Here is a 61505-nt window from a genome sequence, read left to right as displayed (position 1 = left end):
TTTTGGCAAAATACAAGACTTTGTTCTTAGATGACACAATTAATATAATATATATTTATTGATAAAAAAATAAAATTTAGTATACAACTCTTTAACGGTATAAAAAAAGCACAGCTGTCATAAATTGTGAAATTTGTGCTGAAAACATAGACATTGATGGTATTTGAGTAATTCCATATGTGAAGCTCAACATTAGCTCGTCAGTTGGTGGTGGACAGTTATAGTTCCTTTTTGCAGGCTAGGATGAATGCCTTTTCAGGAAAACCAATTTCACAAATCAAAACTTTCCTCTAGCATGTCTAGATTTCTCCTGCAATATTCATCCAGTTTAGTTCTTTTGTTTTAATTGGACACCGTCCTGATTTTTAATTTTGCAAACCATTCAGTCTCTTGCTTGCAAATGGTGCATGAAAATAGGATGGGTATGGCAATAGACAAGTCTCTTTAAAGTGGGTTTGTGCCCTGAAAAAAAGTTTTATAACTTAAGTTTAATTGAAACTTGTGCAACACATATACCTAAATAACTATATAACATAGAAGAGAGCATCATTCGTGTCAATGTTTTGTTCCTGTTTACATTGTCATTGATATTTTTTCAGAAAGCCTGAGGCATAGCTCATGAATTCCTGTCATTAGACATTACATCCTAAATTAACATAATTACTGCTAGAATGATTATCAGTATGATATACGTACACTATCATTGTACAGCCCAAGTCTTCAGTATATATAATTGTTGCATTCATTCACTCCTGTGTTCAGTCGTTCAAAAATTTCTAAACATCAACAAATGAACTTTAATAACAACAAGAAAACACTAGAAAAGATACGTACATACAACCCGTGTTTAAGTGTATTTGAAAGAGAAATAAATCTGGTTAAACGATGTAAAAAGGAGAAATATATCTGGTTAAACGATGTATAAAGGAGGAAAAATTGTAGATATTGCATTACGATGCGTTCTACCTAATAGCACGTGGATATGTTTACATATTTAGACTTGACCCAGTATGACCCGTACCTTGTAGGTCACCGCCGTCGTTTAAACACTTGACTACAGTCGTGTATAAGCTAGACAATAAAAAGCTTAAGCCTGTACTATTTGTGTGAAGTAAATGTGTTTGTCCTGTACATTTAAATTGTTTTACCTGATAGCAAGAACGTATATCTATCCGTTTCCTTCTCAATTCACTTTGTCAATTTCTTCGAGCTTCTTCAAAACATACGTATTACTGCGCCGGAAGTGAAAAAAATATGAGAAATCCTCGTAAAATAATGCTATTTTCAATTTTGTGGAATCCATTTTGTTATATTAATTATACAAAGATGAAAAAAAGTTACGATTAATTATGAATTAGCATATCATTATACGGAACGTTTATGGACTATTTTTTAAGTCGGTCATTTTGGCGGTAAATCATGTACACATACACACGTAGATTGGCTGGTACCCGATTGTAATGTTACACATCAAATATATCAAATAGCTAATACCCGGAACGTAGTACCGGGAACCAGGATAATACGTAGATAACATACATAACTAATACCGAAATTGAAAACGCTTTACGGTTTCTCGTTCATAAACCGAATTCCGCTTTGAATTATAGAAGATGCAATATTAATCATGTTCAGTCGACTTTTCATTGTTATATCAACGTCTGAACTAATTAAAGGATCTTTAGATGTCAGATAACACTTGAAATTGACCCGACCTCTTTCCACACGGAATATACAAATAATGATAGTTTGTAGTCAGGTTGACTGCTTATAATGCAAAATACACACTTATAACAAGTTCTATAAAACGAACAATACACACTGATCGTTTCTTTAGTCCCCAATGTAAATGAAAGAAACAAAAACCATATCATACCATAAAAAGAAGAGGAGAAATTCGAACATTTCCGGATCTATTTCTGGCCAAAAGACCCCCAGCAAGGATTGCGTATGAAAAGATGAACCTCATGACTTAAAAGTCAGGCCTTAAAGCACTGCCTTTAAAAACTACTGTTTTCTGCTCTACCTACCTTAAATAGTCATTGTAATCGTAGTGAGGCTCTATATGTAAAAATCTTTGGACATTGTGCATCACAGCTACTGGATTACTTTTTAACCGACCTCCATCAATTATAAAAATCTAAAAAATAAGTTGACATGGATAAGAATTCTTATACAGTCCAAATCTATCCATGGATATCATACTAGTTTCTAAATGGTTTTTTTTAAACAAATCAATCAATTTTAATCCATTTTTACTGCTTACAATTTACTTAATCTGCATATCTGTATATCTGCATCCCCATATATCAGTTATTGAATTCAAAGGAAAATATTCAGTAAGTAAAGAGAGATTATCCGTTCATACATAGAGTCAAATGTTTACCAGAATACAGTATATTTCTTCACTTACTAAAATTGTTCTGATCAATTAAATTGAGAATGGAAATGGGGAATATGTCAAAGAGACAACATATAGACCATAGAGCAGGCAACAGAAACCATGGAGCAGACAACATGCAAAGATCTACACTACAAGCAATACAAAAATTGTAAGGTGGAGTTTTTCTGTAAGTTTTCATCCTTTAACTGCTAACATTCATGTAAAACTAATTGTCATGAAAATAAAACCATAATGGTATGTCAAGTAAGTGGTTTAAAATCTAGCAATCAATCAATTTCAATAGTCGTTTCTATTCTATGTTATTTCTTTGTATCTTAAATGAAATAAGATCACTAACCTGTCTGGAGGGGAAAAATTCGAACCATTTTTGTAAATGCTGAACATATATTCCTGGTATGAGTGATCTATTGCGTAATTCTCTCACTTTTCTAGGAGCACTGTCTGGAGCAGTGATGATCTCATGAAATGTGTAGTTGCCTGCTATGTGATCACCATGAGCTTGCATATGCTGTAAGAGAAAAGAAAATTCACAATATTGAAACATTTACTTAATGCAGTAAATTCTTGATGTCTAACCTAGATGGGAATATCTCAAACAGTTGCATTCCTGTTATAAGATCATAGATTTTAAATTATTTAAGAAAAAATGAATTCTGAGATTGGACTTAACCAAAGTTTGTGCTTAATTGTTCTCACTTTAAAATAACATAAGGGTAAGTATCGCAACAGTGTAACAAAGATGTAAAAACAACATGCTTAGTGTTGCAAAATGAATTGCAACAGATAATTGAGACTGACCACTCAGTCTTGGATGTGACAGGTACCAATCTTCATGCTATTGAAAACATATATTTAGAGAAATATTTAGACAGCAGACCATTTGGCCATAGTTTATGATGATTCTTTGTGAAAGTAGTAGCATTTACTATTGATACTGATTTTGTGATGTTCTGGTGTACTGAAAATTAAAAACCAAAAACAGTGCAAAAGAATCATTACTTACAAGATGTAATGTAAGCTATTGCTTAATGTTTATCCCATTTTGAACCTTTAAAGGTTTTAAAAGTAAAGTATTTTTTATCACTTTATCACATCTGAACATAACTTACCTGATACCAAGAATATGCCCTTTTGGCAGGATCAATGAGAATGCAAATAATTTTTATTTTTGGCAGTAATGAATGAACTCTATATGGAACTAATTCCCCATCAAAATAATTAGCACTTTTCTCAAACAAGAAATCAGAGGTAGCGTTGCCAGGTACAGGGAAAAACTCCATATACCTGAAAAAGAAATATTGGTTTGAAATTTTTCAAGCAAGATTTATTCACTACTAAGAAGCATGCGAAAAAAATAAGGTTTCTGCTAATTTACTAGAGTTTAACTGACCATGGATTTAGATTGAGAATAAAAGTAATGACATAAAATCCATATGTACAACAGAAAGACCATTTAAAATCTTTTTATAATATTCTCCAAATAATCCAAATAAGATCATGAAAAGTAACATTCAAAATTACAGTGTGCAGAAAGTAATGAAACTGAATTTACATTTATTTATAATTTGTAATTTGAGGCAACTGTCATACAAGTGAGAGGTTTAGCTAGCTATAAAACTAGATTCAATCCAACATTTTCTACATAAGAAAATGCCTGTACCAAGTCAGGAATATGACAGTTGTTACCTATTTGTTTTATGTTTGAGCTTCTGATTTTGCCATTTGATAAGGGACTTTAAATTTTGAATTTTCCTTGGAGTTCAGTATTTTTGTGATTTTACTTTTTACATGTCAAAAAGTACTTACCAATCAATGCCTTTGTGGTAATTATTACCATTAAAAAACTGTACTTCTTCAAATGTATCAGGACTGTTGTAGTTTGCTAATATTGCTGGGTGTATCTGCAGGAATTTGTATAAAGCTGTTGTACCTGGAAAATAGTCAAATATGACAGGCTGAATTAAAAGTACAGAAGGTAAAAAAACATAACTAATAATTCATATGAACTCAAAGTCTGTAATATTGTCTACATAGAAATGGAAGGGTGGACTTAAAAACTGCATTAATTACTTAACATCTTACATGTCTTAGCTGATAACAGTTTTGCTCAATATTGCATATTTCATTCACTTTTATCTTGTTTGTTTAATTTTTTGTTGGAATATCAAATGCTATCGACTTTTAGAGGCACAAATGTGGATTTCATTATGTATTTCAATCACCTCAAATTTCATTTGTTGGGGGGTGTAAATATCTTTTTAACATAAAATATGACACAAAGCCACAGAATTAAATATCCTATAGAGCTGCAGCACAACAACCATTGATACCGAAAAGCTAAAACCGCACCCATTACAAGTTTATAACTACTAGTACCTGTTTTCTGTGGACCAACCACAAGGAATTTTGGCAGTCTATCACAGCTTTTGTTAGCAGACCAAATTTGTAAATGTCTTTTATACACACATGGATCCTGAAAACAGTAAGGTATAACAGTGACAAAACAGTAATTTAAAAAAAAATGAATGTTTTGTGAAAGCGTTCGGTTTTATATATCAGTAAATATCTTTCATCCTTATGAATACAATCGTAATTTGCACATAACTTGATCTTTAAAGATTAAATCAATTGTCTATAAACGAACTGGACATATTTTCAACAATAGATCCCACTGCCATTCACTGCTTTTATTTTTAAGTTCTTTGAATATTCATGAAAAAAGTGTCACCTTCATGTGTTATAAAGGTTATAAATTTATGACATACAATGATGGATAGTGTGTTTCAAAGTACAGCAGACATCAGAATATACATTTTTTTAGTTGTGTAACATTAATATACTGTTGTTGACTTGGACATACATTTTAATTCTATAGAAAGTGTTTTATTTTTTATTTCTTAAATTTTTGTCGAGAGGTACATTATTGGAGATATGTGAACTAAGCCTCTATTTTTAATCACAACATCCTCTATTTCTAGCACTGACCTCTATAATTCCAATGAAGGATTATAATCAGTATTCACAGTTCTTACCTGCCAAACTGGTTCTTTATCTTCAGGATACATCTCAAAATATTTAATGCCCATTTCTAATGGTGTAACCTGTTTCAGCTGCAGATTTGTCCAACATTTAACAAATTTGATTACACTTTCAAATGTATACAAAGCTAGTCTGTCATTTGCATAATTACCCATATGAGTCATGTAAATGTTTATCTACAATACAAGAGTAATCTGAAATTTAATACAAAGTCTGACGACATATTGGTTCTCTGTTTATTAAATTTGACACTATTCATGTACCAATACCATATAGCGGGTTATTTTCAGTGGGATATTTTCGCAGGGTGTAAATTTTTCCAAATAAAATAAAATCGCCAAAATAAATTCCACCTATTTAGAAGTGCAAATGCAAAGGTTATGAAAAAAGTTTGACTCCACCAAAATAATAACCACCAAAGTATTTTGTATACCTTATTCAATGAAAATCATGAAATTTTACAGCCGCAAAAATAAACCTCTATATGGTATGTTTATTTCACCTAGTCACAATTATGCTTTTTACCGTCAAAGAAAATATGACCCTATTTTTTACCGTCAAAGAAAATATGACACTATTTCAGACTTTAAATTAAATGAACTTAAATATATATACAAAATTTTAAGAGATTAGAATGCGTTTTTTGTGTATACTAAAGAGACATGTATTGTTGAAATGCGCATCTGGTGCAGGAAAATTGGTACCATTAATGTTATTGCACATATTTTACTTGACCATTACCTTCTGTAAATTGTAGCTGTGGTAATATTCCCACGACATTAATTTCAATGTTACTTACAGGATTGTATAGGAATGTTTTGAAGAGTTCTCCCCCTTGTATACTGTCATCTAACTTTTTCCTTCCACCAGGATAGGTATCAATGTACAATGTTTTAGTAAATAGACCACATGTTTGACGAGGTAGCACCTGAAAGGTTTTAACAGAGTATTAGGTAAATCCATAATCAAGTCAAAATCAAATTATTCATCCCCTCAAAATAATAAAAAAAAAAAAAATACTATTAATAGTGAATTCATAATTGAAGCATGTGTCAATGCAATTATAACTTTTTTTTCAAAATCCTTTTATATCAGTCTGAGGTAAAAAGTTGAGTGCATTATTGTGTACATCTTGTTCTTGAAAATGAGCCGAATATGAATATTGAAACCAGACTGCTTTATTTAGTATAAGTAGAAGACTTAGCTAGATTATATAAACATGATATTATACAGTCAAAGATGTTACAAAGTTTAAACAAAATATAAATTTCTAGAGTTTTGCATGTTACTAACCATAACCCTTTTATGAATGAATCCCCTCCTCTTCCATGAAGGATAAAGTCGAGGATATTCCTCTGTACTTGTTACTCTTATATCCCACACATTTTTCCATGCCTGGTAGAGTGGTTCATGTACAGGATAGACACCAGAATGATGGGGAGCCACAGCATACTGATGCATCACTGGTATGTTGTGTTCCTGTAAATGGCAAAACATTTTTACTGCCAACCTTGGTAATTTTAGCTTGCCTTTGCCAAACTAATTTTATAGAGTTTGAACCCTACACTGGTTTTGATGTACATTCAAAATTTCAGACAAGATTTAGTCTTCTATTGAGGTATGGTGATGAACATAAATAAATCTGAGATAGCACTTTTGTATATACAAGTTGTTGCCTTACTGCAATTTTTAATATCCATAACACAAAATAACCATTTATTGAAAAACAGAAAGATAAAACCAAAAAATTGTAATAATAGAAAAAGGAAATAATAAAGAAGAAAAAATTGTCTAAAAACATTTGTTACTCACTTTGGCAAATTGGTAATTTTTAATCATAGATGTTTCTAATTTAGCTTGGTCAAACTTATGTCCTTGTTCATGTCTCCACATATGACCAAACCACCAAAATTTATTCCTGTACTCTGAAACACAAAAATACAATTTATGTTTACTTGTATGTTTGCATGTACTTTGTTTGAAATTTTGTTCAAGAAAATTAACAAAACATGGTCAAATTTTCAGGACTAACTGGAGTTTTAAAGAGAAATCCACCTACTATATAGATGCATTACTCCACTACACCATAACGAATGACTGCATTCATAATTTTTGGATATAAATCTGATAAATTCAAGAATCATTTTTCAATTTTACCTTATTAAAAGTTTATATGAAGACTACAAAATGTACACTTCATTGATATTTTATAGTGTGTCTTTCTATGTTGCAATGTTGCACTATTGTTTCAGGTTTTGGTGAAGGTTGGGACCTTTTAAAACGTTTAAACCAGCTGCCTTTGTTTGCACCTGTCCAAAGTCACGAACCTAAAGTTCAGTGGTTGTCGTTTGTTGATGTGGTTCATACATGCTTCCTGTTTTTATATAGTTAAGACTGTTGGTTTTCCTGCTTGAATCAATGGTTTATTGTTTGAATGGATTAACATTAGTAATTTTTGGGTCCGTTTATAGCTTGCTATTCCACATTTAAGGCAGTACTATAATGGTTTACTTTTACAAATTGTGACTTGGATGGAGAGTTGTCTCATTGTCACTCATACCACATTTTCTTATATCTAACAACTGTCTTTCTGTAAAGGCACCTACCAAGAATCTTTTGATCGCCTGCATTTTCTAAAGAAGTTCCATGTTGATAAAACCAACCAGAAAACCCTAGATTAAAATGGAAGTTGCTGACTTCCTTTTGAAGTCTTTCCTGAGTCTTTGCCATAGCCTGAAAAAAAATCAAAATTTTTATTAGCTTGAAATATATTCAAAATTTCTTTATTTTGTTCATGTTGCTAATAAAAATGCCTGTAGGTTTAAGTTTAATCTTTGAAAAATCAATACAATGAAAAACTACTCTAAGGAGATCTGGCAAATCAGGGTTCTCATTGAGTTATTTATACATATATTTAGCTAATAAAACATACCAATTGACCAATATATATATAACCATTAAACATTTAAAATTTTACTTGTGACTTTAAGCAAAACAAATGATGAAAAAAGATTGCCCTTTTTAGTGAAGAAAATATTATTGATACAGAAACCCAACAGCTCAAACACAATTGAAAAAATATATATACATGTATATACTTCATTACAAATGGTCAAGAATGCTATATTTTTTTCAATTTTCTTATAGTTTTCATCCTAGATGATAAAACTCTTTTACCTCTACATCGTCTGCTGTCATTCTTGTTCCCGTTATTCCAACAAATATGTCATCAACATCCACTAGAATGTATCGTTCTAAATCAAAACTCAGCTTGCCATGTGATAAATATGATATACCATCAATGAATATCATCTGATGTACCCAGAAACTTAAATCATTACCAAAAAAAATTCTCTGTATGCCATCTAATGTTCCACGATCTAGCAATGCACATACAACTGTAGAATTGTCAGGTATGTAACGAGAATTTAAATAAGGAGGGGGTGCTAGTTTTGCGTAAGACAAAGGTTCATAGGTTGAATGATTATATTCAAACACAACCCAATCATCTTCTTCAATATTATCTAAAACTGTTTCTCCTGGTTTTGTTATTCGCCATATATCGGTGAATGCATTTAAGCGATAGTCTTTAACGGCAACATTATACCTTAATATCAATGGCAGACCTGGAACTTTTTCTTTTTCAATGCCGTACTCGTCAGCAGAGTGTACAAAAATGATCATTCCAACTTTATAATCTTGACAGTATTTATCTAACAACTGTCGGTTCCAATTATCCATGTTGACATAAGCTTCAAGACTTTCAAAAATAATTACAGCAAATCGTCCTTTATCGGAATGGGTAAGAATAGGTAAATTGTGACCTGTGTTTTCTAATTTGTAATCAATACGGGCATACTGAAGAGAACTGGTGATTTGTTTGGCAGCTTTAGAATATTGAGATTCCACAAAAACTAAAACTCTAGCACCTATATGAAGCCTTTCTTTTGAAGTGTGATCCTTTGGCGTGAACATAGATTTCTGAAGGTTGTTCATACGGCATGTTATGGCAGGTTCTGGTGGGTTTGCTATTCGGTGCACTGGACTTGAATTTAGAAAATGATATGTGAAAACAATAAAAGACAGAAAACTTAGACAAACAACAGCTGAAACTAAAGTCTTAGTTCGTCCTACACGATGAAGTGGAGAGCCTCTTAGATAATTGGTCTTCAGTCGCTCCCAAAATCTTTTAAACATCATTGTGGTTATTTTTTATGTTACTTCTAACTGAATTATATCAAACCATATGCTACAAAAGACTGTTTTAGAAATCAGTAGGTTCATGAATTCTTCCATATTTGTAGAATCAGCTTGGTCATTATGGATGAGCGAATTCTTCAAATTTTATAACTTGTTCAAGCACTGCCTCTATCAGTTAACTTGCTCCAACACTGCCTCTATTAATTAACTTGTTCAAGCACTGCCTCTATCAATTAACTTGCTCAAACACTGCCTCTATTAATTAACTTGTTCAAGCACTGCCTCTATCAATTAACTTGCTCCAACACTACCTTTATTAATTAACTTCTTCAAGCACTGCCTCTATTAATTAACTTGTTCAAGCACTACCTCTATCAATCAATCTTTTCCAGCATTTGTCGCTAACAAATCTTTTCTCTATGAATGAATCTCTCGAACTAATATCCACTGAAAAAAATATAAAACCATATCAATTAACATGAAGAAATAAATCATTAATTTGAACAACCATTTAAACAGAAATAATACAAGCTACATGTAAGGTAGAATTTTGAACATATTATTATAAGATAACGATTCCTTGCTCTTTCTTTTTCAAAATGTAGTAACTAACAGACATATATTTATAATTTGTATATTATTCTCAGTGTTCTCACCTGGAACCTTTAAGCAATCATAGATATGTGATGCTTTATTTTTTAATGTGACAATGTGTGATGGTATCTGAATTGGTTTTTTTTTATAGATTATGTTATGTATGTGATGTTTTAGTTTAAAGAAACAAGATGGTTTTCCAAATATTCCTTTTGATCACAATGTTAAATAAAATGTCTCAGTCTAGGGAGAACACTGATCCCATTCTAATATTCTAATAATAGTGCAGTGCAAGTGCATGTTGGACACTCTTCTGTTATTATCATTTGTCTAATAGACTTGTTTTGAGTAGGCATTTACATTTTCCTGCAAAACGTTTTGAGATTTAAATGTCTGTGGCAACAACACCAGAATGTCCTCATGGTCATCCACTGTAAAAATCAAACTTATAGACAAGTGCCTGTGTATCCAACTCCATGCAGGAATGGACTTTTTTTAATGCAAGTATAAGATATGCACTTAAACAGGCTAAAATAATAGACTATGCACTTGCTCTATTTGAGCAGTCAAAATACAAAAAATGTATGTTGACTGTATATTAATTGCTATGTCATAGACATGATAGATATATACCGTTACTGACCCGATATCACAATTCCTCATGAATATTCAAATAGAAGTTGCGGAAACTATACTCAATCATTCATACAACCTCTTCAACCTGTTTTTGTTTCCAACGTATACGTACAACGAAGCATAAACAACTCAAACTTATTTCTTTTACCATTTTTGGAAAAACATATATATTACTCGTTAATATTAATTTTTGTTTGAAACCTACAAATCATTATGTTTTATGCTTAGTGTTGATATTCTAGTCCATACTCAAAAAAATTTGTTCACCATCAATTGCGGGTTTCAACAGGTGATGGTACATTTGATTTCATTGTGTTGTATAAATCTCTGTCTGATAGGTGGTCTTTTTAAAGAGGGATTTTCGCCAACATTGTAATCAAATAAACAACATTAACACTGTAAACACATTGAACAATAATTGAAAATGTTTTTTTCTAGATTGCAGTATAAAACAATAATAGTGCATTGACTTGACATATCAACGACATATCTGTTTCTAAGCCTCATCCATACATGTATATCATTGATATGTCAAGTCAATGCACTGCTATTGTCTATATATACAAATGTTTGGTGGGTCTCGTTTGGGGTCTAAGGGTGACGGGGGATTGCCTAAATTTTGTAAGTGTGACACGTGAAAGTCAAATAATTGTGTCGTGAAAACGGGAAATGAGGTCTAGCGGGCCACGGGAAATGACAAAAAAATGGGAATTGCTTACATACATACAATCACAATGTAGTGTAAGCAGGATATGGGAATCCGGGATCGGAACCCGCCAATGAGACCCCCTATAAATACCTGACCTGACTGTAAACATGGTAGACAAACAGCTCTTGATGTTTGTGGTGTATCAATTTTCGAAAGGAGTCTTTGAATATTTTGCTTTACCCCTATAATTTTCCAAACAGGGAATTTCGTTTGACAGTTCAAAATATTAACAGAAATAATATCAGATAAACAAAAAACTTTATCGTAGTATAATAACGCTAAATCAACAGACCAGGACAGACCATAAGTTACCCAGTATCATAAGCGAGCTACACCATTCGTTACCCGTCTTATCGTCATGTACAGTATTACTCCATGTATTTACATTCAGTATTCAATATAGAATAGTCACACTTATAATTCATACTTAGCAAAGTGTCTTACACATGTATTATTATCTATTAATATTCCAACTGTTTACATTCTGACCCTGCTTTGTGGACATGCGTGTCAAAAATAACCAGCATTATCTCCCCTTCTACAATTTGAGATCACAATGCAATCAGATTTATCAGTGAACAATTCGAGCACACCGTAAATAGTTACACAATGTTGATTGGTCCCTGTTTAAAATACGGACGTGACCTTCTAAATTATATTACCTCAAAAGATTTTAAACAGATTTTTTGAATATTTTAAGTAATATGAGAAAATCTAATCTAATTGGTGCGATGATCATAAGTTACGATAGTCACGGTTGGGCCAGTTGGACGGCGAGCACAAATCGAGTCCATAAACGTTACGTCCAGGGGCAGATCCAGCCATTTTTAAATCGTCAAAAAAAAGGGGTTTCCAACCCCCGAACCGCCCCCCCCCCCCCCCCCCCCCCTTTCTGGATCCGCGACTTACGTCTTTCAATTCGTGACTTTTTTATTACGACGTCGGCATTTTTTTCACAGAAAACAAAAGCGTAACAAAAACACTGGACAACTAGTTTATCACATAACTTTAAACATAAAAGTTCAAAATATTTCTTTTTTTTCAAACACTGTGAATGTGGATTGTAATGGTCAATTATGGCTGTCTAGCTTTCATCATTTTATCATAAAAAAAAAACTTCCTATTTAAAATATATGATTAACACGGTTGTATAAAACTACTTTTAAAAGCATATTTTACAGTTGAGGTCAACTTTGTGCACGCCGTCTATAAAATCGTAGCCTAGATCAAGGGGTGTGTTCCGGGGGTTGAAATCATCCTTTTTGTTTGACAATTAATGCTTTTGTATGGTGAAATATGATTGGATTCCCCAATGTATATGAGTTGTGTGTGTGTTGGACCCCTTAAGGATATGAAAATGGCTATATCCGCGCATGAAAAACATGATAACATCATTCATCGGTTGAAATGACTGCACACCGTCTGTTTTATTGAAACTACAGACGCTTGTGTACAGGCGGACATGTTAACGGTCATTTTTTACCCCTTAAATTCGGAAATAAAAAAGGGTATTTTAAATCTACCAAATAACATAATTCAGGTGTGACTAATGTATAATTGGTTTGAATGGTTTTATTCTAGTATATTTTAAAGCCCTTAATAGCTTGCTGTTTGGTGTGCAACCATTCTCAAATACAAAATAAATCCACCAACATGCATATTTCTACAGAGAGGCCTTGGCATGTATTTCTTATTTAAAGTTAATTCTATAAATATGTGCACTATACATTTATTTTATTGAGCACACACATCTTACTTTTACGTTAATAATTGCGATGATGTAACATTTCAGTTTGAATAAAATGCATTTTCCTATGTTCCGTTGTAATTTTGCACATAAAATCTGCGAAATTTATTACATCAACTTCGTACTACATTTATGTTCTAACGTCAAACCCGGTTTTTGGCGTTGGCTGAAATTTGAAGCAAGTTCTCAATATAAACCATAAGTTTTAATGTTTAATTTAAGGCTAATTTTTATCTTTTCATATATCCCTCTATATAGCAAGAATTGTTTTAGAAAAGTTTGCTATGCATTATATCCCAAATAAAATTTGAAAAACTTGCATTTGTTTTCACCTCATCACAGATTAGAAAATAAGAACGATCCTAACGAAATTAATTGCCTCATAAATGACAAATTTCGAATTCATATCTCTTCATCATATGGTATTTTCAATACTTTTGAAAAATAGCGCAAATTCGCGTTTGATAAGAAAATGTCAAAGTATATGACGTCAATATCGTCAATTATACATGTTATGTCTTCATAATGCTAGGCCCAACTGACCGTTTTAATAATACGAATCAGCATCCCATCAGAAAGATGTAGACGGACAATGCTATATTAATTTATATCATTACCTGTGTATCTAAATGATTTTATGAAATTGATCGATTGATTATTGGTTGCTAATAGTTCCAGTGTCAAGTATTTCATGCATGTTTGGAACGAGGACAAATTCACCATAAATACAATAGTAAGGTCCATGTAAAAGTGACCGTCCGGAACAAAAGTCGACGAAATTTGGACTGCCACTGGAAAAATGAGGGTATAGTTTGATACTGATAGAAGTTTGGCTTTGCAGCAGGCCACCTACGCTACGCTTAAAGATTTCGTTTCTGAACTTGTACATCTTACTCAACATCTCGCAAATCTAAACGGATGCCCCACTTTGGCAAGAATTTTAATGCCGGTCGGAAAATGACCAAGAGCAACTATATATTTCTGTTCCCCAGTCACACTTGGGTTTTAAATTTGGAAAAGTGAATTTTAGCTAGCATGCTTAATACTTACCAAACTGTTTTCTCAAGCTGAATTTATACCAACATGTTTCATTTTATCATTTTATTAGTTCATATTTTATTGTGTACTTCAGAGACATAATATCCCTTTAAGACAATGTTGTAAAATATTATCCCTCCGATTTATGTTGACCTGTACCATTTCACAAATTGCCCGCAGCTCAGTAAAAATAAAAATGTTCATGTGTTAAGAAACTCGTCTATAATGAACTTTTATAAAGAATAATGCTATTACATATCTAAATGGTGTAGTAACATGATAATAAATATCAATTTCCCATGAAGGATGAATATTTATGAATTTTGAAACGTGATTGTGAATATGAAATATAGATTGTTTGTACAGAGAGCTGTAAAATATGGATTATTATTGTGTTATAGTCCTGAGATAGATAAATCATATACACTTGTTACTGAAATAAAATACAGCAGCGCCTATCACAACTCCCATTATACTAAATCAAGTGGGGAAGTGCGTTAATTTGAAGTTTATTTCCAGATGCCGTGCTGACGCACAACAACATCCGCAGTTAAACCACACATAATGTAGAGATGTTTTTACAAAATCATTGTTTTAAGTGTTTTATGTACATACCAGCCTAGAATGAATCTTATTTAAGCCAACATTGATTTTGTTTAAGGAGGGAGATAGAATACAGACTGCATGGAATTTAGAAATGGTTTTCGAATCGGGGGATAAAGTGTAGACACACGGGTTAAAAAAGGATTGTATGATTCTATCATATTTTATATCATATTTATACGTCCTATTGTTAACCTCAGTCGTTAACTTAAATGCTTCAATCATTGTACTTGATTAATATCACCAGAGACATATAATATTATATGTCTCTGATATCCCGTTATGGCCTGTAATTTCGAAAATAAAATATTCTATTCTATTTTATTCTATCCTATTCTATTGTACAAATTTGTGTTCAGTAACAAAAAAATGTTCTAATGACGGTCTTTCAAGTGAAGGCAGGCTTTTTAAATTACTTTCATCATGCAGTGAAGGTTGATATTGTTATTTGATTTATAAACATCCGACCGAACGATATATCCATCAGTGTAGTGGAAAAAAATAAGATGCAAAATGGTACAGGGATATGCAAGACATCGTTTAAATATGTCGCCAAAAAAAAAAAAAAATACCCAACCAAGTCCCATAGACAGGAAATATGTATTATGAATGTCTTTGTAAAAATATTACATTTCTTTTCAGATTGATTTTTTGAAAGAATAAAGAAAAATGAAAAGTAAAACTTACATTTGTTTTAAGTCACTATATTATGTCCCAGGTCGGACTATATGTCACGAAACACATTATTGAAAGTAATTTGTTTAAATATGTGAAACTTTCAATTTCCTGTCACGAAAATGTATCTATCATATTTAAGTTATAGAATAATGTCAGTATCACATAAACATTTAGTCATATTATAGTATCCAAGTTTTGTATCATATTAATAAGCTCTGAAACATTTACTACTATGTTAAAGTGGTCGAGAACTCCTTTATTTCAGTTAAAACAGGTAGGAAGGAAACCAGAGAATAATATTGAAGATTAACAATGACTTCTGTTCTTCCTGCTTATAACGCAGTTTTTCCAAGGTGGTATTTGCTTGAGACTTTAAACATTTTTTACATACACTAATGTATAAGAATAAAAACCCTCTTCCAAAAATAGATAGTTTTGCACCATGGAAAATTATGAACATGCACAGCCAGTGGCAGATAAAATAGAAATCTAACATTTCTTGGAATACAAGTATCCGAAAAGTGATCAACATCGATTATATGTTAAATCAAAATTCTTAACTAAAGAAATAAGTTTTTAATGATCAAAATGTTACTAAAATTATAAATCATTAAAAAGTTGCAAGAAGATCGCGAATAACATATAATCTATTAATTTGTAAAGCATTATCTCCCTTAGAACGTTTAAATATTAGAAAGAATAAGTACCAAGTCAGGAATATGACAGTTGTTATCCATTCGTTTGATGTGTTTGGAATTTTGATTTTGCCTTTTGATTTTGGATTTTCCTTTTTGAATTTTCCTCGGAGTTCAGTATTTTTGTGTTTTTACTTTTTACATTTCTATTCAAATTTTCATGGAAGTCCTTGTAAAGTTAACTCCAGTACTTCGATTTTCGATTTCATGATATTCTTCCAAAATCTTCAGAGAAAGTGGTTTCCAGCAAGTGGGTTTCCAGCAGCTCTTGAATCTGAATTGGTGATGTCTTGAAACATAGAAAAACAAAAATGTATAAACCTGACAACATCTGTTATGTTTTTATCCTGCAGAATTCATAGTCAAACACAAAACCTGAACACAACCATTATTTTGTTATCCTATATCATTCATAGACCAACCAATGAATCTTTATCACAACCATTATGTTGTTAACCTGCGGCATTCATAGACCAACGATAAAATCTAAACCGTGACAACCATTTTATTGTTATCCTGCGGCATTTATAGACCAATCATAATACATGAACACAACCATTATGCTGTTATCATGCAGAATGCATATAGACCAAGCATGAAAAACAAAAGAAGCCATTATGTTGTTATCCCGAAGAGTTTGTAGACCAATCATGAAACCTGAACACAACCATCATGTTGTTATCCTGCAAAATTCATAGACCAAGCATCAAACTTGACGCATCCATTATGTTGTTTTACTGCAGTTTTCATGGACAAAATATAATACCCGAACACAAATATTATGATGTTAGCCTGCATAATTCATATAACAAGCATAAAACATGAACACAACCATTATGCTGGTATCTTGCAACACAATCATTATGTTGTTATCTTGCAACACAACCATTATTTTGTTATCTTGCAACACAATCATTATTTTGTTATCTTGCAACACAACCATTATTTTGTTATCTTGCAACACAACCATTATTTTGTTATCTTGCAACACTATCATTATTTTGTTATCTTGCAACACAACCATTATGTTGTTATCTTGCAACACAATCATTATTTTGTTATCTTGCAACACAATCATTATGTTGTTATCTTGCAACACAACCATTATTTTGTTATCTTGCAACACAACCATTATTTTGTTATCTTGCAACACAACCATTATTTTGTTATCTTGCAACACAATCATTATTTTGTTATCTTGCAACACAACCATTATTTTGTTATCTTGCAACACAACCATTATTTTGTTATCTTGCAACACAATCATTATTTTGTTATCTTGCAACACAACCATTATTTTGTTATCTTGCAACACAATCATAATTTGTTATCTTGCAACACAACCATTATTTTGTTATCTTGCAACACAATCATTATGTTGTTATCTTGCAACACAATCATTATGTTGTTATCTTGCAACACAACCATTATTTTGTTATCTTGCAACACAACCATTATTTTGTTATCTTGCAACACAACCATTATTTTGTTATCTTGCAACACAACCATTATTTTGTTATCTTGCAACACAATCATTATTTTGTTATCTTGCAACACAATCATTATGTTGTTATCTTGCAACACAACCATTCTTTTGTTATCTTGCAACACAATCATTATTTTGTTATCTTGCAACACAACCATTATTTTGTTATCTTGCAACACAATCATTATTTTGTTATCTTGCAACACAACCATTATTTTGTTATCTTGCAACACTATCATTATTTTGTTATCTTGCAACACAACCATTATGTTGTTATCTTGCAACACAATCATTATTTTGTTATCTTGCAACACAATCATTATGTTGTTATCTTGCAACACAACCATTATTTTGTTATCTTGCAACACAACCATTATTTTGTTATCTTGCAACACAACCATTATTTTGTTATCTTGCAACACAATCATTATTTTGTTATCTTGCAACACAACCATTATTTTGTTATCTTGCAACACAACCATTATTTTGTTATCTTGCAACACAATCATTATTTTGTTATCTTGCAACACAACCATTATTTTGTTATCTTGCAACACAATCATAATTTGTTATCTTGCAACACAACCATTATTTTGTTATCTTGCAACACAATCATTATTTTGTTATCTTGCAACACAATCATTATGTTGTTATCTTGCAACACAACCATTATTTTGTTATCTTGCAACACAACCATTATTTTGTTATCTTGCAACACAACCATTATTTTGTTATCTTGCAACACAACCATTATTTTGTTATCTTGCAACACAATCATTATTTTGTTATCTTGCAACACAATCATTATGTTGTTATCTTGCAACACAACCATTCTTTTGTTATCTTGCAACACAATCATTATTTTGTTATCTTGCAACACAACCATTATTTTGTTATCTTGCAACACAACCATTATTTTGTTATCTTGCAACACAACCATTATTTTGTTATCTTGCAACACAACCATTATGTTGTTATCTTGCAACACAATCATTATTTTGTTATCTTGCAACACAATCATTATGTTGTTATCTTGCAACATAATCATTATTTTGTTATCTTGCAACACAACCATTATGTTGTTATCTTGCAACACAACCATTATTTTGTTATCTTGCAACACAACCATTATTTTGTTATCTTGCAACACAACCATTATTTTGTTATCTTGCAACACAATCATTATATTGTTATCTTGCAACACAACCATTATGTTGTTATCTTGCAACACAATCATTATTTTGTTATCTTGCAACACAATCATTATGTTGTTATCTTGCAACACAACCATTATTTTGTTATCTTGCAACCCAACCATTATGTTGTAATACTGCAGAATTCATAGACCAAGCATGAAACATGAACACAACCATTATTTTGTTATCTTGCAACACAACCATTATTTTGTTATCTTGCAACCCAACCATTATGTTGTAATACTGCAGAATTCATAGACCAAGCATGAAACATGAACACAACCATTATTTTGTTATCTTGCAACACAACCATTATTTTGTTATCTTGCAACACAACCATTATGTTGTTATCTTGCAACACAACCATTATTTTGTTATCTTGCAACACAAACATTATTTTGTTATCTTGCAACACAACCATTATTTTGTTATCTTGCAACACAATCATTATATTGTTATCTTGCAACACAACCATTATGTTGTTATCTTGCAACACAATCATTATTTTGTTATCTTGCAACACAATCATTATGTTGTTATCTTGCAACACAACCATTATTTTGTTATCTTGCAACCCAACCATTAGGTTGTAATACTGCAGAATTCATAGACCAACCATGAAACATGAACACAACCATTATCTTGTTATCCTACAGCGTTCATTGACCAACCATAATACCTGAACACAATCATTATGTTATTATCCTGCATCGTTCATATACCACCCAGAAACCTGAACACAACCATTATGTTGTAATCCTGCCACATTCATAGACCAATTATAAAACATAAACACAACCATATGTTTTTTTTTCTGCCACATCCATACACCAATCATAAAACCTGAACACAACCAATATATTATTACTGTGCAGCATTCATAAACCAAGCATGATACCCGATCACAACTATTATGTTGTTATCCTGCGCAATCTTAGGCAAAGCATAAAACCTGAACGCAACCATTATGTTGTTATCCTGCAGAATTTATAGACCAATCATGAAACCTAAACACTTTATATTGTTATCCTATTCATAGACCAATCATGTAACCTGAACACATTATGTTGTTATCCTATAGAGTTCGTAGACCAATCATGTAACCTGAACACATTATGTTGTTATCCTATAGAGTTCATAGACCAATTATGTAATCTGAACACGTTATGTTGTTATCCTATAGAGTTCATAGACCAATCATGTAATCTGAACACGTTATGTTGTTATTCTATAGAGTTCATAGACCAATCATGTAATCTGAACACATTATGTTGTTATCCTATAGAGTTCAAAGACCAATCATGCAATCTGCACACATTATGTTGTTATCCTATAGAGTTCATAGACCAATCATGTAACCTGAACACATTATGTTGTTATCCTATAGAGTTCACAGACCAATCATGTAACCTGAACACATTATGTTGTTACCTATAGAGTTCGTAGACCAATCATGTAACCTGAACACATTATGTTGTTACCTATAGAGTTCGTTTACCAATCATGTAACCTGAACACATTATGTTGTTATCCTATAGAGTTCATAGACCAATCATGTACTCTGAACACATTATGTTATTCTCCTATAGAGTTCATAGACCAATCATGTAATCTGAACACATTATGTTGTTATCCTATAGAGTTTGTAGACCAATAATGTAACCTGAACACATTATGTTGTTATCCTATAGAGTACGTAGACCAATCATGTAACCTGAACACATCATGTTGTTATCCTATAGAGTTCATAGACCAATCATGTAATCTGAACACATTATGTTGTTATCCTATAGAGTTCGTAGACCAATCATGTAACCTGAACACATTATGTTGTTATCCTATAGAGTTCATAGACCAATCATGTAATCTGAACACATTATGTTGTTATCCTATAGAGTTCATAGACCAATCATGTAATCTGAACACATTATTTTGTTATCCTATAGAGTTCGTAGACCAATCATGTACTCTGAACACATTATGTTGTTCTCCTATATAGTTCATAGACCAATCATGTAATCTGAACATATTATGTTGTTCTCCTATAGAGTTCATAGACCAATCATGTACTCTGAACACATTATGTTGTTCTCCTATAGATTTCATAGACCAATCATGTAACCTGAACACATTATGTTGTTATCCTATAGAGTTCATAGACCAATCATGTACTCTGAAAACATTATGTTATTCTCCTATATAGTTCATAGACCAATCATGTACTCTGAACACATTATGTTGTTCGCCTATATAGTTCATAGACCAATCATGTACTAACCCGAACACATTATGTTGTTCTCCTATATAGATTTCATAGACCAATTTTGACACAGACTTCTGTTTTGATTCTCTTTTGTTGAACTTTCCATGTCAGACTCATGTACTGGAATTCAACAGGATCTCAACTTTTCTTTCAATGACAAATGATTATTGTATAAGTTATTCAGATTCATTAGTCCCTTTTTCTTTGCAATGTCTTTAGGAAGGAACATAAGTGGATCTCTTAAGGTAGTACCTAACACTACAGGGAGATAACTCTGTAAAGTCAGATAAACGTTTTAATTATGTTGTGTTTTAAAGGGGATATAAAGCTTCTCAGTGATCAAAATTGATCTTTGTCAAACTGCTATATAACCAGTATAATTTTTCTGACAGAATGGTTGGTTCATTTTTTTTAAATTTTTATATATTTTTGTTAAAGTGTCAAAGTAAATACGTTGACAAAATTTTATGAAAATTAAACGAGCCAAATTAATTTTAGTGAAAGTGTTGGGTACCACCTTAAAGGCTAGTTCAGAGCAACAACTTAATTTTTATTTGTAATTCAGAGCAGGTTTTTTTTATTCATTTTATTGACTTCTAGAGGTAGTTTCTAAGGAATTCCAATTGTAAAGTAAGTCTATGCTTTTTAAATGAAAGTACAAGAAGCAGTGCTAGGTTAAGGTGTCTGACACAAGGTTTGAGTTACCCTAGATGACTTTTTATTATTTTTGTGGTGTTGGATTGTTGTCTCATTTGACATTATCTCACATCTCCTTTTTTGACTGTTAACAACCATAGGGCACTGTAGCTTTTAAAAAGGTGGAAAAGGCCAAACACCATATATAGCTCAGACATGAGAAAGCTTTAAGCACTTTAAAAGAGAAAACCAACAGCTTGATTTATACTAATTTAACAAACAAAAAACAAATAAGGCAGACTGCAACAGTTACAGGCTCCTGACTTGGAATACATGTGTATTTTCTTCTCTCTTCTAGAATGTAGATGGTTTTTTTCCTGTTTGCTTTGCATATCTTAAACTTTTTACCATGTTGAATTTCGTCTTAAAGATTCAATAGACAAGTAAATTTCATTATTTGTTTATTTTTGATACAAATGATATGTATTCTATTGATGATAAAGAGTTTAACTCTGTATTCAATGGAACAATGTTAACATAGAATATGTTTTTTATAAACATGATTATCTAGGTCTACTAACTATATATACAAAAAATGTACAAATCATTAACATATACATTTCTTGTTTTAAATTTCTTTTAAAATGAGATCACAATTGGGTAACAAATGAAAAACTGGCAGTTTCATAAAACATGTTAACAAATTCACAACCTTAACAATTTAAAACAATTTATAAAAAAATGCATGATTTTTAACAACATTAAATGCATGAAAAAATAAAAATTCTATCAACATCTTATTAAAAAATTCCTAAAAGTAGTTTTGCACATATAAAACGTACATTTTTTTCAAAGTTGTGTCCAAAATAATTCTTGGAATGTTTCCATGAAAATTACCTTTAATTTTATTCAGATAATCCAAAGTTTTATTTTTCACTTGAAAAAGCTTTGTATATTTTCTATCCCACTAACTTTTTCCAAAATGGACGGAATCCATCCTAAAACTACAAAATAAGTGTTAAGAAAATATTTCTAGAGTTAATTTGCAAATTCTTTTTTTTTAAATTCATAAGTTGTCTTTCCAAGAAACCGAAATACTAAAGAGGAAAGTTTCGAAACGAAAGTGAAAAAGACAACATTGTTTGGATGGGAATCTATATCCCATAATCTATATCAAATTTACCTTTTTACAGCAATATAACTAACATACAAAATAAGGAAATGTTTGACTAGATCTAAATGTTATGTAAGTTTATGGGGATTATCTCCCTTTAATATTCAACACAAATTGAGACAGCCAATAAAAATCTATGAAAATATTTTCATCTCAGAATTATTTTGACATTATCCATAACAATAAACAACAACAAAAATGGTACTTGTCTGGCAGTGTTTAGCTCGGATAATGATAATCGAATGAAATTATTTAATTTTTGAATGAAAAGAACTGTTACAAAAAATATTCTAATCTACAATAATAGTTTTATATAAAAATTTATAATTTATTTAAAAAATAATTTGTTTCTAACTTCCAATGCCAAAAAAAACTTGATTTATCACAGAAACATAAATAAATAAGAAACATGTTCACATTACATGCTGAACTGTGTTTTTTATTTTTTTATGGATAAAATATATAAAACTAAAATAAAATAATTTTGTTTAAAATCTCTCTAAAATAATATATCTAAAAAAAAAGAAGAGGAAAACATTTATCAGCAGTAAAAAAAGGGAAAAAAATCTACTAAAAACAGTAGATAAAACATCTATTGCTTGAATTCAATGTACATAGAAGGTGAAATTAGCACTATGAGCAAAGCTGCCTTCAAGAAAAAAATATTACTTGAAAATTCTACATTTCACATTTGTAGAATTAATAAATAAAATTACTTTTATTTACAATATGCAATAACAAAAATAAATGTCTATTGTATTTCTAGTCACTCATTAAATATTTCATAATTAAAAGAATGCTGATTTGATGACAATAACATCGTCCTGTCAGCATTCACTTGGTTGAAACCGACTCATATATAACTGACATTTTGCACAAAATTGAGATCCTTCTCCACAACCATGTTTATTACAGAGACAACAACAGCTCTGACCGGGATGTATGTCTGCCGGAGACTCGGTTGAGTTCGAGTCATCATCCTCCAATTCATTGTCTGAATAAGCACCACGCTGATATTTATATTTTTCATCCGAATCACTCACATACCCTGAACACATATCAGTGTCTGTTGCATATAAATCTGCGGCAGAAACCATGGCAATATTTTCTGAAAATGTCACAGATTTTCTTGGCCGACTTGCTTTACATTTCTTTCTTTTCGATAAAACCGATTTTGGTTTTGAATCCATTCTTAGAAAGTCTGATTCTGATTTACTTCTATGTCTATTGTCCAGATTTGAGTTCATCGGTGGTAGTTGTTTAGAGGTTTTTACCTTTCCCCGACCAGATCTATCAAAGCGTGATGCCAGTGCCTTTACACTTGGACGGACATCCTCATTGTCTGACTTTTGTTCTGGCAAGTTTTGAACACGTTGGTTAAACTGCTGTAATGGTAATTCCGTCGATTTCTGAAATAACAAGGATTATTTTCTATTAACTTATGATAATTTGAACAAATTGCAGTCTTTAAAAAAAATAAAAATAGAGATTTGACAAATTAATGATTTTTAATTTCTAAACTCACAAGTTACTGTTAGAAAGTGGGAAATTAGTGAGAAATTAATTTTCTTAAAAATTAGTGAATGACTAAAAATCACTGCTTATTAACAAATGATAAGGTAAAATAAAATGACATCTAAGAAATATCAAAAAAGAAAATGTTAAGTAAATTAAATAATTGTTATGAAACATATAAAGGCAAAATAGATTGAAGCTCTAGGCACTACTGCCAAACACTGATACCATCACCGTCTGCTGTGACAAATGTGAAGGGAGATAACCCCTTGCCAACATACAAACAATATGCTGTGCTCATATATACATGTATAAAGTAGGTCCTAAAACCAGAATGCATTAAAATGATGTGATCCATTACTGTGAGATGATGATTTTATTTTATGGAATGGTATGATTTTAGTAGTTGATGTATATTATTAGTGCATCAATATGCATTAAACTTGTGCAATGCATCACTTTTATTGCTTTTATTTCTCTGGAAAGTCGTTTTTTTACAAAATTGGAAAAAATACTAACTTTTTTTTAATGTATTATAATGGTTAAGTTTAGAACCATAATGTTTTACAACCAACAGAATTTTTTAAATCTGATTTCACATCAAGAAAAAACCTCTGCACACATTTATCAGCTATTGTGTTTTTTATCTTTATATATATTAAGTCTGATTTTTCTCGCATAGCCGAGGCAGAAAATCCCTCTAAGACAATTGCATGTAGCACAATGTATCATTAAAGGTTTGATGATACATCAAAATGTTCATAAAAGACAAATTATAGATTTTTCATTAGACAAAATAAGTCAACTGTTACATTTATTTTAATTGATAATAAAAAAGGTCTTTTCATTTTTTAATTCTTTGATCTTAATCAATGCATGACTGATTTAAATCATAGGGAGTAGCAATCATTGTGAATGCAGCCTTAAGACAAAGAAATCTTCAATTAAAATGGAAATGACTTTGCATTGTTTTATTTTTTTGTCATCAAAATTTGTTTCATCAAAGACATAGATGTAACGATCATTTTATAGTATTCACTGTTACAAGAACCTAACAAGTTCTGTTTAATTGTTAGCTATCAGCAGCTACCTCTAAAGCTCACTAGATGATAAAGCAGTTTTCGTCTTAATTCTAATATTTATATTTATTTATTTAAATTATTTATTTACTAGTAACACACTAAGAGATTAAGTAATATGATGATGACAATGCAGTTTTGAAAACCTACGTAATTATTACCTGAGTAAACTTAATATGTCCTTTTAATTTCAAAAGCATCTATAGGTCATGGTAAATGGTTTCAGATTTACTTATTTTGAGACTGCAAATTACAATTTCGTAATTAATCTTTTTAATGCTTTTTAACCGATTGCAGGAACTGAAGCCTTAATTGCCAGCAGCAATACTAAATTTAATGCGTATATATGCATTTGAACGAAAGAAAGAATAGATTTATGTGTTTATTTATTTGCAAAATCGTGCGACATCCCAGACTATTGATAAAGTCTCAAATTACAGATGCAGTATTACGTCAAACAATCGATCTTTTGTGAGAACAAAAACGTTTATCTGTTTTTTTGGCGTCAGCCAGTTTTAACTTAACAAGAGGTTACAAGTCACGGTGAAAAGAAGTTTGTTTCCTACTATGAGTCTGTAGTTTCATTTTACACATTAAAAAAGATTATTTACATTGTAATTGAAAAGTATAACATTGAAAAAGAAAATATTCATAGTTTTTGGTCATACATTTGTAGTTAGAAATTAATAAATAACCCTAATTACAGATAAAATTTTAATTTAATATATCAAATTCATTTCATTCATGATTAAATAGATTCAAAGGAAAAGATTATATCTTTATTACTTTATTATAAAATTATTCCATTTAAAAAAAAAGTCAAATTTTAGTTCCCAGTCCCAATTTCATTACTGCAAAAATAGTAGATTAACTATTTATCATATAAAAATTATTTAAAATATCTTCTGAAATAATTTTCTCTTTTATATTTTATAACTCTTTAATTTTAAAGGTTCTGCTATTTTATGTTTTTACCTTGAGTTCAAAGGGACGATGATCAAGGTCGAACACCTGTGGGTCGTTTCCCTTCTCGAACTAATGGAGATTTTATATCAAAAGGTATACAAATCTTTCAAAAATTTATCACTTCATTTAGCAAATCATATTTGAAACATTTTTGCTTATTTCACAAACATGTTTACCTTTTCTAACAATATTCAATTTGAGTGTTGAACTTTCAGCTACTGCATGAATTTACATATTTTCAAAACGTGGACAAAAGTGCTAAAAATGTGACTTCAAATATTTCATTCCCATTCACCAGCCTGCCATTCACTAAAGCAACACAAATCCCTAACCCAAAAAAATCACAACATCAAATAGTGGACAAAGCTGGACCAAGAATTGTAATAAAGGGGAAATAACTCATAACCAAGAATTGTAAAAAAGGGGAGACAACTCATAAACTGGATACTTACAAGTGTGTTAGTACATCCTCTAGAGTTATCTTGGTTAGGGAGAAAAATAAAAAACAATGTTAGGAATCATAACTAGCAATGTCATAGTTACATAAAGCAAAACCAAATTAGATTATAGATTAGGGTATTCCATTTTACTGCTAAATTATTTTTATGAAGAAAAAAAATCAGAAGAGTAATCACTTGTTACTGCTTATATTATTTTTTATAAAAAAACTTCCTTTATAGGGAAATCACTTTTACTGCTTAAATTTATTTTTATGAAAAAAAAATCCTTATGGTAATCACTTTTACTGCTTTAATTATCTCTATGAAAAAAACATTCAGATTTTCGTATTTATTAATTTTATTCCTACATGATCTATTTTTGATTCCCCTTTTTACATATAAGAACTTGAATTTATGTAAATATGTTAATTTGTAAAAAATGTACTTGAGGGACGAATACAAAAAAGATTATTATATGTTGTACAGGTAAGTCTAAAGTTTGCCTACATAAAGGTAAATATTTTTTATATGTGGAAATGAGGTCACGAGATGAATACATTGGCGTTTGTTTGTTCAGTGAAGTTACTCATCTGTAAAGATCTTTAAAACCGTCCCCAGGACAGTATATATACACAATGTTATTAAAATGATGGGTTATCATCCATTGCAAAAATATTTATTTTAAACTACGATCAAAAGTGATTAGAACATTTAAATCTAAAATGAAAAGAACAAGAGATTTACCCCCACTAAATTATTTTCTTAAGAAATTTCCAACATGCTAAGTCATACTACACTCTGTTGATTAGAAAATTAAATAATTTACTAGGTCCAAAATACGTAATGCCGACATGATTTAATGACCTTCAAAATTATACTGCAACAAAAGATTTGTATAGAGTGGTTTGGATAAAGAATTATGGTAAAACCGATTAGGAAGCTATCTAAATTGAACAGTTCTAACAAGTTTGCACACACTTTATGGAAAGCCTTTTAAAATTAAAAAACAGATAAACTATAGAACACAAACTCTGGCCTAAAAAGAACTTTACCTAATCTCAATTTTGAAATCAAGGTATTATTTGAACATTGATTTTTACAGAAAAAGATAATAATTAATTCAAAGTGTTATCTTTTTTTCCCTTCATTTCAACACTTACTTATTTGTTAGAGGTTGTTATAAAAATGATTAAGAAATATCCCCATTCTGAAGTAGCGATGACAAATTAGTAGGTGTTTATATGATGTGAAGTATCTTTTTAAGTAGCAAGCACAAAAGCTCTAGCATTAATGAACATGAAAGAAATGATGAAAAGTATAATTATATTTATCTGATTGAAAATTCAAAATGTCAACTTTAACTTAACCAATTAAAGGTATTGAAAGGATCAAAAATAAAATAGATACCAACAGTTGGTTACAAACCCATTTTAAAATTCTAAATTTCATTTCTTAAGGTAACAAATTTTAGTAGCCCTGTGAAATTTTTATCTGATAAAAAAGTTAGTTACCAATACCCAGATGATCTTCTGATTACAAACAAAAATGAGTATAAAAATATTTATTTGCAGACCAACTGTTTGTACTGAAGATTGGGGGAGATTAGTACCTGATATATTAGACTGTATATATGAGCGAGCTATTGTCTGGTTTTGCTGACAAGCGTAACGATCTAGCGTGGCAGCAGCATTCACACCACTATTGCCACTACTACTTAAACCAGCAAAACTGGCATGTCTCGTCACGCTGCAGGACTTTTTAATTTTATTACATGTAACAGCAGATGGTGATGATGTGTTTTCCACTTTTCCCATCATGCCTTGCCCTTGGTTGGTTGGTTGACCTCCAGACGAAGGCTCAACAACTATTCCTGGTTTGGGCGGCACAATTGGTTGTGACTTGGCAGATAACGCTGGAGTTATCCTAGTTCTACAAACCTCAGGTTTCCCGTGAACTTGTTGATTCTGGGATACCATTCCTCCGTTAGACTGCTGGGGTCCTTGGCGCTGAACCATACTGTTATGTGGTAATTGTCTGATTTCCGCTTTGTTCATTTTAACTTGTTGATGAGATGGAATCTGCATACGATACTGATCTGATGCTTGACTACTGGAGTCGGAGTCACGACATTCTGATGACGGCGTACTTGATCTTGATGAAGGTTGATGAAGACTTGGAGAATTAGTTCTTTGTTGTCGATTTAAACAGTTTTTAAACAGTTCAGAGTTCTGATTGTTTTGATTTTTCATGGCCAGTTGTCTACCCTTTCTGGGTAATGTAGCATACATATCAACATTGCTAGTATCCACATTACTACTACAAGTCCTTTCATTCAAACTATGACTAGAATTAGAATGCATCATCTTTTGACCATCAATTTCATTAATAACTTTGTCTTTTCTATAGTTTTTATTTTCAATCACACTGTCAATTGAATCTCTAGAACTTGATCTTGAGTGAACAACATTTTGTTGTGGTGGATGTTGAATGTTTGATGAACTGAAAACAAGAAAATTTTGTTTAAAGCAGTGCAAAACCAATGAAATTAAACAACCATATAAAATAATTACATATACATCAATTTAATAGCCTCCATGTCAATCTATTGTTTTTATCTATTTCCGTGCCTTGTTTGTGTTAAGTAGGTATTTTTTATTGACAAGTGTGACATTCATATGCACTTGATGTAATTTTCATAACAGGTTTTTTGACAAGGAATCTTTGAATGTTGTAATTTTTATATTTAATTAATAATTTTAATTAGTCTCCTTACCTATTTGGTAAACCACATGGAGAAGATCTAGCGCTGTCAGAGCTGTTCGTCGATGAATTGGATTCTTGTCGAAACATATTTTTCTTCTGCAAGCTGCGTAGCTTCAGAATACAAGAATTGTGTTTCATTTGTGCAAATTGAAAGGACTGATGGGTAATGTTGGTCATCTTCATGGCTTGTTTCAGACTATCAATGGCCGAGTTACATAATTGTATGGCCTGGTGGCAGTTGCTATCAGTCTCGTACAACATACATTGATCCATAAGGTCCTCAGACTTGTGGCACAGAGATGCAAATTCTTCCATGTTAAAAGAAACCACTGAAACAAAAGATGAAGCAAATGTACTTCCGATGCAACATTATTTTGATATATAAGTAATGTTAATATATTTTTCTTTTTTTTATAAATCATTATGAGTAATAAAAAAGCTTTCAGGTACTATAGTATTATTTGATATCAAAGTTTTGGTTAGTATCCAGTGAATTAATCAAACATGTAATTTTGTTAATGGAAACAAATCATATAAGTTTGTAATTTCAGGAAACAAAATCACTTCATGCACAAAATCAAAAGAACAGGACTTTTATTGCTGTTCTTCATCTCAATATGACTGGGTTGTATATCAAAATGTTTGGTTTTTATTACCTTCATCATAACCAGGTGGTCCGCTCTGTATGAACATCTGGTTATCACAGTTTTTTGGATTACGTTCTTGGTTATTTGGATCCAAATTTTGGTGCACAGGATATCCCATGGTGTCTAAAAAAATAAATGAAGGTTATTTCCCTTTATTAAAATTGAGGAGAAAGATTGAAATGGTTCCATTGACCTAATATATATGATGATCTGTCTGAGATCAATAAATATTTAATATTGTCAATAAAAATGTACTACATCATCAGTGATGATGATCTTAATATAGTTCTCTTACTATAATAGTCTTTGATTAAAAGTTTTTATTACGGTACATGTGTTGCCCTTTACACTCCTTCATATAATCTTCTTATTGACTTAATCTTTTTATAACCAAACAACTTTTTTCAATGAACACGTCTTTGACAAAGACTGTTTGGAAATATACAACCTACACATAATAAGAAAGGCTTAAGACGCATTATACTATAGATGACCAAGGAAGCTTAAAACGCAATTAAAAGACCTCGTTTGTTTCTATTTAATAGTATTTAAATTATACCGTTCTATAATTTATAAGGTATATACCAGTTATTAAATGACAGTTAAAATACATACAATAAATGTAGATCATTTTGATCAATTAATTTGTGGTCTGTCATGGCACAATGCCAACGCCAGCTGGTTTTTAATAATTATCACCATAAATTATAATTCTATACATGTAAATTATTGGTTATGATAGATTTATTTCCAAAACATGGCTAATTACAGTCAGGATTTTAAATAAAATTATAGGGTGTGTTTCTATTATAGGTCAATTTAAAAAGCATGTTCATAAAGAAGAAATTGTTTTGATTTCTATCAAATTTTCACTCAAATTTCAGAGAAGTTATTTATTGTAAAATTTGCTGATTATATTTTCAGAAATTGAGTACCTATAGTTAAAATTAAGAGACTCAATCGAAGAAAATTTCAATTCATAAGCCAAATAATATAATCTCTATCCAAGGTGAATATAATAATCTCTAACCTTTAGACTGGTGTGACTTGACAATGGCAGGATCATACAACTGTTTTCTGTCACCAGATTGTTCATATCCTCTCTGATAATGCTGATTCTGCTGTTGCTGGTTTCCATGGAAATTGTTTGTTTGGTACCCAACAGTGTACTTCTGATCAAAGCGTTGGTTCTCACAAAAGCCAGGATCGATAAATTTCTTTATGTTTTCCGCCACAGCTTGCTGATTGAATGTTTTTGGAGGAATCATACTCTTACTGAGAAAGTATTGCGTGTAAGGATCTAAGGTAGTGCTGCCTGTTGAACTGGAACTATTTCTGTCACTGCCACTATACCCTGAATCTTGTCGTGATTCCAAAGACAATCTGTCAAAAGGAATGTTTCCTTCTTTTGAACTTAAGCTACAATTATCTGATTCAAAACTAGTATTGCTAGCTGTACTTGCATTACTTGATATGCTTGCACAGCTCATATTACTATTGGTTGATCCTTGTCGTGATAAACTTGATAATTTTTGATAAGATAAAATATTCTCAACAGTTTTTCTATTAATATAACCCTGATCATGATTTGGGGACAATTGACTACCCTTTTTCTCAGGTAATGGGGGAGGCTGTTGTCCTTTACTATTCATACTCTTCTTTTTCTGTGCTGCAACAGTATTTATTTTCTTCTCTGGTTTTGCAGGTTTAGGGGGTTTATCCTCTGGAAGCCTCTGATTGGATGAAACAGATGGTTGATTTCTATATTGAGACACTGATTGGTTATTGCTGCCCTGTTGCCATGATGACAATGAATGTTGTGAATTATCTGAAATTTGACTGGCTAATGAATTTTGTCTGGAATGTACATCATCAGGCACAATAGTATTACTAGAACTTTCCCTACTATGTGATACCTGCTGAGAATACCCAACAGTATGATACATATTGTTCATGTCTTGTCCTGATGTTGGACGATTGTGTGGCGGATAACCATCATTGCTCTTCAATGAATTTTGACGAGAATGCTGATTTTGAGATTGCACAGAAGAATTAGATTTTTTGTTTCGTGGAAGTGTAGCAAGTCCTGATTGCACAGGTGTATGTGAAGAATTTTCTAAATTTTCATACGCATGTGAATTGCTTGGTCTAGGTTTCATGACCACATGCTGTCGAATGTCAATATTATCTGCAGATACATTAGCTGGACTTGATTCAAGATCATAGTTGTGACAAGACTGACTTCTACTGATTTTAGGAGGAAGCTGGGGTGGAAGAAGTGGTGGAGTTTGTGGTGAATCAGAATCGGAAGACTGAGATTCCCTCCGTGAAGGATCCAAACTTCTAATGACGTCAGCTCTCACTTTATCTTTTCCTTTCTTGAAGCTTTCTTTTCTCTGACAGTCATTTACTCGAGCAAAGTTAACTTGTATTGGAAGATTGTTAGGTTTGGGTGCTGTGATTGCTGGCCGTCTGTACTGATCACCGGATGATAAGGTGTAATCGTAACCATCTACGGCATCTTGATTAGATTTCTGTTGGAATTGCTGTTTTTCAGCGTTGGAAGGTTCATAAAAACAATGTTTAAGCATCCCCTGTCTTTGTGACATATCACTTTGTCCTCCTCCTGGAACAGATGGTTTGATTGGATTGATTCCTTTAGGTACAGCATACTCTGAAGAGTACTGCCTGTTTTTATCTGTCTTTCCAGTGACAGCTATTAAAAAGCTTGACTGACGATGGTGATCAATGTTCATTTTTTGGGGTCCATTCAGACCAGGTGATAATTCATCTGGACCTGGGGTTATTGCTCTCCTTCCATTTGATTGGCTGATTTCAATTTTATCAGGATTAGGAGTTAAAGATCTTCTGGATGCTTTATGTCCATCATTTTCTTGTCTTTTCTTTTCTTGGACACCTATTTATAAAAGACAATGACAACATAAAGCTTTTTATCTCATGTAGCCATCCTTCAAACCACATGCATGTATATTGTATGGATACTTAAAAGCATGAATAGGCTATTGAAAAGCCACAAAAGAGACCATCTTACTTGTTATATTAGGGAAACAATGTTTCCTATCGAGTAACAGATTTGTCATAAAGACATAAAAACATGATTTATTATGTTTGTTTTGCATTGTATACTGATGATTTTTAACACCTGACTAAGATCAGGTAATCAATACCTTTTTCACCTTTTTGTTTGCATGAATAATACCTTTATTGTTTTAACGTAAAATTGTACCTACTAATACCTAATGTGTAGTCATCAACTTTTGCTTTAGCTATGACTAATTATTTTCCTCGTGGTCATATCTATAAAAAAAGGTTTTGGGTACTAAAAGTACAAATCAAAAACTACTACTTTACATTTTAAATGACCTACACTTGACACTTCAATATTTTATTTTTCAATTGCTTTGAAAGCTTAAAAGAACAAAAAAAGACCATAAAAGTAAATATAATTCAATCATGAAAAATTTATCAAAATGAATGTCAAAATTTTGAGAAATGTATCAAGGTCCCTGAAGCATGTACTAATCTTGTCACGAATTTCTACAGTGTGTCATCACAAATTTGTCTTTGTTCAGTACACGAAATCTGATACCTCTAGTTATCTCAAAAACCTTATCGAATTACAACTTTGAACCTACAAAAATACAATTTAACCAAAATCTTTTTTTCTTGCCATCCTCTGTTGTTTATGATCTTCCAGTGTCAATTTTGACAGTCATATCAAGTTCTGGAACAGAACACTATTTTTACCTGAGTTTTTTTAAAGCAACACCTGTCCCACAGGACATCAAAGTAGTGACAAAATGAAGTTTAGAACTCCAATAGGTGTTTGATGATGTAGAGAAAAAACATATGGGTACAGAATTGTGTAGTTTAAAGTCTTATTATCAAACTAAATCTGCATTCAATGTTAACTTTAGTGCATACTGCAAACCCAGAACTGATGACCTAATGTTAATTTTAACTTCATGACAAATCTTAAAGTGTTAATTCTATAATCCAATTATGAATAAAGGAATTATGTGTTTTTACCAGTTAAGCCAATTATAAATTTTGAAAATATGCCCACATAATTTGATTGTTCTGTGCCAAAAATATATTATGGAAACCCATTGTATAATTTCCTTGGTAGAAAAGACATATACATATGTATTCAATAGTCATGATTATTAGCCTCAACATGCGGAGGTCAAGTCCAGGAGTACATCGTAAACACTGTATTACAATAGGCAATCTAAATAGGATAATGATCACTTTTAAACAAAAGACAAAATATTTTTAAAATATTGTTAGACAATAGTATTATTTATGCTGTACATGACAGTTATGAGTTATGCTTCAAAATTTTTCTTAAGAATTTACTGACACGCTACGAACTTATGAAATTCTACCCAGTCCAATTGACAAGATAATATCTGTTACTTCTTGTTAAGTTGCAAATAAGACGTAACTGACCTTTTGAAGGCGTTGTAGCATAACCAGGGGCCATAACTCTTTTCTTTGGAGCTGTTTCAGTAGCAATTGGACTAGCGTTGTGATTGGAATAGAGTAACAATAAGGGTTGGAATCTTCCTTTAGAACATTTGTCAACCACATTTTCCCATCTTGGTCCAATCTGAAATTTCCAATAAAACAATAAAATCAGTCACCATGACAAACAATGTAAATATAACACCACAAGTATGTGACCTTTTTACTTAGATAGGAGTGGATCATGCATGGATTGATTACAGATATGTATATAAACTTTTAAAAAGACAGTCATTAAAATATGATTTTGGTGATAATTGAATTACTATAAATGTATTTAAATTATTACTTGTAGCCACAAGCAATTATCATAACAATTTTGTACATTAAAAACACTAATAAACTTTTCATTCAATTTAACCATTGGTGAATGAAAATGAACGAAAAATAAAAATATGTTGAAATCAACTGAGAGATGTTATTCTAGATTATATAGTCACTTCAGGACAATGTCCATGATATATTACACAATTCATTCTTTTAAGTCACACGTTTAAGTAGTCAAAGTCATGAAAATATTGTTTAGGGTGTAAATGGATTAAATTCAGATTATATGGCCACTACAGGACAGTGTCCAGTGCTTGCCCCATGTCATTCATAAACTTTGGAAATCTGACAAGTTTATAAATTCATTAATAAAATACTCTTACACTTTGAAATTGAAATAAACTTTCATAACAGAAAAAAAGACTTATGAGAACAAGTTATGAATCTTCATAGAAAACTGTTTCTAAGTGTTTAATAACCTAAGCTACATTTCAGCCCAATTTCTGTTGTCCCTAATTTATCTAAAGTAAAAGATACCATATATAAATAGTGCATACTCTGCATATTATATAAGTTATTGTATCAAATATAACCAACTAATTTAAACAAATGTTTATCATCAAGTTTTATTTTTGGCAATCATATTTTGATCCACAATGGTGAGAATTTATAAACAAGATTCTAACAAAATAGAAATATATACAGTATTCAATGATAAAATTGAAAAAGGAAATGGTGAATGTATCAAAGCGACAACAACCCGACCATAGAGCAGACAACAGCCGAAGGCCATCAACGAATATATTTAATTACCTCTGTTACAGTGGCATCATCAAAATAAATCCACACATTTAACTTGGTATGGTATACAATTGTGGAGTAATGTTTTCCATAGTAACAAACTAAGGCAGACAACTGTAGTTTAGGGAGTTTGGTAGCATCTTTACATACAACAGAATGGAACATCTGAAAAAAAATAACAAAAAAATGTCTTATTATTTTTCTTTGCATTTTAAAATTTTGAAATTAGACAGATTAGTGCAAAATAATTTTAAGACATGAAATTGGTGATACGAAAACAGACTATTTCAATATATTTGAAAGTTAAAAACTCTCTTCGAATTTTCAGTTTCAAAATTATCTAATATTCTATTTATTTACATCAAAAGTGATTTTCTAAGACATGAAATAGAAAAGTGTCAAATATTTTTAGAGAATTTCAAAGTAAAAATGTAAAAATCAGCATAAAATAGTAGAATACTTACATCTTGAAGCAAAATAGTTGTACCAATGCTTTTAGCTACTTCACGGATGAGTTTCTCATCAGGTCTGTCTGAATCCCAAACAAGACCAATACTGACAACATCTGGTGTATTCAGTAAAGTTCTTCTTATTTGTACTCTTTTGCCACAGTTCCCCTGTAAATTATAAATAGTTTCAATAAACAATATATTACAATGTTCAATCTGATAAATGGAATAACACTCTCAAAATCTTTAAGGTGTGGTCCAATGAGCCGTTATCTTTATTAAAATCAAAAACAAATATTTCTTTAATATTCTTAATATCTTAATCAAGAAGCCCATAGTATGAAGGCAATCAAAATTTGTAGATGGTTTAATATGTTTATATGCTTACAGGGCAATCTCTGATATCTCCCGCTGTCCCAGCATTGCGTAATAATAATCCAAACCGATCTGGATGAAGTACATCTCCTGTCTCTTGCATTGAACGACAATGGGTTCTGAAGTGATAAATGTATAAATAAGTGGAAGTTCAAAAATAAACAATGAATTTTAATGACAGTACTGCATATTTTATTGACAATGGAAACAGATTTATATTCATAGTTTGTGTAATAGATATATGTAATTATAAATCTCCTTATGGTTGCTTCAAGTTCATACCTGCTGTTTCAGGTAAAAACTTCCCAAAGGTGCCTTATTAGTTGATACCTGCAGATTTCAGGTAAAATCTCCCTAAGGTGCCTTATTAGTTTATACCTGCAGATTTCAGGTAAAGACACTTAAACATTATGCAAGTGACAAAGTGGAAATCTATTTCCGGTGACGAGGACAAGGGTGGCTTATCAATAGGAAAGTCGGTAAACCTCAATCAATAACAAAAAAAGGAGAAATTAACAAAGGCCCTGATAAAAAAAGATTAATGTCTGATAATGGGTAAAAAAGATTCAAAGACCTTGCCGCTCACATTAAAGTTTTATAAAAAGTCTGAAATAAGATGAGTCACAATATATCATCATTTAGAACTGTGATTGGCAGATAATGTATTGGTACCTTGAGCTATCATACAGACAAGTACCGATTTGTACTGTAACAGTATCATTAGTAAAGTCAATTCATCTACTTATAAGTCCATAGAGAATGATTTATGTTTTGTTAGCTTTTCTGTTCATGAAATTAAAACTATCCATCACTGATTATTGTCACGGGGAAAGTTAAACTCACTCTCAACTTTATCATGTCATACTGATCATGTCAAAATATATTTGTCTAAATGTGACTTATTTTCTGTCTAGATTTAAATAGCCCAACTTTTTTTTGGAACTAATTGATAAGGATATCAATTTCAACTATTATGTTGAACAAGCTACTTGGTTATCAAAAACCTTTTTTGTAAGAAAATTACATATTGTAATACCTGAGTTCATATATGAACAAACCTTCTGTTTTCCTTAAGTTTATAGAAAACAAAAGATCAGAAGATATATCAAATTTTCATCATGCAAGATGCAGTCTGCATTCATATAAGTAGACCTATTCTCACAAGTTCTTACATGTGGATAATAAGATATTTTATTACATTTGAATAATTGTACACAAAAGATTAAGCATATACAACTGTATGCATACAATCATATACTTTACTTTTGTCCTCTTTGTAGTTTTAATCAAACTTATATTTCCTTCTATTTTTGGCACCTTTTAAAGTTTTTCATTTATTCCACTCTTTTTGATGTTAGGGATAAAGTTCTCCATTTATACTTACAAAAGTGAAGTCGTTGAGATGTAATGTACAAGTTCATGGAAGGTCAAAGGATCAGAACTGGCTCCGCAGATACAAACAAGCTGTCAAAGAATTAATTAAATATTATAACTCAGATTAAAAGCAACACAAAGTCTAATAATTTAATTTAGAATTATTTAAGTGTTAAAAATTCAAGGTTGTTCAAATTAATTTTGCTTTGCAGGTAAAATGAGTAATTTTATGCTTGGATTCAAATCTGTAATTGATTGAGAATCTGAAAGCCTTGTGCAGAAACTTCTTATCACAATTGGCAAACAAATTGTTTGATATTGAAGCAATTAACTTGATACAATGGAATAATATTCCAATTCTTTTTCTATTAAGTCAGACCATTTGCATTTTAGTCCATTGATTTCAGTTAGCACTAATGACCTGTTTCAATAATTGTCTGACCATAATCAATAATGTTTACCTGAGTCAGGTGTGACCAAACCTAGATTTTAATTATGGAAAGGAAATGAATTACCTGATCAAATACAGTCATGGCAAACTTCTGGTGTGGTAAACAATGAGGGGCTGAACATGAATCTTCATGATACGCATTAGCAACATGGAAATGGATTCTTCGTAAAATGTTCTCCTGAAAAATCATTTTTATAAAATATTATGTATAAAGCAATTTTTCAAATTTTCATGAATATTATATTAACAGCATATGAATCGATGAAATGTACCTATATTAATACAGTATTAATGATCTGTTCTTTTCCTGTGAGATACTTCAGCTTTGAAACTTGAGAACTGTTTTTCAATAGAACTAAATGATTTTATTGAATTGTATTCATTCTGAATATTAGAAAATACTGAAGTCAAATATTGACAAACAAATAACACATGGCCTTCTGTTTCAATTGTTTACAATATGAACATTAAAACTATTGAATATTGCAGACACAATATGGTCTTCAATTGCAATGATTCTATTTAAAACTAAAATGTTTTGTCATAACTTACAAAGCATTCGGCTGCATCATCCATATGACCAAGCTGAAATCGTTGTTTGTTCATGAATGTTTCAGCCAGCGCTTTACGTAGAGCATCTGGCGGTAGTGATGACTGGTCACTATACTGGTACTGGGTAAAAATTACCTATAATACAAGAGACATTTTTTTATGGGTAATGACAAAAATATGTAGGTGTCACTAGATTTGATTTTAGATGTACGGTACTTTTACAAATATAAGACAAGTATATATACTGTGGATTCATTATTATTCGTGGGATACCAAAATCAGGGATTTTGAGGGTGGATATCAACCATGAATTCAAACATTCAATGAATTGCAAATTTTTGATATGCTTGTATGCAAACTTTGTCAAAACTACAAAATCAAATAGCCACAAAAATACAGTTTTTACTGAATCCACGGAAATTTGTATTCTCCAACATAAACGAATCCACTGTAAGTTATAAGAAAAACTGCCAGATTGGTCTCATTTAAATAGCTGAATTGAGTTTAATATGACATATTCAAATGAAGAAATGTCCTATTATAAATGCTGGTCAAACACATTCACACTTTTTTGTTGATTTTCACCGGAGACCTGTGACAACAAAATGATTATTTCTTAAATGTTCGGTCGGTCACCACCAGGAGTGCTTTCACAATTAAAAGTGATTGAATTTCAGATTTTCGTATGAAGTGATACTTGACCATTCAAATGACATCCCCTGGATGAAAAGTTTAACACCTGGATCAACAGGCTGCTACACCTTTTAAATTTACAGGTGACCATTAAAGGTTTAAAATGACCAGATAAAAAGACATTCATTTCAATACACAGTCATGGATCTTATTTCATGGTTATGCTACTTTTGTAGAGTTTTATTACATATCTAAGTATTAAATCGTGACTTCAATAGCTACGATAGTTAATTTTCAGTTGGAGAAACTACTAAGATTTAATTTTCCAATTTCTGTACCTACATAACACTTCATAAAATCAGCCAATATCCCTAAATTAACTGTTATATAGACTATAAAACAGATCAAAGAACATATATTAGGATGAGTAAACTATTTTCTTTTGACTACCAAAATTGGTCATTTAAGTGTTAACAGGTTATTGTATTTTTTGCACTTTCCTGACAGTTTTCTTATTATCTCAAAATTTTAAAAATTAAATCATAGAGCTTGGTGTCAAATAGACTACTGAAGGATATTAATGGACTAATGAAGACAATTTTACATGAAATATATTTTCCCATGTCTCCAAAATATCAAAGATATATTTTCCCATGTCTCCAAAATATCAAAGATAAATTACATGCACCTAGTTTGCTTCTTATCAAAGCAATGAAAGTGGACCAGGTTGATATGCTTTTACTGTTTTCTATTTAATATCTGTAATTTAGTGCATTAATTTCTTTTTAATTCAGCTTACTGGCGTTTCCTTTTATAAATATGCTTGAATAAGTTAAGCAGATTGATTCGTATTATAAAGGAGTCTTGTTATAAAATCCAATAATAAATGCAGCTATAAATTCAATATTAGTGAGAAACCTGTTAAAACATATTTTTTTAACATACACATCAAATAAATTTGAAAAAAAAATCAAACAAATCTGTCACGTTCTGACATATACTTATCAAAACAGAATCAAATTTTGCACATTTAAACTAGAAATTAATTATTTGGGTTTCAAAAGTACTATATGATTTGGATCAATGACTTTGTTTAGACATGAAATTTGACAAATAAAAAACTTATAATTAAATGTAGATACAGCATTATCAATAACACAATCTGTTTTGATAGCCGACTGACATCCATTTGATGTCATAGACAAAGCACAACAAGTAGGGACTATTTTATGTCAAAAAGACCTTAATAAGAGTGTACTGTAAACTAATGACCATTTGGAATAGCTCAAAGCTCCCCTTTTCTCAGTTTTCCATTTGAAGTACAATAACAGGCTTGTTGCTTGCACTTTAAAGGGAGGTAATTAGTGAAGAAAATGGGCAGACATTTGATAAAGACTTAAATGACTCACTATTAAATCTGATAAAGGGGTTTTATTTATCTGTCATTCCCACTCAGGTATATATTGGGTAGATTTAGTAAGATTAAAATTAGTTTTAGACAGTCTGACTTTGTTTGGAGTTACTCACTGGAGCTTATATTGAAGTGACGTGTGCCAAAAGAAACAGCAGTCTTTTGAGGACATTTTTTCCAATTCAATTGCTTTGATAAATTAATCAACAATATTTTTGTCTGCCACAATCATTTGACAGAAAAATACTTGTGAAAAATCTACAATTATTTATAATGACCATTTATTAATACAAGTTATATATGAACTTACCTTTAAAGCACAGAATATACAAGAGTTCCCCATGCATAAATGCCCTGTTAGACGACGATAGCTGCGACGGAATACATCCAAATGCCAGAAAACCTGTAAATAATAAACATACAGTCTTAATTTATATCTAAAACTGCTTGCACATTCTGGTAATATCATTCTGGGTTCAATCTAACACACACACAAACAAGATAATGAGGATCAGAACTTTTGTTAAGTTTTGTTACCTTGAATATAACAGCCTCTGTGCACATTTTGTCTGACATGTCTGTCATTTCATTAATAAAATATCAAACACAGGATAAATTAATTCCATAACCTAATTCATGGACTATTTCACACAACTGATTCACTGATATAAATTGTATATTGTCTCTGACTCCTACATGTATTACTCAGTCATGAAATTTGCAATATATACCTGCGTTTACGTTTACGTAGAAAAATTGAATATTGATCGATTCAGCATCAACATCTGTGTTTGTATAATGACCTGTGGATATTCATAAGTTATAGTATTAAACAACCAATGTTGAATTCTATTGGGGAAAAAGTTGACAATAACTATATTTCTAATAGATCTGATAACTGAAAATAGCTCGAATGAATTATTCTAAAATAATGTCTAGGAACGAACATCGGATTTCGCTTATACATTACGTCAATGATCATTTATACAATTGCGTTCTATCTTAATTACAGGTGGGAATTAATTTTTACCAGGTAGAAGAATCAATTCTATCAGACTATATAAAGACAATTAAAAATCCCGGAAGAGCCGATCATATCATTACCTGTATCTCATCAGGTTCTTATGTTTCGCTAAGTCGATACTTATCATGTTTTTATAATGGATAAAATCTCAACAAAATCATGCATTGTTTTTACAAATTACTTTGAGGGCAAAATATTTTGTCAATAAACATTGATCTCCATAGTGATTTTTCAAAATAGAATTGAACTTAAGATACAACTCACGTTGCTGCACTTGTAAGAGAACTTCAGATCACGAAAAATACATTAACTGTTGTATGTTTGTGTTTGAAAAAAGTAATGAACTATTATAGTTAATCCTCAAAAGTGACATCTATAAGATGCTAAAAATAGCTTTTGAACATTTTGGCAAAAGTAAATAAACCTAGTCCTTAAAAATAAGAAAAACACAGAAAAGCAAGCTTACCTTGCTGCAAAGATCATAGCAAACTCAGGTATAAAACCGTAATGCAATTTCTGTTAGAAAACTGTGTCACATGGTTTTATAAAAGTACTAAAACAGGTAATTTAAGATTTCTATGGACTTAATATTCATAAAACTTGTTAAAAAGATTGAAATAAAACCTCTCCGGAAATCATTTGTTGATATTAGGCTACAGGTGACCTATTTTTACTGTTATCTGAAGGGCACCTGTTTTCACCAGTTTTTAACAGATACACTGTCTATTTCCGCCCTCCCACTCCTGTTGGATATAGTCAATATTATACAACCACTTATAATGTATTTATTGAAATTTGTCAATTAGGTTGGAATCATTGACAAAAGTTAATTTTAATGCTTTAAACTTTACTTTCTGAACTGAACTAGAAGCAATCGATCATCTCAATGAGGGAACAATGATAGAGTAATTTTATACCAAGCTATTATTACCCAGCTTGAAAGATTACAGCTTTTTGAAAAAAAGATCTTAAAAAGTTCTGCCTTCTGAAGAGTTCTTTTATCTTTGAATGCAGCGAAGGGTTTATAAATAGGTGTCATGGACAGTTATAAATGAGAGAAAATGAAAGGGCCTAATGGACAACCTTGACTGATTTTCTCTCAAGGTATTAAGAGGATTACCTAAAAGGAAATAAGACTTTTATTTTTACCTGTTTTATCAGGTATAATTTTAGATGATCATATTGTTTAATCAAGGTTATATAGTTTCCGGTGTGTAATGTTCTCATTTATTATAAAAAGTAGTGTTTGGGTCATCAGAGCACTTCAAAGTTACAGCAGGAAACAGCTGACACAACATAATGCAAAATCTTTTCATAAAAATTATGTCATTTGAAGATGAAATTAAAAAAAACAGATTTACTTTTTAAATAGATATAAAATGGTGATTTTTACAGAAAGCGAACAAATGATTTGCATGGGTTTAAAAGAATTAAATGGAATTAGAGGTGAAGAAAAGGAGTGATCTTATTTGATGTTTTATAGATGAATCTTTTTACAACACATCCTGCCAATTTAAGAGTGTAAATGCAAAATTTAAAAGTCACTTGGGCATGAAAAATAGATAAAATTGATGTATATGATGCTGAATAGAATAAAACACAGAGAAGACTGTAGATGCGAAAAATATTGAACCAACATTATACTCTTTAGATTGCAGTTTTATGCACCTACAAATTAAACTGAATTGATGGACATATATTCTTTACAAAAATATATACACTAGATGTAAGAGAAAATAAGGGTAGAACAATATGGCCCCCACTTAAGTTGGCAAGGCCATACAAAAATATTATGGGTAAATGGTAAAAGTTTACTAGTTCAATTATACTGAACAGAAAACAGACCACAAAGTAGATATCTTATTGTTATGGGTTCTTTGTGTCAAAAACAAGAGATGCTCAAGGACCTTGTTAAGATAATTTTATCTAATTGGAATAAGTTTTTATCAGAAAATTATGTAACACAATACAAAGAGCAAGAGTTCAGAAATTATCTTCCCTAAAATGTCATTCCAATGATAAAAAATAACAATTACACACAATTAACCTATAAATATTCCCTGCCCTGCTTTCTGTTCAATTTTTGTAAGTTAGTTTAATCTTGTGTTTGCAGGAATGGTAGGCCTAAACATTAGAATATAACCACCTGCCTTTTAAAGAAACCCTGCAAGCTGTATGTCTATGACTAACGTAATGTTTTTCTATAAATTGTCACCAAAATGTTCTTCAAATGTGTCATTTGAAAAGTAAATATACCACTTACACAGTGGTTTCAAGCCTAAATAAAACATTTATATAATTTAAGTCAAGCGATCTGTTACAGACCTGTCACATTACGTCATACAAACATAACACACACTTGTAGTATGTTGAATTTTTAAGCATGTCAACAATTAAACATTTTATTAAAATGATGATAAATGTTTGTTTTCTTTCTCACAATCTTGATTGTTGGCATGTTTTTGTTGTTTGTTTGTATATTATGAACAATTAGAAAATATTTGTTAAACCTCATAGAGACCACTTCAGTTCTTAAATGGAAAATTCTTTGAAATGTTAAAACATTAAAGGGAGATAATTACAAAGATAATATGGATAACTCATTCCATGTTTATTATCTTTATTTACATCTACAATACCTACAAGGGATTAGCTCAGTTCTAAACTTAAGGTAAACATGGTTAAAAATCTAAAATCTCATTTGTACCTGTAAGGGTTGTGTCAACATCTTTTCAATAAGATTTCTTGAAAGCATTTTAGAATACAAGTATTATATTCAAAAGACACGCCACTTTTATTTTTATAAACTAAGTGTCAAAGAAAACTCTACATTTTGTATCCATAAAATGAATATACCATTTAGTAATCATTACCAGTCACCAATATTTATTTTAATCTTGTCATACAAGAAACTTCTATCCTCAATTACAATCTCAATCTTTATATGACCATAAAATGACTTGATGTCAACCTAATGGTGGACACTACACTATAATTTAACTGTCTGGCCAATCATACAATGTATCAATAAATTAAGAAAAAAACTCTTTCCTTGATTTTCAATTTAGACTTAGACAAAACCTATAATTTGCCTCCTAGGCAAAACTTATTCATAAGGTGCAAATTTGATGGAACAGTGATGTAATGTACTGCCTGCAGACAGACATGAAACATGCTAATGTTTGTCAAAATCTGACCTAATTCAATAAAGTTCTATTTTATGAGTATGTTACCTTCCTTGAGTTTGGAAATTTCATTTCAAAAATATTTCTAGGAAAGAATAATACACAGAAGTCTTAAGAACTAATAAATGTGCATTTAATCTGGGAAAAATCTATTGCCTAATTTCACAGATTTGAGTTCTTAAAATTCAGAAATTATTGCATGCATTTTTATTTTTTGTCATTTTAGACCAAACTACCTTTTTAATTTTAGGGATATTAATAAAAATCATGTTTAATTCTGATAAAAATATTCAAAATTCTAGTTTAAATTATTGAGATTTAACATGACGCATTTTTTTGCAAAGATAAAAACATCGCATTAATTTCCGAATTTACAATAATATTGTAAACTGGGGTAACAAATGTGTAGATTGCAGAGATGTTGGTCGGAGGCAAGCTGTTGTATACCTCCCTAGACAGCAGGTGGTAGAGACCATTCTGTTATAAACGAGACCATTGACTTTTTATCTGGAACATTGATTTAAAGCCAGAAATTGATTTTCTCTTTTCATAGCAGTAAGGGTTTATCAATAATTTTATAAAGTCTTAAAACAAAGCTCTTTATAGAATTCCTTTTAAGTTGTCAGTCTCCAACATTTAGCAAGGTTTTGAAAATTAGAAATTTATAATCTCAATATTGACAATACACAATAATATTTGTGGAAGGATTTGCTAGACTCTACACAATACAAGGATTATATATATCCCTGGACACACAGGTCTGGACACCTGTATTGTGTTATATCATTTTATTAAATGTCATCTGTCAATTATTAATTAGGGATTGTATTCTTGGATGGCAAAGGATTTATACAAAGAAACCTCTTACTGCAATACATGTTTTCTAAATTTTGAGGTTTACTTATTCAACTGCATTTAAAAGAAAACAAAGGATGCATTTTATTATTTGATGCATAAATCGTTTATTCATATTTCTTAGCTATGATTTTAATTATCTTCCCTAGCATTTTGTAGTGTTAAGATACTTTATTCTCTTTCCTAACAAGACCATTAAGCATTTTGAAGCATCAGCATTATGTTGGGAAGTCATTAAAGTCATAGTAAAATTTCTTATTAAGACAATAACTTTAAACATAAACACAAAGTTTTTAAAACATAACCAGATATTAAACAGGAACAAAGTTGCCCGGTCATATCCCATTCCTTTCTTCACAAAATTAACATTGGTAGATTATTGGGATAAAAAGGGACCAAATTAAGCTAAACACAGATGCCTGCATCACTTTTAAAAGTCATCTGTACCTTAATGTCTTAGGATACATTTGTAAGATTTTTTAACATGCATTTAAAACATGAAGTTAGTTGGTATCTAAATCTTAAGTGAAAAGACCTTCCTTTATCTATGTAAAAATTGTTATAGATCGGTTTTTAAATCTTCAAAGATAATACAACCTCGAATCTGTAATGCTTAAGTGGTTTGTTTTTATCAGTTTTAGAAATGCTATGTCACTTTTGTAGTAAAATAAAAGAGGAACAAGGTAATATTAAAGATAGGTCTATCTTTCCCAATGCTATGTCACTTTTCAAGTTAAAATAAAAAGAGGAACAGGGTAATATTAAAGATAGTGCTATCTTTTTCCAATCTATTTGTTTCCTTCTCTCTGTCAGAATTATCTATAGATATGTATACAAGACTCACAAGTACCATCTATCTATAGAAATGCTAGACATATAAGTACCAGGAGTCTAACTGGGTCCTTTTACCAGCTTAGGTAACAGTTTTTGTAAACCACAGAGCACTTAGCACTTGAGGTCCAGCCAGTCCTAACAATAGAGTGTAAATTCTCCTATTGTAGTAAAACTGTCACCCTCTAGGTAACAAATAGGTAAACTTTTGTTTGGGTCTAATTGGATTTTAACAAGTAGCCAATTTTTCATGTTGGCTCATGTCCATTTTGTGACACTTTAAATAGAAAATAGGATTTTCCTAACTGTAAAACAAATGATATTTAAATGCTACCAAATAAAGCAAAGAAAACCTAGTTTTCAGAATATAGTAAATTTTAATTAACTCATTTCCTTTTCAGTTTTACTTTTAAGGTGATTTTTTTTCAGGAAGTTGCTAATTATAGTTTTAGTTTATTTGGCTAAAACGTTTTTCGATTTCGTGTTTTAATTTAAGTTTTACCTTTTTAGAAAGGTCATCGATAAACGATTTTTCACAACTGTCATTTTAAGTTCACTATCCTATGACTAAACCCTAATTTATCAAATCCTAACAAGATGTCAAAAATGAAGAACCTATTCAAAAATTACATCAATGAATTGTCAAAATCAGTTTGATGAAATAATTTGGGTATGACCAGGCATGGATGACAAATTTTTCTGGTTGGTGTCATTTCTGTCAAATCATACAAATCGGTAATTATCAAGTACGGGTCATCCTATAATTGTAATTAGACCTGTACATTTATAATACCTCTCATTAAATCATTAAGGTAACCTTATAACCAGAACAAGAGTCTTCCTGTTGTTTCGTCTTGTTAACAAGGTTTCAAGACCTATTAACTAGTCCAAATTATGACCAATTATGATTTACAACCAACTATAACAATAAAATATACAAGGAAATAGCCATGTCGGAACTCTGAAATTGTCCATTTTCATAAATGTATGATATTCTATACTTGTATTGTTAATAAGAAAGTTATATACGTACTACCCTATATTACTTATTTACAATTTCTAAACAAAACTAATTTACAAATAATGAAGTATTCTATCTTTTGTTCATTATTTGTTTCCAGAATTTTAAATACACCCATTATTACAATAGGGCTGATGTAAGTAAATGATAAACATTGTTTAAACAATAAAAATATGAAAATTGAGGTATTGTATTGAATTCCATTGCTTCATGAATGTTTTATGCAAAGTAACGACTGCATTGTTTCTTTTTTAGTGATACTTTTTTAAGATAGTATCAGCAAAAACTTGTTAAAGTGTCTCCAATTTGTGACACAAGAGATGGTGTCTGATCAACATTTGTTCATCAAGTACAAAATTTTCCCGGCCTTTTCAAGTCTTACGACTGATGTCCATTTTCTCCCCTTTGAATATAAAGATTCTTCATGCAGGGCTAAAAAAAATTGCTAAACAGTTATTGTTAATGGTTCTATTGTCAAATCTCTGTCTTGGGGTATTACTTTTTCATATGATGATGACTTCATTTCATTTGTTCTCAGCAACTGAGCTGAAAACTAAAATAATTATACACTTAAAGGACAAAGATCTCTAAAAGAACTTTAAAAACACCCCTTTGCTTGTGTCTTTAATATGAAAGAGCACCGATCCATGTTGACCTTGTTTAGTTGTCTGATGTACAGACATTTTAACGGCAATGTAATTTGGACATCTGCCTCCATACACATCAACAGGTTAAAGTGACAAAATAACTGACTCCATTGACCAAGTCAAAGGATTATTTCTATTCAAAATCAACTATCGAAATTTTCAAATGAATTGACCATTTATTAAATGCTCAACTTTTTATATGCCATAAAAAATAAAACTGCTAAAGAAAATGGTAATCTAATGTCCATCACAAGTTGATAAAAAAAAAAGCGATAATTTAATGTCCATCACAAAATTCATAATAAGACATAATACAGACTTAATATGTCAATCATTCTTGTACTTCTTGACCAATGTGTAGTAAACATTACCAATATTGGTGTAAAAGATTAAGAACAAGGTTATCCTTTTAAAACAAATCTAGGGGGTAAAATATACAAAATACTTATCTTTTCTAACAAGGGAGATAATTTTAAGATATAATATATTTTAATCTCAGCAGGATGTAGATGAGTTTTTGAGAAGGAAAACAGGACATAAATATGATATGTGATTTAGAAAATATTTTGAGATATAAGTTTTATTTTGAGATATAAGTTTTATTTTGTGATATAAGTTTTATTTTGTGATATAAGTTTTATTTTGTGATATAAGTTTTATTTTGAGATATAAGTTTTATTTTGTGATATAAGTTTTATTTTGAGATATAAGTTTTATTTTGTGATATAAGTTTTATTTTGTGATATAAGTTTTATTTTGTGATATAAGTTTTATTTTGTGATATAAGTTTTATTTTGAGGCACAATCTTTTGCCTATGTACAGATGTAAAACAAAATTGATAGATTTCAACTTTTTACTCTAAAATTCAGAAAAAATACATAAACTGATACATATGTGCATGGAAGGATCAATTATCAACAAATCTTTTGCATATACTATACCTAGAAAGTAACATACACTTACACATGGTTTTAGTTTTCTTTAAGATTCAGAAAATGTGTCAGTGCATTCAAATTTGTCTAACTCAAATTTATATTTATCAATGATATGAAGAATTTTTAATGTTCAAGCCTCCCCCTTTAACTTGTCTAGTATTATAACAGCTAAACATCTTGTAAATATAAGGACTTACCTGCACAGCGCTATTCAAGAAGCAGTTATTTTCTCCTGGTGCATTTCTTAAACCTTTTGCTGAAAACTGTACACTTTGGTGACGGTCTAGGGTGTCATACCAATTAGGACCGCCCTGCTTTCCAGGAGGAAGGGGGCCTTCCATATTATCCATATTGGTTTATTATAAACTTTATACAAAATGTCCAAGTTTTTTTATGATGCATGAAGTCTTTAAAAATCTGAAATGAAGTAAAATTGTACATTTTAATTTTAAAATAAAAATGTATCTTTAGTAAAAATCAAGCTAATAATAACACAGTAAATCATGTAAAGGGAACTAAAATTGTTTAAACTAACCTTTTTATAAAAATAAGTTAAATTTATTCATGTTTTTAACAGATCGGTTGCACAATAAAATTCCTATATTGGAGGTTGGACGATGCTTGATAAATTATTCATAAGTTTACTCTGCTTCAATGATCTCCTAACCTTTATGGAATTTGTGATCATGACCTGAATTAAGATTCACTTCTTAAAATAAAATTAGAAAGACAAAATATTCCTCATTCTAGTATATGCTTAAGAATTTTAATCTAATGTTTAGAATAACTAGTACATTCAATTGATCATTTAATGGTTGCTACTTTTACTCATTTAATACATTGAGTTCTTAACTTTCTATCTCTAAAAGAAATAGTCGGCAGGAAGACATGTCAATGGTAACCTTGAGTCCAAGGGAAAAAGCCTCTTAAATCTAAATGGTGGGTGCTTATCAGAGTAGCATCAAATAGCTTTTGAAAAGCCTCTTGTTCAACACAGCCTGAGATAGAACCAAGGAACCACAACACTTGAAGTGAGCATAGAGCACCCTTTCACCAGTCCATTGAATTGTTTTTAAAAAAATTAAGAAGCTTCAACATATACTTATTTATTTTCATGTGGAATTGTAATTCAGAACATTTACTTCAACGTTTGAGACATCAATTAGTCAACAACATTATTTCATTTTCATGCTATTGACCTCACAAACAACATTCAATCAATCTTCACCTTTTTTTTAAAATATATCTCTTCAAAACCTATCGACTATTAGTATAAATATCCATAAATCCTAAAGATAAAAATTTAGGAAATATGAGTTATCTCCCCTTTTAACTTTGTGTAATATTCAAACTGAAAGATAATCATATCTGATAATTTCATCATTTTATCTGAATCAAACTTTTAATTGAATTAAAAATGATTTACAACTCATTTCTTCCTACTTAACATGGATTTAGTAAGATTTTCTATAAAGAAAAGATGCATGGCAACATCAACTCTGCTATCTTACTAAAACCTCCCATGCTTAGTAAACCGAGGCAGGTCATCCCACTAAAGGCGAGAAGTACTGATAGGACATTGTTTAGTATCTAAGTTTGGACAATTTACTTACTGTGTACCTGACCTCTATTTTAATACTTTTATATTATTTATCATTGGTAACTGTATGAAGTTGTCAAATTGAAATTAAAACTTATCAGAAAAGTCCATTCCACAAATGAAATATCAAGATATAAGTTTCTGACCTTAGTGAGTGCAAATAAAGAAAAGATTTTTAACACAGATTTTTCCAAAATGTCTTTGCATGTAGTTTTAAGTTTAGTGTTCAAATGTTTTATGAAGTTAACAAATTCTCATTTGATTTCACTATCACTATCACTTTCAAAATTATATTTTTAAATACAATAAAAACAAAAAACATCTAAATATAAAAGTTAAACTAAACATTTTTTCGGGTATCACATTTATCCCAAATAGAAAGCACTTTGAACAAGGAACCAGGATATTGAATACAGAAAGCTATTATTCCTATATAAGCAATTTAACTTTAATCTTCTACCCACCTACAGATGAATAATTTTCCCAAAACATATCTATCTACCTAAATCGATAATGATTTAATTCAATACATATATTGTAAATAAACTCAGGTGTCAAACAAAAATTAATGGGTTATTCAGTTCAAAGTATTTTTAATCTTCCACCTTTATTTTTACCTGTGGAGTAAATGCAGAATAAGCCACAATGAATGCAGTGACTCACTTCCTAGCTCACCCTTCACTCCCCACAATCAATTAAATACTGATTATACTTAGAACAGTGATATAGAAAAGGAAGACAGTCACAATTTATAACAAATGGCCAATATTTAAGCCATATTATTTTATTTTCATAAGGAAATTTACGGGACATAAAACCAAAATGGATTGGGTTTTGATTTATTTGTAAATCATATATCTATAATAAATGACAATAGAAAGTGTTCAAATTGAAAAATGAGAAGTTGTTTAGAAGATTAAGCTAATACTAACAATGTGACATGTCAACCTATATTTGGTACCTCAATGCTCTTAATAGATCTAGTTCTAGTAAACAAGATGTTACAGCTCAAAAGTACCTGAATCATGAAAAGAGGCTATAAATATTGAAAATTAGGCAAAACAATTACAAAATCAATTGATAGAGATCTGACTGAGTCAGTTTGAACTCCACATTAAAAATAGAGTTTAGCAGGCCTCCTTTCAGAATTGGCAATTCACCAATCTGATTGGAAAGATTTGTTCTCTGTAAAGCTGTAGGTATTGTAGAGAAAACATACACCTTAGTCAATCATAGCCTTTTGAGGTTGGAGTCAAACACACCTTAGTCAATCAGTGCATTTTGAGGTTGGATTCAAACACCCCTTAGTCAATCAGTGCATTTTGAGGTTGGAGTCAAACACCCCTTAGTCATTCAGTGCATTTTAAGGTTGGAGTCAAACACACCTTAGTCAATCAGTGCATTTTGAGGTTGGAGTCAAACACACCTTAGTCAATCAGTGCATTTTGAGGTTGGATCATAATACACATCATCAATCATAGACTTTTGAGATTTGAGTTAAACACACATCTTAGAAAATCCTAGTCTTCTGAGGTTCGAGTTAAACATACATCTATGCCAATCACAGCCATTTGAGGTTGGATTCAAACACACCTTATTTAATCATAGCCTTTAGAGGTTGGATTCAAACACATCTAAGTCAATCCTTGTCTTTTGAGGTTGGAATCAAGTACACCTTGCAAGGAGCATATAAGACTCAAAACCTCAGCTTTGACAGACTAAAGGTCACTGCAGATAAAGTAGCTTTTTAGAAAATTTATGTTAACTTTGTACTAATGCATTTCTCTTGTTGGTTTCAGTGTTGGTACAAGGTAAAACAAATGTATTTATAAAGTGAATACATCTACCTTTATAATTTTACTCTACATTATGTACATAGAAACTTTATATTTTAGTACGCCTTAATGTAGTGCTCTCCATGTTTATTTGAATAATCTTCCCATATAAGGTTTGATGACCTTGTAATTTTTACTACCTATGTAGGTAAGTAAACATGGCAGATGAGCCCAGGTGTAAACAACTTTTACAAATCTGGCAATATTCCAAATTTACCTGACCCTAATTGTCAACCAGCTTACAATTTAGGTTTTTGTATAGTTTAGTGGCACTTTAATAAAATGTAAAGTAATGAGTTCCAAAAGACGACAAAAAAATGGTTTAATATCTATATCAAATATGAATTATTATGAAGACGTAAAGTCATTTAATTCAATTATAGTATAGAGCTTGTAGTAATATTTATGTAGGTAATCTACCATCTCTATGTGTATACCTGACAGGTCAGTGTCTCTGTATTATGATAGAAATATCTAGTGTGATCATTTATCTGCAGAACAAAATCTTTATATTGGACAGATCCCCCATGCAAAGAACATAAGAGTCAATTCACTACAAGTTTGATTTTCTGGCATAGTCCTGTGGCCTTGATTAACAAAACGTTTTTGAAAGCATAAGATATTGTATAAATTTTAAAAAAAAAAACATTGATAAGAATAGCTAGCATTTGCATTTGACTGTTGTGTTTTTAAATCCACTTTTAAAAGAGATAAACTAATATCGATGCCCAAGTTTTCAAAATATATCTTTTATCTTTTTTTCTGTGAGTCTATGCATTATCAGAGAACTATAATACAAATTATATTATTATGAAAGATGTTTTTTTTAAGGGTTTTTTGGTCAAATTTTTAGGATTACACAATAGTTGTTATCTTTTCAAAATCGGAATTGACTCAACATTAACAGGTGTCATTTTGAGTAATTAAAAAAAATTCTTAGAAATAATACAATTATCTTTATATGGCAGGTATAAATTAAACAACTAAATTGATATACAAATAAACATCAGATATACAATGACCATAAGTGGTGACATTTCACACTTTTACAATACACTATATGACAGACCTGTGATAAGGACTTATTGTTTTCTTATAATATCTATATATTACCTATATTCTATGTAAATAAAATGACACTTTGAGTTGTGATAAAATCCATCAGGTCATAGTGCTCTTACTACTGATAAAAACTGACCAAATCTAATAATTAATCTGTTTCTGGAAGCTTATTTTTACACCTGTTCTTTTTCATACTAAGTGTCATAAAAGACAGATTTCCTGAATATCTTCAGGTAAAGAATTTAGCCAGGCATGCTATTTCATTAAATATGTATTTCTTAATTTTGTTTTCTTTTATCTTTTACCTGCAATTAGTTAAAATACATTCAAACAATCAAAGCAACAATCCAATTAGTGCTAAGAAATGTTTGGCTGTTACGTAATAGTAATTAACCATCAAAGAGACCGACAATAAATTGTCAATTACCGATATGTCCAGTTTATAAAACATTGGCGTCAAATTAATCAAACACCGTATGAAAGAAATATATATATTTTTTAAATAAAATGTATCTATGACAGAAAAAAGGAAAAGAAAAAAACAAATATTTTTAATGGTCAAAGTTATAATGAAAAGATATTTCGCGTATAACTATATTCCTACAATAAACAGATAAACAAATAGCTGTTTTTGTTTAAAGAAAAGTTTTCTATGATCAGTTTTCATTGGGATGTAAAAATAAATTGAATATATGTATATATTAAAGCAAGTTCGCTATTTAACAAGCTAGGTTTTATTTGGTGGCGTCTATAGGATCGACGTGACTCACCTGGAAAATCGATAATTACCTGAACGGTGATGCCATCCGTCATGTGCATGATAAACATTCAATTTTTACGATACAATAAAAATGTACATACCCGTAAAATCCTTGATCTTCGTTCACAGAATATAATTTATATTTTTCTAGTCCAGTTTCTTAATATTTTACGAATTAATCCAGGTAATATTCCACGAGGACAAAACTTAGCGGTACTTTCATAGTCGCCATGTTATTTGTGTATGTCAATAGACGGCGGAGGAATACCTGTCTACGACATCAATTATAATTTGCATAACAATGAAAGTAGTGCCAGGTAAGATGTAAAGCGTCACTATTTTTACTATAATAGTAAAACGTTCCACCAAAATATTAATTAATAAAACATAAGCTTACAAAAGCTTAAAAAGTGCATTGTCCAGTTTCAAGCTGTTTTTCAAAAATAAAACAGGAATTTCATCTTTTTTTTTTTTGTAATAAACACCTTTAATATTACCGATCAAAATATTTCAAAACCTAAGGCTATATTTAATAACAACAGATTAAGATCAGATTTGCCTTTACAGGTTTTACCTTAAATAGGTGGAAAAAAAACTCCAAAGAGATATAGATATTTATTTACCTTCCAGACATTTTGATACATTGCAAACAATAAGAAAGATTTGAGGAAGTTATGGAAATATGTTGCCCCAGTCGGGACACTATGAACATCATCTACATTATTAAAATAATTTTAAATATCAGACTTTGGTATGCATTAGATCTCTTGATTAAAACAGAGTTAATATTCCTGCTTGCACCTTTAATTCGCATTTCGTAGATTACAAGTAAAACTGCGTTTAATTTTTAAGAAATTGGATTCACATATCCCAGAGTCACATTTGCATACATGCATAAATAGACACATTACACAGGAATTTAAAAAAAGTGTAGTTATTCAAATAGTAAAGGGCATTACTTCAGTCTTACTTATTTGTTTGTTTCGAAAAGACTGAGAAAAATCCTATTTGAGGAAAGCTAACTTTTCTTTTTTCTTTCCATTTTCTTGCAATATACCTTTAAAATGTGCTAGCTACAATACAATTTTAATACAACTCCTTGCTGGATTCAGAATTTTATTCATATCCTCAGACGGAAACCAATATTGACAAACATCCAAAACAACACCAAACTATAGTGTGATATAAGAGACATTAAGTATTAATTATCACAATTTTCTCAACGGATATTGATAAATTCTTTTGCACTTGAACATTACATGTATAAGAAATCAGAAATAAAATGTATTCATTTTTGTTATACTGACATAACAATAAGGAATAAACTTTGACCCAAGAGCAGAAATATCAGCATTTACACAAGAAAACGATATACATGAAACTCATCACCTATTCCATCATTGTTCAATTTCTTCAAGTGACGGAAATCCTGCCATTCAACCAGTCTCAGAAATATTCTTACCTAATAATTGAGGATCAAATCAAAATTCTTGTTTGACCAAATCATAATATTCACTCCTGGTGTATACACAAATCCTCCTTATATAATAAATGGTGATAGAACTAATAACAATAAGGTGTTGACACATTTGTGAAACTTGTCTTGCTAGTCATTTTCTTAAGTTTCTATCTATTTATTATTATTTTAAAGATATAAGGCAAAATATATATATGTATGGGGTTAAAATCGTCAATAAAGGATAATAACTCGTAGAAATAGTCGGCTAAAGATTTTGGACATGCCGACTTATTTGATCTTATTTGCTTCAATCATCTTTGCCTTTTTTTTTTAATCAAATGTCAAAGTTTGTCATTCATTTTTGACCATGGAGGTGAGCTGAAAAGTATGCGTCTTTTTCAAATCTCCTCCAACTAAGAACAAAGCTGTCCTTTTATCATCTGATGTCATGAAATTGTGAAATTTCCGAGAACGATGAAAGAGGATAAAGAGGACCATAATGTACGAAATGTACGCGATTAATATGCACATGTTATCATATTGAATAAAAAAAACCATTTATCTTGGTGAATATTCAACATCAAATACATAAAATAATGAATTTGTTTATGACAAGTGAATCTAAGATTATAATGGGGAATGTATAAAACTCCAACGGAAGGTGGTTTCAAAAGTTCTCAATCCTAAATTATTACAAAACATGAATTCTGCATGTATGCATCTTGAACTGTGGACTTCAGCAGCTTTGACATTCATATGTATGAAGGGAACGTAAAACATGAAATTCATGTGTACGAAGGGGACGTAAAACACTATCATGCCATCTTATTTTGTCTGGTACAGCCGGTTATTTAAATGCCAAATCTCTATACGTGTACTGAATGGTGTCTCCATTCTCATTCGGGTTTGCAATATCGTCGTCACTTTGAAGAGCGAAAAGCTCCTATCTCCTTTTCGGACTGCTTGGAAAAGTGCGTTGTTTGCGGTAATTTCGTTCAGATTTCTTCTTCGATGAGTCTTTCTTTTTAACATAAAAAAAAAGATGTGGTATAATTTCCAATGAGACAACTCTCCACAAGAGACCGAAATGACAATGTAAAACAATTCAAACGAGAAAACTAACGGCCTTATTTATATAAAAAATGAACGAAAAACAAATATGTAACACATAAACAGACAACAACCACTGCATTACAGGCTCCTGATTTGGGACAGGCACATACATAATGTCGCGGGGTTAAACATGTTAGCGGGATCCCAACCCTCCCCTAACCTGGGACAGTGGTATAACAGTACAACATATAAAGAACGAACTATAAAGATCAGTAGAAAAAGGCTTAACTCATCAGATGGACAAAAATACAAGTAGACGTGGTAGGGTACTTGTACATGTTAACAAAAAGACACTAGGAACAGATCTGAGAGTACTCGCAGTTAACTGAGAGCTAGTTCAAAGCCACTACCAACAATCATGCATCCAAGACTAAATAGTTGTTTTGTTGAATTTGCTCACTGAGACTGTCGGGCTTTCTATTTTACAGCCAACCTGAAACGTGGAGTATGTCAATATACAATTTACGTTATACTTTAAGTTTTGATGGGAATGGATTTTATAATTAACCATCGTTTAACATGGTCCTCAGTTGCCATACCTACAAAGAAGATATTCAAAACCCAGCTTTTGTTGAAACTTTCCCATTTCATAATTCTCCAAAACATTGTCCTTGATCATTCCCTATTTCGTGCTTTGTACTGATAGTTGATGTTGGTTGCTGTCTGTCTTTGCTCTTTTCGATATGCTGTAAGCTTTTGAATTCGCCATCTAGGATCGCAAATTTTGACACAGAAGGCTATTGGCTCAATAATTTTCAGTTATATGAAGAAAATTCAAGAAATGTGTTTTATCTTATGCCAAATTTATTTTCAAGAGGTTTGATTGGTACCGATACTACTATAGTCTCAGATTGGTACGACATTTCACAACTATGCTTCATAAACATAAAGGGAAATAACTCGGATATTTTTGTTAAATTAAGTAATGCACATCAAATGAAATCTACCAATGAGATATTTACAACTATCCGCCGTTAGTTTTCTCTTCTGAATTGTCTCACTTTTGTCGCAAAATGAGTTGGTAAATGGATCTATCATTGACAGTTGTATACTACCTTTGAACTTTTATACAATCATTTATACATTGATTATAACAAACCCCTTGCGACACACACACACACACAATAATAAAATAAAATGTACGTGAACTAAAGACAGACAAAAACATATATGGTTATGAAAACATGTCATCAAGATTATACATGAAGATAGATATATACAATTCAAACGTTATCGAGGATGGCGATTTCAAAATAGTTACTGTAGGTCTACTTGAAAACCCCATTTGTTGTTTTATTGTTGATTATACAAGTTTAAAGTAATGACTTACAATGATGTGTTAGATATTTTATAGATATGGGAAGAATAATGGGTGTCTCATATTGTAAAGAACAAACTTTAAAATAAACTTATTTTATACATAAAAACTCAAATGAATAAACAGCTACTTGTAGAAGTAGAGACGTGAGAAATATGGCACTGGATAGTATTATGACGTCGGCATTTTATACGTTAGTAACAATAGTTTTAGGATTGTTGGCGTGACAGAAAATGAAGAACTCAAAAACTAAAAATGTGCGCCATGTACCAAACGATAAAGTATATTGCAAAACCAAGCTGTTTCCGCCGTTATATGTCACACTGGAACATGCAAACACAGAATCAGATGTTAATGTTTTCAGACATAGCAAAAAGAAACGATCGAATAATGTAAAGAGGGATTTAACACAGGTTGAAACCATGCGATGGCTTCAGAGACATTCTATGAGATTTAGAACGGGTAACTATGATGTGAATGGGGATAATTCCAGAGAGGATACTGATGGAGAACAGGAAGCTAAGCCACCCGAAAGTAAATTCCTCTGCTTTACAGAGAGGATAACGTTAGCTGAAAGAGACGAACCACTTGGTCGGCGGTCTAAGGCCAGTCATAAAGGCAAAGATAAAACTCACGGAAGAAACAATTCTAACTCTATCTGTCGGACATGTGGATCTGCCGAAAAATATCTGAAACCCAGATCTTCCTCATTAGTAATCCACCCTAGAGTTCAAAACTGTGAGTGTTGTATGAGACACTCTTTCTCAAAAACAAGTCTGTTCGAAAATGTTTCAGGCAATGCTAAAACTTTTTTCAATAATTGCTCGATGCCAAGAGTTTTTGAAGCAGATCTTGAAGTGAATGGAAACGGATTCGGAAATAACATTAACATTGAACCTAAAACGAAAAATAAAGGTAATATTCTTAGTCTACCGAGGATTAGATTGAAACACAATGATGTGGAGCAACCACCCAGTGAAAGAAAACCAGTTCGATTGTATGTGCTAGGTAAAGAACGTTGTCGCGCCATGAAAGTTGCTGCCATTTAAATGATTGTATGTACATGTACTGTTATATAGGAATTAAAGCCAAATGTTGCCACTTACCACGGATGGTATTGAAGAGATACAAAATATGTTGGTAAAAAATTGTAAAATGTTTGTAATAAAATGTATATATCGAGTATTTGAAGATTCTAATAAAATCAAATTCGTGTACACAAGAATTCTTTTTTATAAACCAACAGAAAACAACATGAATTCGTTATATATGTTATTTCATATTTTGTAAAAGATTACCAATACAATTAATATTTATTTCGTATATTAGTATAATTAATATAGTATATTTAAATATTTTTTTCCCTCTTATCCCGTTTATAAACTGACTGCCCATTATAACTTGAAACCAGAGACTCCGAAGAGATTGTAATGCTCACCTGGCATTGTTGCATTACATTTAACTCTACATACATCAAGATATTTTGTATGTCAAAATCTTGCTTTGCTGATAGATTTCTCTGGATTGAGTTTTCGTCTACAGTACCCATAATATAGCCGACCGTGCAAGGGGTGTATTGACGGTCAAGGTCGTTAAAACTTCCATCGTCTTAAATTGTGATCTACGGGCAGCTACGTAGAAGATGATGATTGTAAATTTCATCCATTGGAAGAGTCCATAACAATTGTTGATATTATTTCGATAAATAGTTAAGCTCTTGACAGTTTTTCGATGTAAATGAGTGTATTATACTTTCTGTCAAAAATTGAAAAAAGGTGAAAAATCGTGATTGATTGTCCTAAAACGAGTTGACTAACAAATTCGGTCATATTGATTTTTTGTTGATCTTGACATGCTGATTTTTTTGTGAATTGGGTACTAGATTGAAATGATAACATATTCTAGTAAATTGAACACTTTGCATCTTATAAAGTGCATAGAAGAGTTACAAATTTAGTTAGACGATCTTGGTACACCATTAGGAATTGAAAGTTTCTATTTGGGCTTGATCCATTCAACCAACCTGTATTCAACTGTTAAACTCTTTGGATAAATCAAAATTAACTACGGCTCGCTTCTGTTTTCTTTTTGTACATGGTGCAAATAAATAAAAGAAATACATGTAGTTCAATGGGATCGCGCGAAATGTTTGCATATATTCTAAACATACGTTGTCATGATATGTATGTTTCCTTTTCAAAATACCTAACAGTTCCTCTATAAAAACATAAATTTTGAAATTTCACTCATCATTCTTCTTTAACTTTAGGCTCTAATGCATGGTTAACATTATAATAAGTCAAGTTTATTTTTTTGTAAAAATACCATCATACTTTTATCTTTTTATGGTTTACTGAGAATTAAGATATATTTATGATATACTAGTACGCACCTTTATTTCCTGATTCAAATTTGAAAAGCCAAGTTCGAATAAAATTTGTCATCAGTAGACATGTCACTTACATACTTATAATCAAGATTCAGATGTGA

The 61505-nt window shown here is 30.9% G+C and overlaps 2 protein-coding genes across 3 annotated transcripts in view; both read right to left on the bottom strand.

Annotated features, from left to right (window-relative positions):
* Positions 1-10084, bottom strand: part of LOC134725364 (bifunctional heparan sulfate N-deacetylase/N-sulfotransferase-like) — a 14111-nt gene extending 4027 nt beyond the window's left edge. The window contains exons 1-11 of the mRNA XM_063589121.1: positions 8621-10084; positions 8050-8176; positions 7256-7368; positions 6737-6922; positions 6243-6371; positions 5437-5619; positions 4781-4877; positions 4211-4334; positions 3514-3688; positions 2742-2912; positions 2031-2140 (exon numbers count right to left, since the gene is read on the bottom strand). Coding sequence (XP_063445191.1) covers positions 2031-2140; positions 2742-2912; positions 3514-3688; positions 4211-4334; positions 4781-4877; positions 5437-5619; positions 6243-6371; positions 6737-6922; positions 7256-7368; positions 8050-8176; positions 8621-9643 — 2438 coding nt within the window. The 5' untranslated portion in view covers positions 9644-10084. The remainder of the gene's footprint in view (positions 1-2030; positions 2141-2741; positions 2913-3513; positions 3689-4210; positions 4335-4780; positions 4878-5436; positions 5620-6242; positions 6372-6736; positions 6923-7255; positions 7369-8049; positions 8177-8620) is intronic.
* A 12284-nt stretch (positions 10085-22368) lies between these two features.
* On the bottom strand, positions 22369-55401 carry LOC134725363 (uncharacterized). Of its 2 annotated transcripts, XM_063589118.1 has the most exons (15): positions 55227-55401; positions 50066-50285; positions 41680-41772; positions 39326-39460; positions 38838-38951; positions 38333-38412; positions 36962-37067; positions 36589-36741; positions 36137-36289; positions 34982-35141; positions 31539-33425; positions 30518-30631; positions 29872-30190; positions 29036-29597; positions 22369-24507 (listed from the first exon to the last, which is right to left on the bottom strand). In XM_063589118.1, exons 2-15 carry the CDS (start codon positions 50216-50218, stop codon positions 23926-23928), a joined length of 4611 nt encoding a protein of 1536 aa, XP_063445188.1. In that variant the 5' UTR covers positions 50219-50285; positions 55227-55401; the 3' UTR covers positions 22369-23925. The 2 variants fall into 2 exon arrangements, with proteins under 2 accessions (XP_063445188.1, XP_063445189.1); XM_063589119.1 differs by lacking the exons at positions 50066-50285; positions 55227-55401 and adding an exon at positions 41907-42015.
* Between the last annotated feature and the right edge of the window lie 6104 nt (positions 55402-61505).

This window comes from Mytilus trossulus, chromosome 7 (genome assembly GCF_036588685.1).
Source record: "Mytilus trossulus isolate FHL-02 chromosome 7, PNRI_Mtr1.1.1.hap1, whole genome shotgun sequence".
NCBI classification, from domain to species: domain Eukaryota; kingdom Metazoa; phylum Mollusca; class Bivalvia; order Mytilida; family Mytilidae; genus Mytilus; species Mytilus trossulus.
The sequence above is the reverse complement of the archived record's forward strand: the minus strand, read 5'-3'. Positions and strand labels throughout refer to the sequence as shown.

Excerpts from the sequence above, each read along its gene's own strand:
- LOC134725363 (XM_063589118.1), bottom strand. The coding sequence starts at position 50,218 with ATGGATAATATGGAAGGCCCCCTTCCTCCTGGAAAGCAGGGCGGTCCT. Across the intron at positions 38,413-38,837 it reads CCATGACTGTATTTGATCAG|CTTGTTTGTATCTGCGGAGC; the intron begins GTAATTCATTTC and ends ATTCTTTGACAG. Across the intron at positions 24,508-29,035 it reads AAGTTCACGGGAAACCTGAG|AAATCGACGGAATTACCATT; the intron begins GTTTGTAGAACT and ends TTGTTATTTCAG.